The sequence below is a fragment of the Anser anser genome (genome assembly GCF_964211835.1).
Source record: "Anser anser genome assembly, chromosome: 1".
In the NCBI taxonomy this organism is placed as follows: Eukaryota; Metazoa; Chordata; class Aves; order Anseriformes; family Anatidae; genus Anser; species Anser anser.
Window position 1 is genome coordinate 126,486,650 of NC_139720.1, and position 70,068 is coordinate 126,556,717.

At 45.8% G+C, this 70,068-nt stretch overlaps 1 protein-coding gene across 1 annotated transcript; it reads right to left on the bottom strand.

Moving 5' to 3' along the window:
* Nucleotides 1-4,366: 4,366 nt before the first annotated feature.
* Nucleotides 4,367-47,266, bottom strand: PTCHD1 (patched domain containing 1). The gene is made up of 3 exons (XM_083795362.1): nucleotides 46,768-47,266; nucleotides 34,945-35,605; nucleotides 4,367-18,263 (listed from the first exon to the last, which is right to left on the bottom strand). Exons 1-3 carry the CDS (start codon nucleotides 47,194-47,196, stop codon nucleotides 16,609-16,611), a joined length of 2,745 nt encoding a protein of 914 aa, XP_083651488.1. The 5' UTR covers nucleotides 47,197-47,266; the 3' UTR covers nucleotides 4,367-16,608.
* Between the last annotated feature and the right edge of the window lie 22,802 nt (nucleotides 47,267-70,068).

Below are 70,068 nucleotides of genomic sequence, written 5' to 3' on the forward strand. Positions count from 1 at the left end.
CTTTTTTTTTTTCTTCACTGTTTTTTCCTTTCTACTGAGGGTGTCACAAAAGTATATCTTTCCCTCTTTTTTTGACCTTTTTTTTTTCCAACCCATTTATTTATTTACTTCTCTTTTTCCTCTGTTCTTTTAATCTCCCTTCTCTCCTTGCATGCTTTCTATTCTTTCATTTGCTCCACCCTCTCCTCCCTCCCCCCTTTTTATCTCCACCATGCAAGCTCTCCCACTTCTACACTAATAGGTCAGCAACAAATAGTCAGCAGTTTTAGATGGCCTATCATTTGTAGTAAAGAAGATGAGCCTTTTCATTTGTGAATAAAATTCTTGATAACTTTGAATGACTTCTTCTAGCAGTTTGAAGTGGTGAGAGAGAAAGTCTGAGGTGTGCTTATAAGGAAGATGATTCTGCAAAGACAAACTATTCATATGATTTTCTCTACTGAAAAAGTTAAAGACGACATGGTTAGGGAAGATATTTGATGGAGAGGGATACATTATATCTAATACAGCGAAATGTCTTGCTATCAAGTCCTCCTTGCCACCCAAATATTTCATAGCGTGCAGTTAATGTAGCCCTTAATTTTCTCCACTGCAAGCCACTGTAATAGAACTGCCTCCATGTAATGCAATCATCAAAAGATTTAGAAAAGCACATCTGGAAAAAAAAAATGTAGTCCTGTTTAAGCTTTCCTTTCTCTTTTCAAAATTTGCCTGCTGAGGGACCTTGCTAATTCTCTGCCATTTTCTGGCATCCTTGGTGTGTTACATGACAGAAACAACACCTGCTGTGGTAGCTGATCAGTCTGGCATCCCCAAATTTCGTGACAGAGTTGAACTGAAAGTTCTCCACACAAGCGTTTATTCTTTGTTCCTAGTAGCAGAAGAGCTCCCTCTGTTTGTCCATGTACTGTACCCTACCACCCTCTCTGACCCCAAATCAGGGTGACTCTCAGTATGGTGATAGTTTCCTTCAGGCAGGGACTATTATGATGAGACTTGAGACTAACGTCATAATCCTTTCCCTACCACTGAGGTGCAAACCAAGTGTAAGCATATACATAATGGTGAATTATATCAGGTCAGCCAAAAATATGGAAGATACAGAGGGACTAAATAGGAGAGATAGAACACCTGGAAGACTGCTGCTTCTGTTTCCCTGGTAAATATTGCTTCTCTTCACCCAGCTAATTCAGAAAGCAGGAGCCCAGGAGGGTCCATAGGTTGGTGCCTGTTGTCCATCTTAATACAGACACCTCCATCCCGTCCAGATGTTCAGGTTCGGAGGTTAGAAAGAGAGATCCTGCAGAGGCTGATTGAAAGCAGGACCTAATGCAGCCTAAAGGAATCTCTGTGTGGAAAACAGAAGGTGGGGTACTTGCCTCAGGCTGGTGGTATCAATACGCGACAGTAGAGCAAAGCCACTGTGGTGGAAACGCGCTCACAGAAAGATGTACTAACATAATTTTGAGTAATAGGTATGTGAGAAGAAACCAATTTGCCTTTAGATGTCCCACAAACAGAAGAAAAAAAAAAGTCAGATAAATTATTCATTGTGAATTATTTGCATAGGCCGATAGGAACTCATTAAACACCCAAAGATTGATTTGCAGGAAAGAAATGGGGAAAGTCTTCAGAGTGGTATTTCTCTTCTCCTTAACTTCCAATAATTGTCTTTCCGGTGAATGATTTTGCCTCTTTCTTCTGCTGTTTTTCTGTACTTCCTGGACTATTTTACAGAGTGTTTTACAGCAGAATTTTTCTGTGAGCCAAAGACCCTGGATTTTATAGCTACATATTAAAGTGCATCAGAAAACAGTAGAAGACATCACATTTTCTCCACTTACTTGTGGCTGAATTGCTACAAATTTTTAAATTGCCATACTTAAAAGTATTAGATACAGATACATAAATCTCCCATTTTTTTAAGCACATCTCAGCCTCTACAGGCCAAGAATCCAGCTTTTACATTAAGTAATATGACAAGCCATTCTAGGTGTCTCTGTTTCTGAATACCCAAGCTGAGCCAATTTAAAGGGACACAGCCTGGGGCAACCTAAATTGTTTTTATCGTACTCTGGTTTGAAAATACTGGATTATATATTTATGCTTGTAGAAAAGGGACTGAATCAGTATCCAGGATTCTCAAGCCATTTTTCTGTGTAACCTGTTCTTGAAACCCTGCTAAAGATGGTTCCACAACCAGCCTAGGCACCATATTCCCAGTGCATGCCTATTCTTGGAATCAGGATACGGAAATTAAATTAAGTTTGCTGCAAATTAAGCTGATTTTGTCTTGTTCCACCTTCAGGGGACATGGGAAACATTTGATACCTGTCCTTCCTGTACATCCTATTCACAGAGCAGATTGTTACTGTGGTTCTCTTCAATTTCATCTCTGCAAGGCTAACTAGGTTTTTCCACAGAAAGTATATTTTCCTGACTCCATATTCTCATTCACCTCTGTACTCTTTCTAAGAGTTACCCCCACAGTGTGCAGCTGAAGACTCACTGGCTCCAAGGAGAACAGAAAATAAAATTGTCTTCCATGTCTTCTATATGTCATTCTTTCAATAAATGGGGTAAAGATTATGTTTGGTGGTTTTCTACCTAGATTTTACTCAGTGAAGCAGCACCTAAATGCAGCCTCAGATCCTCTTCTGCAGAACTGTTGTTTAGCCAATTTTTTCCACATATTGAGTTTGTGTCACTCTTTCTCTTTGCCTATGGATTTGTCTTTTTTGAATTTCTTGTTTTTGATATCATATCATTTTTTTCCAATATATCAAGTTCTATGTTCAACCTTTGAAATCCTGCAGTCTTCCCTAACTTAGTACTTTAGTAATGTAGCACAGACAAGCCCTCTCCCTTCCACTGGCCATGCTAGTAGTAGTGAAAATACTGAATATAGTTGGGCTTGGACTGCCCATGTGGGATCTCCCTTTCATGTGCCTGCTAAGTATACCATTGAGTGCATAACATGTATGTGTACACACACATACAGTGCAAATGCATAGCAAGAAAGTTCAGAGATGAGGTTTAAATTTCACACAATAATTTGTACTGTGCAATGATAACTCTGGGATGTGAACAAAGTTAAATTTTTTGCTTTTTTTTTTTTTTCCCCCCCCCAGATAGTGCCTTTTGACACTGTAATTGCTTTGTATTCAAAGCACAGATCAAAAATTCTACCACAAAAAGACATTGTGATTCAGTAACCATTGAAAAAAATGATGTGGCCTCTCTACAAATGAGGTACTTCTAGTACTTGTACTTTTACTAGACTAACAGCACATTGTTTGTAAAAATTAATAGCTTGCTTGCCCCTTGCTCCCTCTGCAGTATTTTGGACACCAGCCTTTAGATCACCTTTCTTTGTTTCTGAGGCTTAGTGAGGAAAGAAAGATGTTCATTCTGCCAGAATCACGGATTACTTTCCTTTGCCAATGGAAGTTGCATTGGCTTAAGTTGGAAGGGAATGGACTGAGATCACCTTTTTGCCTCGGAATATCTGATGTGCGTGTGAGATAAATGAGAACGAGCATAAATGAGAATGGGAGAGGGAGGGAGGATGGCAGAGCAGGAGGGCAAAGTGCCAGGAAAACCTTCTAAAGACACACAGAACTCTCTGGAAATGTGTGCCGTCACTCCCAGAGGAGAGGGGGACAATCCTGCCAGAGGCCTGCGAGGCAGTGCCTTCACATCCCACAGAGGCTTTGTAGGACAAGCCACGGATCCTAGGGCAAACTGGCAGGAGCTTGGCTTGCTGCGGAGTGGCAGGTCACCTGCCTGCTTTTTCGGGTGTGCTGGAGAATTGCCTGTCCTCTAGCCGTGTGTGGAAGAGTTAGCACAGGGGCTTTTGCCCAGGAGAGGAGCACTGGCCCTGCTCTGGAAGGGGCCATGACGCATGGGGCCTGTTTCTGGAAGCCAGGCAGCTCCCAGAAACCCCTGGCTCATCTGCCATTTGTGTGACTTCTCCATTTCACTCTGTTAGTGACACTGGGCTTTTTCCTTTGCTTTCCCCCTGAGCTTTGTGGCCAAAGAGAGAGCCCAGGCGTCAGAAACTCTCCAGTGTTTCATTACTGGTGCAATGGGCCGTGAACACACTGCTTCTGAGCTGTGACCTAGTTCCTGTCCCTGTCTCTGCAGAAATTTGGTTTTCCCAGCTCGGCACTTCCCAGCTAGCCCCTGTTTTCCCTCCCACTCCCTCTGGAAGCCCCCAGCTGTCTTGTTGCAGGTGTAACTCGGTCCAATAGTGGCTGCACACTCCTGGCTGGTCATCGCCCTCAGGCATTGGCCCAGCCATTGCCTGCCCATCGGCCTCTCCAGGGAGTTGCATAATGCTGCAGAGATGCAATGGAAAAAGGGATATTTTTAAATGTGTGCTTTATTTTTTTTTTTTTTATTTTAAACCTGTATAAATAAATACAAAATGACAAAGAGGTTCATGTTTACTAAACATTGCATTTGATTGTATGACATTACACAGTGTGTGTCACCATAGTTCACCTTGTCATTGTGTCCTTTTAGCTGTTGGTGCATAATTCTATAACGCACAGGATACAATTAGTCCTGAAGCTGCATCCAGCCACCCTTTTAGTGGAACCCCTGAGTGCTTACAATTGCAAGAGTGTGGTAGGGGAGCGCTTGAGCCAGTTGGCTGAAAGTGGGGAATATCGTCAGAGAGGTCTGACATAGCAAAAGAAGAAGCTAATGGGAGGGGTGGGGTAGGTTCTTGAGAAAAGAAAAAGTATTAAAGCTTTGGAGCATTTTTATTTTGGATTTTCTTTCCCTTAGTGGTTAACAGAAATATATCTGAAGTAATCAAAGTCAGCAGAAATCACAGGTTAATTTAGGAACATGATGTTTTTCATGCTCACTGAGAGCAGGCAAATGGACAAACCTTGCTTGATCAGCTTTTACCTGAAGAGCTGGTTCGTATTTTGATAGGGGTAAAAATATACTCAACCACTTGGTGAAGTGCTGGTTCTCCAAACCACTTACCATCCTCACCCAGTGAAGGTCAACTGCCAAGGTTTTATAGACATACTCTGGTCACAATTTGCTTGCTTGCTTCTTTAAATTGCACTCCACATTTGTTCTCCCTAATTCTCTTCAGAAGGCTTGAATGGAGATACTTTACTGTCACATTTAAAGCTTATAAAAGTTTTATCTGGAAAACATTTTTAACTTCTGTTTGGCCAATTTGATGCAAACTGTTGTTTTCAGGTAGACTTGAATTTTGTTCAGATTTTCCCAATATTTTGTGAAATGTATGTATTTCCTATATGTTTTAGTAATAGGTGTAGCTGTAAAGGATCACCACATAATTCCCTACTTGAGATCTCTGAATGTGTGCTTGTATTTATTTGTTGGCTGATTTAATGTATATTAAAAGGAACTAAGTCTAAAGAAATGGAATAGAATGGTTGCGTGAGCACCAGGGAACTGCTGAGCAAGGCATAGCAAGGAGTTAAGATCTGTAGAAAGGGTTTGGGCTTCAGCGATCTTTCTCTGACTTTTTTTTTTTTTTTTGGATCAGAGAATTTTTCGTAATATTTAGCAGATTCTGCATTCAGATCTGTTTCCTCATGCCTACTGTTTGCTATTGTTTGCATTTGCTATTGCCTTCCTGATCAGCACTGCTTGCCTGCAGCTCATCTGCACTGCTTTGCCCTGCTGGTGGAGTCAGACCTCGAGACCTTCCTTCCCTTCAGCAGCATTTTGAAATAAGCTTGGTGGGTGCCCTCCTTACCAGGGAACTATTTACCACTTTGCTGTTCCATAAATGATTGTATCAAAACACAGACACCCTCCTGCTCTAGTGCTGGGCACGCTGCTGTTAGCTGGGTCCATGACAAGGCTGAGACATGATAGGAGACATGTCAGAAAAGACAGATCTTTTCTCAGCTCACCTTCTACCACTCCCCTCCTGCACAGCAGCCTCTTATTCACTGCAACTCCTGCAGGCTCATCAAAAACATTGCCTAATTCAGACAGAATTTTTGTAAATGACTTTATATGCTTCAAATTTGTCACCCAGTAGGATTTTCCCATCAGAACAAAAGCAAAAATGTGAACCTTTTATTAAAGAAATGCCAGTATTTTATGCCGAAAATCTCAGAAACTGCAATTCTGTCTTCCTCTCCTCCCCTTTCTGATTTTTTTTTCTACTGGACATGTTTTGAAGCCAGCTGTTGTACTCTGCCATATCAGTATACTGAAAATCCAGAGTCTTCCCGGCTTAGGAGCAGAATATTAAGCACCTTTTGAAAATTTGGTAGTGGAAATCAACCCTCACAAAATCACTGGCAATTGAGCCATACAAAATCAGCTGCCACTTAGCAAAAATAATTGGACTTTTACTTGCTCTACAATCGTATTTTTCCTGCTGTCGCCACCTTCATTTCCAAACATGCTAACAGAGGACAGAGATGGCAGGTGCGAAACACCTTCAGGGGCGAATAAAACAGCCCATATATATGAAGATGTGTTTGAGCTAAACAAAATCTCTTTCACCAAGCAGTTATCTCCATAAAACCTAAAATGTGAACCTCAGATGGGCTGCATGGCACAAAGCCAAAGGCTGAGGGTTACCAAGCACAGAAGAAGCACAAGCATAAGTATGCCTGGATGGCATCCATAGCACGTCTACGTCTTAGCGCATCTACAGAGCACCACAGAGGCCAATTTGTCTTATAAGCTTTTAAAGAACATTAGAAATATGAATGCAAGTCTCTCTGCTGAAGGAGTAATAAGGCTTTGTCCGGCAGTGGTTCAGACATGGGCTGTTCCTCATTAAAGCTGTGCTGGTCCAGGCTTGGCTCTATGCCCCAGGTCCTCGGGCACTCAGGCAGTGTCAGAGGGACCGTCTGCCTTGGAAAGTGGACAGGCAAAGTGAAACTCAGCCTTTGGCTGCTAGGGGAAGAGGAAAACAGTCATCTGGAGCATGATGGGCCATGCTTTAACCAAATATTATTAGATACAGCTCCTGTGAAATCCTTAGAGAGATGCTGATGTACACCAAAAGTTTGCTATTAAAGTCTTTTTCCCAACATTTTTTCAATTTCTCCCTTACCCAGGCTCCAGAGTTTAAAGCTCTATTGGTTGTAAGTGTCAATAATTTAAAACTCTTACCTTGTTTTCATCCTGGTGCTGGAACAGACCACCTGAAGAGTTCTTCAGGCCTGTGAGTACATCTGAGAGTTTTTCTGTGTAGGTTTTTATGGAGTTCTCTACAGTAAATTTAGGCATTTCTGATCTAAGTCGACTTTTTGTCTCCCTTGTCTATCCAATCTATCCAATATCCAATATGTATTTGTCAGTTCTACCTGTGAAACATTCTCCATACATTTATTACTCAGTTCTCACTTCAAATATTTTGTATTCTGAGAACTTGCCTTTTGAAACACACACTGGGAAAAGAAAAGGAACTCACAGATGTTAGCAAGCCTTTCCGTAATTCTGAAGTCATGTACCTCAACTCCAAATTTCCCCTTCCTAAGTCCAATTCTTTTAACCTTTCCTTGTAAATTAGATTCTTCAGGCTTGGTGTCACTCCTGACTCTGAGGCAATAACCATTCCTTTGATGGAGAGATTTGGAGAGTGCCAAATGAGTTGTTTGGATGGTATTTTCTCTCTCTGCCTCTCTCTTTACTCTTCCCATTTCTGCAACATCCATATTATAAATCTGTTGTATAACATCCACACAGATGGGGACATTAAATATAATATGGTGTTCTGACATTGGGTTTTGAATGTTTCTTCTTTCTAGACCTAATAATATATGTCACATCGCTCCCGTTTATCAGAGGTATGTCAGTGCAGCAAAACATTTTTGGCTTTCCTGCCATAGCTGCTGTAGCGACCCTTCCAGTCAGATCTGAACCACGGGCAGAAATGGCTCCCGTCAGAGGGGCTAATAAACAGGAATATCCTGAAATCATACCGTGACCACAGCCTCTGGAGCCAACACCGGTAGAGACTCTGCAGAAGCCCACCTCCCCTGCTGCCAGGGATGTGGTGTAGTGATTTATACATGACTGTGAATAGGCAAGTCCGGAACAGTTTGCAATTGCACGCTGAGAGGAAAGAAAAGAGAGAAATTCAATTGCAGATGTTCTTGACTCAGGAATCACCTTAAGAGAGCTGGTATTTCCCACTTCCCGCTGCAGGTAATGTGCCTCAGGGCTCCTTTTGTCCGGAAAGAAAATTGATCACATCTTCAAAAGAGAAAGAAAATCCCTCCAACAGATGAGTATTTTATCAGGAAGGTATGCCTGTTTCAGAAACATTAAAAGTCAGCAGCTTTTCTGTAAGAATTTTGTTCAAAGAGATGGAGAGGCCGTTTGTTATTTTGCAGTAAGTTATGAGCCAGAGTGCATCTGACTGATCTCTGTCTCTGTATGATATTGCGTATATATCATGCTTAAGTCTCCAGCTCTGGGCTCCAGACTCAACTATGGATGTTATCCACCTTTTATTCCAAAGCAGTGAGGTAGTGAATCTATATTTGAATCCATATAATTAGGCAGCTGTGAAATTACATTTTCTGCATGCAGACAGACCCTGTCTTTTGTTAGGCAGCCTTAGTATATGTTAGACCTGCAAATCTTATATATGCTCGCATATTTTTCTCTCTCCTTGTTCTCATTAGACCTTCCTTCCTTTTTCAACCCAGATTTTTTTATTCCATCTCTCCTATCCACCTGGTACAATAACACCCAAGGATTTTCCTTTCTCAATACCTCTGCATTTGTGCAGCTAGCTGCTTTGTTCCTACACTCTTCAGTAACTTCTCTATTGCTCCACCCCCTTACATTACTAATTCCAGGACAGTTAAAACATTCTTACTGACAGCTTTCAACTACATTTCTGGGTCAGTTTTTCCTCCTGTTTTTTTATGGAGCCAACTTTAGCTGGGCATATATAAAATACATAATTGGTATGGGATTGTCTGCACTATATGTATTTTAGTGGGGCATATAGTTTCCTAAATATAGCTGACAAATATAAAAGCATTTTTACTTGTAGCATCAGTGAACAGATTGCTAATTATGAGATACAATCAGTATATGAAGGCATATTTTTTTTGCACATTGTGTTTTCTGGCATCAGTTTGTTTGCATACATTTAAAATTTTGTTTCCAGCAAACTTCACCTGTGCAACTTGGTAATTTCTAGGAACACAAATGTCAGTCTTGCTCAGAACTATGCCTGTTCACAGGATAGATTTCAGGGGATTGAATGTGGCAGAAGAATCAGAATAGAATATTCTGCATGCTCTGGCTATCCAGCTATCGAGGTCTTTAACACGATTCTTACATTTCCTATATCTCTAACAGGATGAATGTAAATATGAGCATACTCCAGTGCTTTGAGTCCTTAATCCTGCCCAGTTTATGTCTGTAAAGTAGTTGTACAAATAACGAAATGTGGCAATTTGGACTTAGAGTATTCTGATTCACGTGTAGCAGTGTAAGAATTGCACATGTAACTTAGAGACTTGTGAACATTTGCTGGGCTCAGTTGTATTCCTGATGACCTAAAGATCAGACTTTGCACGCTGGTGTTCTGAAGGTATACATACAGGTGAATTTTTAGAATAAAATGTACCGATTGCGTGTTTGATTTTTGTAAGATGTGTCTATGGAGAATTGCATGAACAGCTCTTGCTAATGTAGACAGAAAAGGCACACTAGCCTCGGTCAGGAGTGCTGCTCTTGGAGGTCCTGTGTGGCGTTTACATATAGCCTCTCTTGCATTAGATTATCAATTGGAAAAAGAATATAATTTGATTTTCTGGTTTAGCCAGAATTTCTGCCGTCAGTGCTTGTGGATCATGAATTTAAGGTGATGTGAGGCTGGCAGGGACTAGGTCAGGAGCAGGTGACAGAAGCCACCTTTGAACAGCAGTCTCAAACTCCCCATCAAACTGAAGTGGCCAAAAGCCCTGGCAATGCTGCTGCAGCCAAACCCCACCCCCTGCTCTCAGTCCTGCTGCTGTTTGCAGTGAGTTTCGGGTCTGGCTCCCTTGCTCTTGAGAGGAAACTGATTTTTACCTCCTTGCTCCAAACAGCTGCAATAGAGCAGCTGTGGCTGTTACCCTTGTCGCTTGTTGCAGCAGTTTGCACCTGGGTGGGTCTATAGGGGTGCTGCTCGCCTTCCCAAAAACACTGGGGAAAGGTGTAACTGGGTGGCCTGCCCAGGCATGGGGGAAGGCTGATGGGCTGCAGGGATTGGGAGATCGCGGAGCTGCGACCACAGCTTGAGAGGTGTAGTGGTGACGAGATCTCCCAACTTTGTGGATGCTGAGGTGTCGGGGAGAGCATTTTTAAGAGTAACAAATCTGCTCAGGAGTAGTGCTTCGCATCCACCTACCAGCTCTGGGTAAGTCTATTTCTTGTGTGAGCAGAGAGCAGGTGCCACAAACTGCTCAGCTGTCCCTCTCTGGTGGCAGCTGGAGAGGACACACTGCCTGGCTGCTTGGGTGAGGATGGGTAAATCTGGCCAGGTGATGGCACGGGACTTCTTCAGCAGTGTGGGAGCACAGGAAGCAAAGAGAGAGACAGCCGTTTTATTTTAGGCTTATGCTATACATTGAGATTCATTATACAATTTTTTTTCCTAAATTAATACAAAAATAGTAAAAATAGGTTAAAAAAAGCCCAAACGAAAACCCCTGACATCTTGCAAGCCATTTATGTGATGCACAGATTAAGACTTGGAGCTTAAATAACCTAGCGTTATTTATACTGACTTGTCTTTTTTTTCCCCCAGACTGAAAAAGGTGATGACTTGCAGAACAGCAGCTACACCAGACCAACCCATGCTGGAGAAGCAGCTGCCCCAGGCAGCCGCAGGTGATGCTGAGGTGCCCTCCTCCGGGCAGGGAGCTGCATCCCGACTGCCACGGGGCGAGCGGTGGCACCTCTGCAGAGACCACATCCCTCCGCCCCAATCTGTGCACATCGAGCAGGAATACGTCTTCAGATCCTCTCATGAGCCCATGCCTTTGCCATGCCTTTCTCAAAAATAAAAACAACAACAAACAAACAAACAAGTTTTCCCTTGCACTATCCTGGCAGAAGATGGGTTTCACAAGGGCTCCCTGGGTGCCCATTTCTGGCAAAATTTGGAGCTAAATCTCCCCCTTCTCTAATGAGATTGGGAATGGGGAGAGGGGGAGTAAGGTTCCCTTTATGCCTGCCGTGGGGTCCCTGGGGGTATCCCTATGATGGAGGTGAGGTGCCCAGGCGCAGGTGGAGGATGCTGCCTGCCTATGCTGCCTTCTCATTGGAGCTGCAAGAAGAAATACTTTGCCCCTACGTAGATGCCCCAAATCGTACAATTTGCTTTATATGGATCAGAGTTTTAATATCCACAAATGCAAGGGAGGAAAGGGCTCTTGGTAACACTTTCTGTTCATGGTCTTCCAGAAAGTGGCTTCCCATGGGCTTGTGAGCTCTGATTCAGAAATCTGCGAGGCACTGCTGTAACATCAGGCATGCCAGCAGCTTGCTGTGTGTGCTCAGGCCCTTGTGCATGCTTGGGGCTAAAAGCACCCTGCATGAGTTGTGGGGTCAGGCTGGGGCACAGACCTGGTGCCCTGGATGGTGCCCTGGGAGATGCCCTTGCCCCTGGCTGTGGTGTGCCCAGCGTGCATCTTGTTTCCTTCCTGTGCTCCCATTCTGCCTTCAGCTCCCGTCCACGCAAGGGTAACTGCAGTAGCTCAGGGCGCATAGCAAACCAAAGTCCAGCTCCTACGCCCTTCTCCCTTTCCCCAGATCTCCAAGACTGCTCTATTTACAAAGCTGAGAAATAGGAAAAGCACCCCTTTGCTAACTTCTGCAACAACCATTATTCCTCCCACAAAAACCACATGCTAAAGAGCTCTTTCTGATGTTCTCCCTGTTTAAAAGAGAAGTCACATCTGACTCTTCTGAATTTTGCCCAGGTGTGCAGCCGCTCTGTTTTGTTTCCTCTTTTAATAAAAATAAACGAGGTGTTGGCTGCGGTGGGATTTGGTGGCTCACCAGAGGACAGTTAGCTGAGAGAAAAGCCTTTAAAAGTACACCTTTCAATTTACAGTACACATGTTACCTGACTTCAGCACTGGCTCAGAAAGCTTCTGAGAGCAGATGCGAATCCTCACATGGCTCAATGCAACCTCAGGCCACTTCGGTGTTGTTTTCCCTCCAGGTTCATGCAGTTGTCCATGCTAAATGTATTTTCTTGTCTTTGGAAAAGAAGTTCCCTTTCTTTGCTAGACAGGCTTTTCTCAGCCTTCCCAGCTCTAATTTTAATCTAAGCAGAACATTTTCACATAAAGATTTGGGCAGAAAATTCTGGCTTCATCAATTAATTTTTATGCTGAAGTTATTCCAGCTATACCAACTTTTCTCTCTTCATTTTTTTTCCTCCAATTAGAGAACTTGTAAATTGAAAATGGACTTGTGCTAAGCCAACATTAGGAATTACGTTGTAAGAAAAATGGGCTGGTCATATGCACTCACATTGGTTCTTTTTCCCCATGCTTACCCTGTAGTAAAAATATACTATACACCATACCATACTGTATGGAAATTTCAATGTTTGTAGAAGATGTATGCTTTCAGTGAGCCAACGTCCTATATATTCTCGTTAGCCATAGTTAAAATTTTTGCTGTTCAATTTTAGTCAGCGCCTGACAGTGTATAATAGTTTGTTACTCACTAAATTTATACAAAAATTGGGTTGTCTATATTGCAAACAAAACCACAGTGAAACCTGGGCTAGAAAGACACTTAAGAATGTGACAAAACTGCTTAAGCCCAGGTAGTTTTCCAAAATGGAGGTTCACCAGTGAGGGTAAAATCTTATGTACAGTTAGCCATTTGGAGTGCTTTGGGCTGAGAACAGAGCACAATATCTGCACCTGTTAATCAGCTGATGCAGCAAGTACCAACTGACTTTGGTGAAGATAATTGCTCCAGAGGAAAAAGTCAAAGGGAAGGAAGGCCAAAGTGGGTTAGCATAGTCTGAGAAGTCTTGAGAAGGTGCCGTTTCTGGTTCATGCTGAGGTATTCAAGCTACCTGTAGAGAAGGAGCATGTGGTGTCTCTCTGAGACACATCAGGATTCAGGCAGGAATCTCATGGACCTTGGCCGAGGACACCCTAAGCATTTTCATGGCTTTATGTCACCAAGCCTGCAAATGGGGAACAGAGTGGCAACTTGATGTGAAACACGGTGAGACATGTAGGTAAGTTGGTTTTAGCTCTTCTTTGGGTTTCTGAGGGGTGCGGAGGCTTCAGAAGCTGTCCCTTGTCTGGCCTGGCCTGGCCTCGTCTTCTCTGTGTGGAGAGGGACATGGCTCCTCTTCTCCCTCCCGGTTGTGGACAGCCAGGATGAGTTACTGGTGGGGTAAGATGGCACAGGGGGAACCTGGTAGGGGAGGAATCTGTCTTTAAAAAGATCATTAAGAATGGGCTGTACCAAATATCCCTCAGAAACGACTTCAATATTGTTGGCTCTTCCTTGGGGCAAAGATGTGGGCTTCATGATTTCTCACCCTGTCTTCTGCAGATGCCTAAGTGCATACTGTGGTGTTTTGCCATTGCAGTGCCTCTGTGTTCTTTTTGCAATGGTTTTGGAGACAGAAGAGGGATTTTATCACTGGTTTTGTCACCTTCCTTGAAGACCTCTGAAGGCCTCACATGCCGAGACTTAATGAGATATCTATGAAACTACAAGCTTGTCTTTGGACATCTCTTTAAAGACACTCCTACCTATGCATTTCAATTTGATGTGGGAGGTTTATGGCAGCCATCCTCGCGTCCTGCATTTGCAAGTGATAGCATCAGGGACAGCAGAGTTGTCAAATCAGTGCTTGCTATGTATTTATTCCTCTCTGCCATGTACAAACCACCTCTTTCACACATCTCCTGTTTCCAGGTGTCCCACAAGCCAGTAGATTGCCGCTGTCAAAAATGGTTTGCAATTTCTCTGTAGCTCTCAACTGATTTGTTAATGCCCTCTGAATTTAAAAGTCACTGCAGCTGCCTCTTGAGCAGCCAGAATGTAGGGAAATTGTTATTTAAATGACATAATGGCCGTCACAGAAAATCTACACTGAAAGTACATTGGAGGAATGATTTCTGTCTGGAAAACATAGCCCCATGCCTGAGTCTAAAGAAAAGAGAGGAAACAGGTCTTTCCCCTCACCTCACATTCATTTGGCTGTCTTCAAGGTGTCCGCCTGACTTCTGCCAAGGCTGAAGTTGTTGTTACTGTTGCTACTACAGCAAATGGTGTTTGTTCAAGCAAAGAGCCTGTGCATTCCTGGACTCTGCTTCCTTCCCTTCTGGTCAGAGAAGAGAGTTATCCAGGGGAAAGCAAACGTTGCCAGCTGCACTGCCAACTTGTTTTGCTAGTCAGTAACGTTTTGCTCAGGGAAGGCAAAATATCTGGTTATCTTTTCTTCCAGGAAGGAAGCTCTAGAAGTATCTCTTTGCTTGAAAATTCATATTCACACGGCGGCATTAACGGATTTTGCGCAGGGCTGCTGGGGGTCGCCGGGACTTGATGCTTTAGAGAATTTTCACGCAATGAAGCATACCCCGGGGCTGCAGCCACAGATGAGATAATCGGTCTGTGTAACACAGGCAGCCTCCGAGACACAGTGCTCTCAGCAGCACAAGCCCCTGCAATACCCATCCCACCTCCAGATACCACGGCTAAGGCAAGCACGGTGCCAGCTGCTGAAAACTTTTACAGCACTCTTGGGCCCATACATTCATGAGATCACCCGACACACAGGCCAACTTCCTGCAGCTGGGTGTTCGCAGTCCATTTATAGCTGGAGCACTCCCAGCAAAACCTACAGAACTGGCTTGCATAACCCCACGGGGGTCCAACCCCATAATAAACCCTTACAGTAATAAACTTGTAGTTCTGAAGGGTGGAGGGCGTGGAGGAGGGAAGAGATGCTTCTTTATCTGCATTACTCCACATCACAGATGCTGACAGAATTATTGATTTAGAACTCACAGCTCCAAAAAGACTTGATAATGTAATCTTTATAAGTTTTTCTTTTCTTTCTTTTTCTTTCTTTCTTTCTTTCTTTCTTTCTTTCTTTCTTTCTTTCTTTCTTTCTTTCTTTCTTTCTTTCTTTCTTTCTTTCTTTCTTTCTCTTTCTTTCTTTCTTTCTTTCTTTCTTTCTTTCTTTCTTTCTTTCTTTTTCTCTTTTTCTTTTCTTTCTTTCTCTCTCTCTTTCTCTCTCTCTTTCTCTCTTTCTTTCTTTCTTTCTTTCTTTCTTTCTTTCTTTCTTTCTTTCTTTCTTTCTTTCTTTCTTTTTTCTTTCTTTCTTTTTCTTTCTTTCTCTCAGATGTGATGTTTCCAATAGGCCCCTTTGATATGGGCTCTTTGGGGACATTGTTAAACTTGCTACTGCTAAACTGCAGTCCCAGCCTTCAGTTTGTTATGTACAACTCTCATGGTATGCATCTCTTGGAAGAGCCCATAGCTGTAAGGTCTATTGCTTTACCAGTACTCTAGGAAGATCGAGGGATTAAGTTATACATTACGTAAAACTACCCACTAATCCTCTTAGTATGCATTACCAGTGAATGGCCTGAAATAGGCTCTCAGTAAAAGAGCCCTAACATTCACTTTCTTGATGATATATTAATACGTGAGGTTTGTGTCATGGATTTTGGTGCTGAAATATTCAGTACACCGTCTTCTGTCTGCTGCTAGATCCACTCGCACGTGTTAGTAGACTGCTAACAAAATTACAGTTGGTAAAGCAGGTTACGTGTTTACCTAGTAGCGAGACATTTATAAAATAGATTTATATATTTTCTAGAGTGACAGAGTCACTGGGATTTTTTTTTCTTTTTTTGTTTTTATAAGAAACAGAAACAGCTATAAAACCATGATTAAAAATGTTACATGGGATGATTTACATTTTAAAATAAGGATATTTTTAGGAAAAAAAGAAGATTTATAACACAAAAGGGTTTGGAAATTGTTTGGTTGCTGTGTACTGCTTTTTTTTTCCAGTACAGTTTGCTATCTGTTATACAGTCTTGCATAAATGTTTAGATTAGGGGAGGAAAGAAAAATTAAATGTGATGGCTAAGACCTATAAGAGCTGACTCACTGACTTGAGTTATTGCTGTGCAGAAAGTTTGTAAAGCCTTTACATCCAGCGAACACTTAGTGCTACTTCAGCCTTGACAGTTGACCTTTCAATCTGATGGGGTTTAGCAACAATAATTGCAGTATCTGCAGTACAGGCAATGCAGAAGACTGCTTAGGAACCCAACCTCTCTCATTAGGTCTTACTTCATGTTCTGAAACTCAACCCCTCGTTGCATGGGTGTGCAAATTCTCTTGTAATACTTGTTATAGGAGCTGATCAAGGTACAATCCCTCTGCTTTTTTTTTTTTTTTTTAAATTTCTCCCATTGTTTTGAATATTCCTGGATTTAGCTTAGAGAGGGGAGGAGAAACCTCCAAACCCCTTTCTCTCCCCAGATACTGAGTCAGCACTGGTTTCTTTTTTTTTTTTTCTTTTTTTTTTTTTTCTAAGTAAGACCTAGTGTAAAAAAGCAACAAACAAACAAGTTAGACTGTTGTAATTTGGTCAACCACTCGGGTGCTATCCATATCCACCATTTCGACACACTCTATTTCCTCACGGTTTTCAGGATTCTTCTTCTCTTTCCTCTTCTTCTTGGACGGTGGCAGGAAAGTCAATATCACAGGTAAAATGGCAAAGCAGTGAAAGAAGGTGACTAATGCTATTAAAAACAAGCACCTGAACAGTGTACGGGTCAGATTTGAAGGCACAGCTGCAAGAGGAATCAGACCAACAATATAGCAGAGGTAGCTCTGCAAAATAGCTACCCCATGCACTTCCAGGGCATTTTTCACCCATTTAGTTCTTGTGAACTCTTTGCCCAGGACAAAGGTTGATAACAGTGGAGCACAGTTGTCAATTGTGTAATTAATTCCGTAAATTAAGCACAACACAGAAATACAATCTAGTTCCACTTTCCACAAGGTCATAAAACCTATAACTCCAAACTCAACTGAGGCAACAGTTAGAGTGAGCCAGACATTGATCAGAGAGTCTGCCACCAGGAATGCAGAGAAGAAGAGCAGAAATAAAGCACTAATGCAGGAGTTTTGTAAGGGGGCTCCCACTGAAGAGGCATAACGATCCATGTACACAAATGATGGGTTGAAAACGATGAATTTCACCTTGGAGGTGAGAGAGAGCTTCCTCAGGGTCTCCAGGAGGTCGTAAAGTTCTTCCCTCTTGGTTTCCATTGTCTTGGCCACCAGGAACATCCTGGAGGCCACAACATCGACTTCGTTGTTGTATTTCTTGGAAAAGATGATATCCTCTGAAAAATGGGCAAACTGAGGGGCCTTCAAGAAGGAGTTCCTCAACATATCAGTGAAATTTTTCTTGGGCAATCCGGTAGATATGTTGAGTTTCCTAAGGTAATTTAAGTAGCTCTCAAACCAAGATATCCTCACAAAACCCTTGGTATACTCCAGCACATCCTCCTGGACACTGGTATTCCAGTACTCTATCGACTCATAGATGTAGAACCCAATCACCGGGCTGTAGTTACTGAAATACTTCTGCTGGGCAGTAGTATACTCAATGGTCCGTGTGGCGGTCGCTACGATGTTGCTCAGGTCTGACCCTTCACTGACCTGCAGGTAGCCCATTAAGGCAAAGGAAATATAAACAAGGTAAAAGAGAACTACAAAAGGCTTGACATAAGTGTTTGTTATCCAGTCACAATAATAACGTTTAAGGAACCACACCAAAAGATGACTCTCATAGGTGTTCGTTTCCTCTGAATCTGTCGTGTCCTCGCTGAATCTGGCTGTCAGAAGAAACCTATACCATGCAGGCTTCTCTTGCAATACCTCTGGCTTTGGTACCTTTCTACAGAAGATACTATGCTGGTAGTTGTTTTCTATGTAGCCAGTAAACACCAGGCTGGAACCATAAAAGGAGAGTACATAGAGGTAGTTGAAGAAAATTGCAATACAGGAATTGCAGCAGAAAATCCTGGCTGCTTCAATGTTAGTGAAGGGACTGGCACCTATTCCAAAAGTGACCAGGTACATGGCAGTGGTGAGAGAAAACGAGAGCATGGAGTCTGCAAATACGGCTGCAGTCCTCTCTTTAACATGTTGGTCTTCTCTAGTTTTTCTCCAGGAGGACAACATTTCAAATGTCCCATATAACCCATGACCTACAATAGAGAACAAAGCAAGTGTTTAAAGTACTCAAATCAACATGTGGAATAACGTAACGTGGACATGTTAAAAGGCTCAGAGTAGACGCATCTGTCTTTTAACAACTCTTGAAGTAAACATCCTGCAGGAGAGAGAAAATATTATGGAGGTCTAAGCCACCGACGCGCATTTGCTACCTGACTAGCAAACCTGCCAGAGCTGGAGGAGAGTTCTGCTTCACTGACGCAGGGTTGATGGGTTAAAGAAAAAGTATTTTCTCTGGCTGGCTGTTTCATTTCAATATCTTGGAGTGCCTGTGATGGAAGATGCTTTGAAATTAGTTTTTCCTGGTGATGGGATCTGACCTGTGGTGGAAACAAAGAAATATGACCTTGAAGTGCCTATGTTGGAAGCAGAGCTTTAGTTGGCTGCTTTGTAGAAAGACTGCAAAAGAATGAAACCTTCATGTAAGCTGAACACTGTCAAGTAACTCAGTCACTGACTTCTGCACTTCCTATGCATTTTTTCTTTTTTCAGGAAAAAGAAATCCTAGAAATGAAACAAACAAAAAAGCACAAATAACTTTTAGAGACGCAGAATGGTAGAACTGATATGAAACTGCTTAAGGCATTGATTTTCTTACTTTAGCATGTCTAAGGGTACGTAAAACCAAATGCAGCTCTATTTCTCTTGGCGTTTCCTATATTTTGTAATTTATTTAATTAACTCTTAAAATGAACATAACATTCATGAAAGGAAGTAATGACCAGCAGACCTGAAATCCTGTGTGTAACCCGAAAGTGCAGGTAAACTGGGAAAAGTGCATGGTTTTATTTTAATCTCTGGTTGGCCATCCTCCTCTTTTGGCTTCTATTTTATGATCAATAACAAAGATGCATTCTGGGGATACAGACCTCTGCTCTCTCTTAGCGGACCTGAGCTGGGAATACAGTCATCAGGCAAGGTATCAAATGAGAGTGGATGAGATGAAAGTAGGTTGAACTTCTACACAGAGGTGAAAGGAAAAATACAGTCTTTGTATCACAACCAGAATGTAAGGCTTTGATATTTTTTTCGTGATACTTCACATCATGTTCATCTTTACTTAATAGATCCTTTCTGTCTAATCCCATCCTCTTCTCTGCCTTTTAATTTCTCTTCCTCCTTATTCTTTTGCTGTTTCTCCTGTCCTCCCCTCCTTACCTCTCCTGTCAGCTCTTGCATTATCTTCAGAAGTTCTCAAAAGCCAGTCCACGGTGTTTTGCTCTTACCCACTCCCTGATAACATTAGATGAAATGATCAGAGCGGAATTACTTGACGATGACACTGAAGTGCAGTCACTGGACTGCTGAAGTTGGTGCTCCAGTCAGCCAGGGCAAAGTAATTCACAGATCTCCATTAGGATTTCAGGCTCTCTGCAGACTACCAAAATTGCTCTATTAGCTATGTTCTCTTCACAATAGATGATTATCACTTTTGCCACAAGGGCTACAAATACCGGTCAAGAACTACCCAAATAAATGAAGTATTCTCAAGAACATACCTTGTTTACTCTTAAGTTCCTCACATGGGCTAAATGTTTAATTCACTTGACAAAATAACCCTTTTGTGGTCAGTACCTTTTGTCTCCAATTCACTCCACCCTTCTTGCAAAGAATATCCTACCTACATTTTAACAGATGGCAGGCATGGTCACTCTTTTAATGCTGAAAAGAATGGGAATTGGGTATTTTATAAGGAGTCCAAAATATAGAGCTCATACAATGAGATAATAGCACAGCTGGTGTACCTCCTTATCACGGTCATCTAGTATTTAGAGCAAGCAAGTCTGTACCCTCATGCCTGGCAGATGTCATACCCGCACTGTTATTTGGAGTCATGGCACAGAACATGAGTGTCCAATTTGTAGCAGTGTCATGGTTCTGGTCTTGGTATGGCATTTGGCATTCATCTGAATTGTCCCAAACAATGTTTTACAGGGCCAGGTCAAGACTGTCAATTTGATAACTAGCACTGTGACCCCTCTTAAAACTAACGGGGAATACTGGAACTCCCCAGATGTAAAACGAAGCAAAAAGCACAATCAGTGACTGGCACCCCGTTGTTAATTATACTTCAAATAGTTATGTTCTAGGCTCCGAAGGGAAAGCTATTAAGCTTGCTTCCAGTGTGTTCTTTGTAAAGACAGACTGACCTTTATTTAAATGTAACTGATCACTTGCCAAAGCAGGGAGTGAGAGGTTTAATCCATTTATGGCTCCCATAAGTCCTGCAGACAGGCTTGTCTGAGAGTTTCACATGGCATCATATGCATTAGCTTCTCGTGAGCAAAACAGTATAAAATGAGGTCATTGAATATTACAAATTACTTCCATCATGAGCTTTAGTTATAAGATGTTTTTGCAAAACAACATTTCAGCATTAACAGGCTCCTGCCTAAAAATATTCAGATCGCTGCATTAATTTGGAAAGCCTTTGACTTTGCAATGAAAAAAAAAATATTAGAGCTAATTAAATCAGATGCTGAGCAGGACTTTTTAAGTCATAAGATTTTGCATAATGTCTGATAAGAGTGACCCCTGATACAACATGTTGTCTTTAAGGAGGAAACAAAGAACACTCTGGGACACCACTTCATCTTACATCGTCTTCGGGACTAACCTAAAATGGAATCTGATTTGGAGAACGTTTCAAGCAAAGGCACAAAGAGGCGTCCCCGCATGTGCTCCACAAAGCCAACGGAAAAACAGTGAGATACCGTTCTATTTTAGGATCGGTCCCTTTTGTTGCTCCCTACATGGTCTGTGTGCTGGGAATTGGTATTTTCCTTCGATTGTACAATCTCTGACTTGTCTGCCCATGTGTATAACATCTACAGAATTGTAATTTACCTTTAGGAAGGCATGCCTGCATGACAAGCAAACCTGCATGCTTTTTGCATCAGCAGCAGTACTGACCCAATCTAGTATGATAGGAGAAAAAAATGAAACCTGAACTTGTACACAAATTAGGCATGGCAGTCCAAAGCTTAGCCTTGTTTAACTAGAAGGGGATTTACCTAACTTGATTTACTCCTCTAGCTACTGATCACAAGCACAGCTTGGGGTGCCTATCTCCAGCATTGTCTAACTTGCCGATGCTTGTACAGGTCTCAGTCACCGAGATTAGGGCAGATAGGTCCATTGAGGCATTTTGCAAGAATTTGTTTCACTCTCCTGTCATTTCCTTTTCTATTTTTTTGTGTCCTTAACTGATTTGCACCAATTACTTTTATTCCTCTTGCTAGTGCTGTGTCTAACCTATATAATATTAACGAGAACAAGGCAATTTTTTCCTTGCAAATACATTATGTAATTACTTTAACCGATTTTCCCTTTTTACTAGTGACTTAGCCACAAATCTGTAATGATTTACAGCAATTTGTTCATTATTCACCATCACTCAGTAAATAACAAATATGAACTCAAACAGCTAATGGGCTATTGGAGATCTTTTCCTGTTGACATTTGCTATTATGATTCACTCATCGTCCCCTACAGTCAGGCTGTACAACTATGCACTGAGAACAAGGAGTACAAGGAAAGACTTTTTTTTTTTTTAAATTTATTTATTTTTAAATTAAAAGAGGTTCTGAATGGGCAAATGAAAATGTTAGGGGAATATGAGAAGGGTATTGGAGAAGAGGGGGACCAAATTCTTTTCTTCCTTACTGGTATTTTCTACTACTTTGCATTGTAGAAGATACCCCTGCCACGTGTCTTGAATGACTGAGGACAGAAATTCTGGCTTTTGCAGACAAAGAAAACACAGAACATAGCTATCGCTATCTGTTATTTTGGAGGAGCTTAATTATTGCACATGCTGAAGTAGGCTATCTTTAATTTTAGAAACTAATAACAATACCAGTAATAAAAACAATAAATGATTCCTAGCTTAAATACTGTGCTTTTATGAGTAACCTGAAAGTGCTATAAAAAGTTTCATTAGCCTCCTTCAGGATCAAGTCTTGCAATTACACATGCTCTTCAAAATCAATGGAGAGCATGCATAAGAGAAAAAAAAAACTTATAGGGAGTTGTGAAAGCTAAGGCAAAAATTTCTGTTGCTTAGTATTATCATTGCTTATCTAATTTTAAACAGTACTTATGTGCAGGCACTGTGACCATTCCTTTTAGTACCATTTTAAAAGATCGAAAAAAAAGATGCATCCTTTCACCTGCTAAGTGGTTGTTCAAGCAAGTGGCATCAGCAGCTGGGGCTTGAGGCTGGCTCGGTTCCTGCCTGCTGAATGGCAATACCGAAGCACCGAGGGGAGATGGGATTTACAGCATCCCAGAGCCCGTGGCAGAGCAGTGAAGCCACTTCCCCACCACTGCAGCCACAGTCCAGCTCTGTTCGCTTGCCTTAATTGCTTCCCTGAAACCCAGGCTGCTGCTAGCTTTCCTTCTGTTTCAAGGACATGTTCAGTTTTGCACTAAAAGTAAGTGAGGTTTTGGGGTTTTGATCTTATCACAGTCAGAGGAAGGCTATGTATTCAAATAGACTTTTTCAGTAAAAGAAAGTAAGGGGAATGACTGAGAATGAAGTTTTGGTTCCTTTTCTTACAGTTTTACGCATCCACAAAGGAACAGAATAACAGCACACTGTGGGTCTCATCATTTGTTCTTAATCTTTGGAAGGTTGCGTGCCTGTGTGTGCGTGTGTTTGATACCTGAGCAAAACCTCCCCATCAACATCTCCCTTAAAGGCTCTGAAGTTGCATTCTTCCACGCTTCCTTTGGAAGGTGGCGTTTCATGGGCAATTCATTTCATTCATCTCATTGTAAGGCACTTGCACACAAAGCATGAATACTGATCGATCTCCGCCTTGGTTGGGCTGAATGCTGCACCAGTATGGACGATGCCCACCACCTGCCAAATTCAGACTCACACAGCACTGGTGCAGGCAAACTGTCCTCCTGATGCTGCAGGCTGCTCCTTCCCCCTGCCCAGGCTCTTCTGCTCCTCACCACCCCAAGTCACTACTACCACGTCACCTGCTTCTTCAACATCCCTAGTAAAGGGACGATAAGGATTAGAAACATCCACAACTTTATTTATTTATTTATTTTTTAATCTGAGCTGTTTTCCTGACACTGATGGCATGAAAGGCAGGCTGAAAATGGGAAGGAGTCATGGTGGGATGCATGGCTGTGTCCTCGTGAACTGGATCAGCAAAACCTGACGTAGAAGCAGGGGTGTTGCTGGGGTTAAGTCTGGATTTTGATCTAAGGTTTTTGCCCATATTGTAATGGCTCCATCCTTGCAACACAATCGGTTCAGCTGGACGAATGAGGTCTCACAGGTTGATTTAAGTCTGAAATCACCCCAGTGAATGGGAGCACTTGTCTGCAAGAGGAATTTAGTGTGCGGTGAGGAAGTGTGTGAATTTACAGAGCACGAGCTATTTTACACCAGCTTTCTTTGTGGAAAGAAAGCACAAGGAAACCTGTGAAGGACAACTCGATTCACATTCAAAGTGGAGTGAAATATCACCCACGGAGACAAACACTGGGTGAATTAACATGGAATAGCTAGGATGCTATAAATTCATATCCTGGCTTACTGCGGGCGTAGACAAGCTCTCAGGAACTGCACTTGTGCAAAATTAGTAGACAGGAGATCAGCATCATACCGCAGGAATTGCCCTTTCCAAAATGATATCTGTAATAACATATGATATAATGAAGGTGCAATGAATTTTCCTAGCTGACAGTATTAAAAATAACAATGCACACCGCTCAGCTATGTGATTGCTTTCCACAGTAATGTCAACAAAGAGGCTGAGACAATTTCCCTCTGCTGACTTATTTTTTTCCAGCTAGACCAGTGAGCTCATCAGCTCCCATTTTACGAAAAGCCAGGTGAAACTGCTAATCCGGACTCCCTGTGTCACAGGAGCTGTAACCAACCAGTTGCTGAGTAGATGGGTGACCTGCCTCATGCGGCCTCTCCCGGCAGGCACAACGTTAACTGGGAACACGCAGCAGCTTCCGAGTGCTGCTGAATATGCAGGCAGACCAAGAGCATTTGCATCCAGCTGAAGCCAACATCTGGCTTCATACCACTAAAATAACCACCAAATCCACACCCTTCAGCATGCAAAGAGAATCAGAAGCAAGACTAGTTCGCACTACATGTCTCACCAAGTTTATCACAATTTCTGGCATGGGTTGAGCTGACCAGCTGAATTGTCAGCATGCTGCTGCAACAAATGGGAGTTATTCCAACCAAGGCATAACTTGGTGGTCCCTGAATGGCACATTTCACATCTGGGCATCCCAAAGCATGCAGACACGGCTGTCCCGAGCAGTACTGCTGAGCAAAGAAAACACCCTGCGTGTCCCACTTGCTTGTCCTTTGCTTGCCTGCATGTTTCTGGGGGCCCACTTCAGTGTAGAGTAACATCCCATAGGCCACTAATATCCCATAGGGTACTAACACACTATATGGGGCTCCTGTGATAATCATGTCCCCTGGCAGCACGCAGTGTGTGTCTCAGGACACTTGTATTTGCAATTATTTTCTTAACGACTACTGCTTTTTACACCTATATCAATAAGGTGTGCTACGCCTGCAGATGTTAACATCTGATTTGGGGTCTTCCCCAAAAGAGAAGCATTCTTTCCGAGATTAGATATGTCAGTCTGCTGGGCATTTAGGCGTGATACCAGCAGACCGATCTCTGGGATCACTTTACATCTGCATATTAGCCATTCCCCCTCAGTTGCTGGGGCTGATCTCCCCAGACACGCTTACAGCAGTACCACTCATCCCAGCCAGAAAGCCCCAGGCAGGTCCATGTATCCCTTGGCTTACTACCGGGACGACAAACGTGAGCATCTTGGTGTATTCACAGCAGACAAAAACCTGCCTCAGACCCCTGAGAGATTGCCTATCCGTTCTGCTTTGTGCTGTATCTACTTGGCAGGAAACAAAGAGAAATGTTTAATACTAAGCTGGAAGTATCTGCTGTGTTTCACAGCTGTGGGTGGCTGTGCCCACGGGAGCACAGCAATGCAGAGATGTCCCCGCACACCATGCAGCACGGGCTGCTGCACGCAGAGATGAAATCTTCAGCTGGTGCTCAGCACTTTATGCTAGGAGACCACAGCGTTATTTTTAGTTTTAGATCCTGCAGAAAGACTCTCTGGGCTGCTAAGCCTGCGCTCAGCTTGCTCGATGCGTAGGCAGTAGAGCAGTGTGCATCTTGCAGCCCAGCACAAGGTTTCTGCCTCGTTCGGGTCTCGCGCAGTGCCTCCAAGCACAGAGTAAAAGGGGCTAGCTTGCTCATGACACCCACACAGATCTGCGGCCCCACCTTCGTTCTGATCCCAGCTTTCTGGCAGCGAATGTCTGACATAATATCCCACCTTCTCTCTGTTTCTAAACATAACTCTTGGAAATGCAGCACAGGATTAGCTCTCTCTGCTCTTTTGTGAAACAGCCTGTTTTGGTCAGGCTTCACCCTTTCTGAGTCACGCTTTCTCACTATGTGCACATTTGCACAAAGGATACCCTGATGGAAAGAAAGCACCCTCACGCTCTCTGTCTCGCTGTAAATACTCACAACCAGTGATCCCTGGGGTACGTGACGTGTCCCACTTACAAACTCCCCAACATCACCTTTCATCTTGGCAAACAAGCAATGACGGGCACATGTTTTAGAAACCAGTGCAATTCACAAGCTAATTTTAAGAGCATGCTCTGTATAATACAAGTGAAACTAAAATCATTCTAGATAGAAGTCCTTAGCTCTGAAGAAACACACATACACACAAGACAGATGTAGTTATTCCCATCATTTTTCTACCTATTAAGGGGAAGATAAACAAAGAACAAAAGACTAGAACTAAACAATGCCTCAGTATTCATAGTCCTCTTCTTGCCATGATCCCTGATCAGCAATGGCAGTAAGATCATTAGCCACTTTTTATTTTTGGACTGTGTGCATTTTAAAGCTATTCATTATAAAAAGCAATCTTCTCACTTAATATTGCATTTTCAAATTATTTTTTTTAACCCCATCAAATTCAGCTCCAATCAATGATCTCCTGTTATAATGATTATATGGGTAATTCAGAAAGTACATGGTTAATCTTGAATCGTACCATTGATTTCAATAGAGTTAAAAATACTGATTTAGGCTTTGGGAAAGTGCTGTTTTTTTTGCTTGAATCATCCTTTTTTAGTATTGAAAGAGTGTAATATTTGAGTTTTTGTTTTTACAGTTGTAGCAAGAATGTCAGATAAGCACTTTTTAGAAACAGAAATACATTTGAGAGAAAACTTGAGTGGCTTTTTTATTTTGAGAAAGATAAGCAAAGCAAGTTATGGTTCAAAATCTACTTTTAGATATAAAGTGAATATTTAATTCCACTTAAGAAAGGGTAAAGGCTTGTTTTGGCGTTTAAATAACAGGCTGTCAAGTCTGTTTAGACGTGCGACTTGCTTTCCTGCGTTTTCGTAAAAGACCTGGCAAAAGTTAAAAGTCATATTTCACTCACTGCGATGCAAGGAGCTGAGTGTCAGTGAAATCTGATGTTAGCTGTTGGAATATTTACGTCTGTGTGGCACGCTCATCTATGAAGTGCTTCATTTGGCTGGGTGGAGGATGGCACAGGGAGGTGGGCACAGGACCCCGGGGCACGCACAGGATGCCAAGACCACCCTCTGCACCGGGGCATCTGCTTGGAAGGGGGAAATCTGGCACTGGGGTAGCAAAGAAAGGACAGATGTGGCTGGTGAGATGGGCTTCCCCAAGATGCACAGACCTTGAGCCTCGCTGGCCACGGGGGTTGTCAGCTGTGGAGTTAGGTGTTACGTGTTACTGGGCTTGTCTCGTGTCTGACATGCTTTGAGTCATATCAGCAGGCAAAACTGCAACCTGATTTTCCCCATGAAGTGAGTTTTTGACAGATTTCACGTGCACCGTTTAAAAAACAAAACAAAACAAAACAAAAAACCCCCACAAAAACCAATTACTTGAAGGTAAATGAAAGCTACCTGCAATCTGTGAAAGGTTTACACTTACTGCGTTGCAGAATAGCCAAGTGACATGCCATAGCTAGCAGCTACTGAAGGCAGAGTAAGATACAGTCAGTATATGTGGGGCAAAATCAGATTTTAAATCTGTTTTACATTTCTAAGCCCACAAACCAGAATATCATTTGCTTCTAGGAGATCTTTCCTAGTGGAACTTAGCCCAGTGGAATTTGGATTAGTTGACTGCAATTCAAATTACCCTTTTCTGGTGAGAAAGCTGAAACCAAAACTCAGGCATAGTCTTAAATTCTCCTCTTTCGGCAATGTTTGCCATTACTCTTACTCATAAGATACAGATCAACCACATGTGAAACTCAATGCTCAAAAACTTGCAGAACTTCAGTTAGAGCACATATGAAGTATTATTTCTACTGATCAAAAAAGAAAAAAGGGGGGGGGGTGTCAGAAAGAAAAACAATTACAAGTTTAGAACTCAGCCTGGACCTTCCACCAAACACCCAGATACAACTTATTCCAATTTAGTTTAACTTAATCCATTTCCACCAGTGTCCTGCTCCAGCACGCAGAGGTCTCACCACCCAGAAATGACAGCCCCCTGCCACATGTGCCTCTTGGCTATTGCCTCCCTGGGAGTGTTGTTAATGAGAGGCACTAAATGGGCACCACCTCCCTCACAACAAAGACCTAAAATGAAAAATCATATCAACTCCTCCTGACCTTCCCCAGGTCTTCAGGGACCAGCTGAGTCTGGTATGAAAAATATACCACAAACTTTCCTAGTAAAAGGTTAATTTTTTATTTATTTATTTTTAACTGGGGAACTTCAAATATATTGTCATATATGAGGAAGGTTCTCTTGAGGGACTTCATGACTTGAAGCAGTGAAAGTCTCAGGATGTCAAAGCCAGGCAAATTCACAGTATCTCTGACTGACAGGCCCTTCCATTAAACAAACACTGACTTCTCTCTAATTAAAAGAATACGGACAGCAACAGTATAACATCTTTCTGCTACTTTCTGCCTAAATAAATGCTCATTAAATGCACTGCATCCCCTGCAACACACTTCTCATATGAAAGAAATGCATGTTGGAGCACCACCAGTCCATAGGAAACACCTGATCTCATTCCACGCTTGCACAGTACTTGGTTTCAGCATTAAACTGTTCTCTGGACTGACTTGGTATAAATACAGCTCCTCTTTTCCAAAAAGCATTGTATTTCCTGAGTCACCGATACTCTCCTGAAACCAAGGAGCACATACGTGCGTGAGAATGTCACTGAGGTTTGAGGTGGTGAGGGGGGAACACGGATGCAGGGGGCTGTGCCACCAAGGCTTTGCTGGCCTCACGTGCAGTTCTTGCACCGCAGGGGGAAGTATTGGTGTGACGGTGTTTTTAGACACCCCACCACCAGGTGTATCTTAAGCCTATTTCCCTCCTGTGCCTTAGTGGCTTCTTGGTGTTTGGGTTCCTCGGTGGATTTGGGGCGACAGATCCGTCAGGAGGAGAACTGGAGCGAGGGAGGCCGGCAGGTGGAGGAGGTGGTTGATCAGCTCGCCTCGGGTGGAAGGTGGTGACTTTGGTGAGAGGACTGTGGTAGGCTGAGGAGCAGGGTGACCTGGTGGCCTACTTCTGCTCTTCCCCTCCAGGGACAGAAACGGCAGGTGGTGTCTGAGGGTCTGCAGGAGATGCGTGACTGCTTAGAGAAGTGAGGCGGGGACCGAGGAGAGGAGAGCAAAAGGAGAGGAGAGAGGAACAGCTAGGAAAACTGCATGCCTGGGAATCTACTCAGAGTAGATAAAACCAGATAATTCTGTTAGTTTATTTATTCAAGGGGAATAAAAGGAGGAAAACACAAATTGATTAGGTGTAAAATTGAGCTGCGCAGGATTGAATTGGGAAAGCTGAGCAGATGGAGTGACAAAAAAAACCCACAACAATACACTTCCAGGGCACTCCTGGGGAACTGTTTGAGAGCCAAGGATGCTACTGAAGAATATCAGGAAAAGGGTCAGGGCAATGGGCACAGCTGTGGCTGAGGAGAAAAAGATGAAGCTTGGGGGGACCAAAACACCCTGAGAGCTGTGCAGGGATGAGGGAGGAGATGCTATGCCTGGAACAAGGAGATGGGAGAGATTTACTGGAGGGAGCCGCCCCAAAATGCAATGGGACAAACAGGAGGAGAAAGGGACGGGGGGCAGTGCGGGGTGATGCTCCTAGCTGAGGAACACGTCTCTCCCGGCAGGCAGGGACAGGAAAGGCAGGCTGACAAGGGGAGCGAGAGAGCTCAGTGTGGGGAATAAAGACAAGAGAGGCTCGGTACGCTTCACATTTTTATTAGCTGACAACAGAAAAATTGGTGGAAAAGTGCTATACAAAGTCAAACATCTGTGTGTCTGTTACCTTTACGTGTGGACTGAAGGGCACCTGGGAGACCTGTGCAGGAGCTGTTTCTTTCTCTTTGTAACCCTCTGTATGTAACCGATGTTGACACTTTGGTTTTATCGAATATAGCAAACACTTGGGTGCTTGATAGGGGAGATAATGAATGCTTTTAGGGCTTCCAACCTGGCACGTCTCAGTTCCCTACTAGCACGTTCTTCCCTAAATCTGAAGGAGTGGGGCTGGCACTTTACAAGCTGCACAGGGGGCTGGAGCCCTGCTGTCCTGAGCACCCTCATCCCCCTGGGGTCTCCACACTGGCTGTCGGCTGCTTGGTTCAGCGGCTTGCTGCCTTCACGGTTCTAACCCCGCAGTCCTCGCACCTCCCTAGCGCTCTGTGTCACCCCCATCATCAAGCACGGGGAACTATCGGGTACCTCCCAAAGCATCAGGCACCGCTGGCCTCTTCCTCCTGCCCCTGGGCACCCTCCCACCGAATATCAATGTGCTGCTGCCACTCTGCAAGAGCTGCCGCAGGTGCCGCGACACGGCAGCGTGGGACGAGGGATGCGGTAAGCATCCGTGCCTATTTTGTCGGGTTTCGCACCAGGCTCGCTACCCTTCTTTCAGTTTACAGCAAGCTGCAAGCTCAAGCTGCTCTCCTAGCTGCTAACTGTGTTTCCTGTGCCAGCGTAACCAGCAGCGCGCTTTCCGACCCCAGGCTAAATATAAGCGTATGGAGCTGGCCCCGCGTCCCTGCCCGTATCTGGCAGCGCCTGGCAGCCACCGTCACTCTACAGAGCCCGTCCCTGCCACCGACTTGGCAGCCGGCAAGAGCCGCGTCTCCCCCAGCGAGCTGCAGGAGCGTCTGAAGGGACAGGGAACAGATTGCGAGCTCTCTCCTAAGGACAGAGGGCAGCGCTGGGATTTGCTCCTCAACACCTTCATCGAACGCCGCACCCCGCCTGCAGGAGGTGAAAAAGTCACGCCAAAACCTTATTTGGTCAGCACCGCTGGTTGTTCAGTGGCTTATTTTGTTACATTTTTTTTTTTTTGAGGAAACTGATATTTTTGAAGGATTGGCAGTTAAACAGCATTTAATGCATAAGGGAAACTTATGATGAATACATCAGCATCTGTGCCAGACCAAACATCTGTAGATTTCAGTGGAGCAGGCAATTGGAAATCAGGATTTTGATTCTGCTTTTCAGCTGACATGATAACTCAGCTATTTTAAATTCAGCTGAATTACAAAAAAAATTATTTTTTTTGATATATAATTCTTAGGGTCAAAAATGGATAGACTTATTGCAGCAAAGAATTTGACGTTAACTCGGCGTGTGAGTACCCCTGCCCTTAAATGACTCGTTTACACGCTGCTAAATGCAGATGCTGATAGTTTTAAGGAACCGCCGAGGCACATGCTAATTCTAAATATGCCCACATGAACGGCGGGAGCCTGCCAAGTTTCACAGGCTGCGGGCTTCGCTCTCACACTAGAAGCACCTGTATAAACCCAGGGCTTGCGACGAAAGGTTCCCCGCTGGACTTCAGGAGATTTCCCCGGAGAAGAGGGAGGCGGCAGGCAGCGTGCCCTCTGCCCGCTGGCCTCCGTGGAGCTGGAAACCTGCCGCAGCACAAACATCACCCCTGCAGAGGCACCTGCTGGGCACATGCAGGCAGGCACCAGTGACTGAGCTAGCGCGACTTAATGAGTTACCTTTCATCGGCTGAGCTACGGCAACCCGCCTTAATTAAAGAGGAAAAGAAATTAGGAGAAACTCGCCATGAAGGTGATTAAACCCAAAGCACGGGAGGTTTAAGCTAGTATGTCATATTTAACAGGTGGTGTAGGCAAAAGATGTTCCTGTCTGCACTTACTCTGAGCTTGGGAGTGCAGCTTGGTAAGCCGTGCTAATTTAATTGCTTGTAATTGTCCCAGTGGCGCAAAAGCTAAGGAGGCAACACATACAGAGGCTGGCACCCTTCACTACAGATTGCTTATTTTTGGAAATGGCTGGTGCTGAAGGGCTGTACAAGATGGATAAAATTGAGTAGTACAGAGCACACTGAACTGAGTATTTTGCAGACATATTGCCTAAATTATTAGAACAGGCTTGTAACTGGACAAACTACTTAAGCTATTCAGAAAGTAATTCCTGAAAATACGAAAAAATAGGCAATTGCAAAACATTGCTGACCGGCTTCAGTTAATGTATTTTGGAAGGGCGGTGATGGTATCAGGATGAACTTAATGAACAGGAGAAATGGTGTGACATAAAAGTGCTGTTGATTCAGCAAGGACAAAGGTAAACTTCAAAACGTTGGAATAATCAGTCGTGCAAACAGGGTAGAAAGTCACACGAATGGTCTGTGAATTACCACACGCCACAAACCAATCGTCAACCATTTCATACTGCTGAGAAAAACGAATGTCATATGGGGATATATGAACAGGAGTGCCATATGCGAGATGTGTGAAATAATCCTCCTACTCTACTCGGTGCTTGAAGCCTCAGCCCGAATCCCGCGCCCAGTTTTAGGCACTGCGCTCCGCAGAGGGTGCCGAGCAGCCAAGAGCAAGAAGACCGCTGCAAGGCCAGTAAGCACCGCCTGAGGAAACCTGGGATGAAATGGAGGAGGACTGCACGAGTGAAAGTGGTCCCAAATACGCAAAGAAAATAAATTGCTTTCCAGATGCAGGGAATGAATAATGGCAGCTGAGCTGCAAAAGGGGAATTCGGGTTAGACATGATGTATGCTGTAGCGGTAGCACAGTGAACCACGGCAGGAAGCGACCCAAGGAGAAGGCAAAGTTCGGGGCGAGAAGGATCTGCCGGGGAAGACGTAATCTTTGTCCTGTGGCAGAGGTCAGACGATGTCTGGAGAGCCCCCCCTGCTTCGTGCTGCTGACGAGGAGCTGAAAATCCTCAGCTGCTATAAACCGGGGGAACTTCATTAATGATTTATACTAGCATAGGGGCCTTGCCTGAAATGTGTCCAGCGTAAGCATTTTTTCTGTGTAATTTTTGCTGTTAGGCATGAGATTATGAGTAATAGCTATTGGGCTACACTGTTAGCCAGAAATCCTTTAGCTTTCTAAAGGTCAGTTAATCTATGATCTAATCTGATGGTCACTGAAATTAAGAGGAAGTATTTCAGCTGGCTGTAAGGGAAAGTGGTTTGTGTCTCTAGCCTTCAGTTACCTTGAGCTAAACCATCCTTTACAATCGAAGCGATGTATAGGAATGAAACGTTTTGAAATGCATGATGAATCGTTCTGTTGTACTGCAGGATAAAAAAAGAAAAGCCCTGCCTTTCCAGCTAGTTGCTGGTTTAAAGCAGCTCTCCTAAAAAACTCCCAAACATCTTTAGTGCCTTCTGTTCACCTCTTGATGCTCCCACCCCCTGGGAGACTCAATGCAGCCGGGGATATTCCCTTATATATGGGAGACCCCCATGAACATGGCTGCTCTGTCCTGGCTTGCTCGCCGTGAGAGCTGAGCTGTGTACCTGAAAATCACTTATTTAAGAGTGGAATACTTCAAGTAAGCATGACCAAAACCAACAGGAAAAAAAAAAAAGGAAAAAAGCAGAGTGAGCTATACAGTTCAGTAGTTAAAGGAGCACTAAAATAGAAGTGTGAAATTCTTCATAGTTATCCATAAGTCTTTAAGGATTTCAAGTCTCAGCATAGCCGTTACTAGTGAATTGACAATTTGGAAGGTTATCTCAGGAAGCAGATGCCTTGATCCCTAAAAAGAGCTAATATTTCATATTTCTAAGTCACTTTCCCCAGGTACTTTCCTGTCCGCAGCTGGACTTTAGGCTGTTTTTCTACTATGACTACTCTTCTGTAACACATCTGGAAATCTCCCCCGCGTGCTTATATAAACTACTTAGTTTGAGGAAGAGATTTTTGTAACACAGGCGTAAGCATAAAAACCCACAAAAGAAAACAAAGAGTTGGGTCAGAATGCTAGCCTTCCTTCGACTCGGACTTCTTGTGCTGTTTCTTCTCTAGATTACGAGGCAGTTTAATTTTCATGGATGTCACCGGAAAACAAGAGTGACACGGTGCAGCCGATGCAGTGTAGCTGAACTCTCTTTGTCACTGAATATATTCTGCACGTTAGCTGGTAGTGTGATGCACTGAAGCATAGTCTTTAATTAAAGTGCAACAATACCGCAGACATAGTACGGGCATGGAATAGGAACCTGGCGCTCGATATAAAAATAGCTGTGCCAAAACGTGTCGTATCACTACACAACGTGACTAAGTCAGTGGAGACACTCTTACACTTGAAATCTGAAGTATTACTGAGCACTGATTTTCAGCCGGGAAAGCTGTGATCAAATCAATGCATGTATTATTCTCCGCAAATGAATAACGCTGAGAACGAGGGCGCATTAAACACCTACAGCGCGCAGAGCTTTTCACGCTGTTTATGAACCAAACACAAACAGAGGCTGTGAGCTCCCCAGAGCTCCCTCTGCCTCCCGCGAAGCCCTCCTGCCTATCTGGCTACGACGCCGGGGTTCCCCACAGACGCCCCGAACCACCTCCACCGGTGCCTGCCCTCCTCTCCTCCTCCTCGCCGCCCTCAGGACAAACACCCCACAGCACAGTCGGGCCACGGCACGAGGCACGGGGACTGAGCAGGTGCCACCAACCCTGCGGCCGGGGCCCAGCCCGAGTGGGGCCAGCGAGGCTCTCACGCCAGGGCTGGAAGTGCTCCCTGCCCCGACTCAGCTGCCGGGGACGTTTCATGAGCAACACAACCCAGAACCCAGCACTGCACTCGTCCCGTGGGCAGGCGCCGGCCAAGCAGGGAGAAAAGCACCGCCCTGCTCTGCAAAGGAGCCAGCTCTCCAAAGGCCCGTTTGCCTGCTGGGGCAGCCGATACAACCCGTCCAGCAGGAGACCTGTGCAGAGGTCTCCTTCTACCGCTGGCCACCAAACCAAGGATCAAGCGTCCGCGGAACAGCAGCAGCAGGGCTCCTCCCTTGCACTACGTGTGGCACCTGCGGGTACTTGGTGCTCACCCCCACGTGGGCATTGTATCACACAGCAGGGCACTGCGCACCACCAGGAACCCAGAAATAATCATAACGTCCAGGCACGGTACAAGCTGCTTAGGAAATGAGCTGGCACAGCGCAGCGTTAGAGGGAGCAGACACCGGGAGTCATGCAGTGATGCTTCTCCGCTGGCTGGGAAAGGCGTCAGGGAGGCACAAACACACAAAAGAGAGAGTAGGAGATAGTTACCTAACATGACGAAGGGGATCCCCAGGAAGGTGGAATTGTATTTCCCACCAGTGAGATTGATGATCCCAGCTGCAGTCAGGGTGGCAAGGGTCACGGTCAGCAATCCCAGCAGGCCAAGCCAGGGTTTGCTGCGGACACAATCCTGCATGGAGCAGCAGAGAATGGCCAAGGTGACCACAAGGACCAAGCTTGTGATCAGGTAGCGTTCTGACACCCTGCTCGTCTTCTGGAAATCCTCCTTCAGCGAAGAAGAAGTGAAAGGGTACATTTTGACTTTCCTGTTGGATTTCTGGAAAAGTTCAACAGTGTCACAAAAAATGGATTCCCACTTTTCTGCCACCATGTCATTCAAGGAGTTGATTGCCTGCAAGTAGTAGGTGAGCTGAATGGCTTCTGCAGACTTCACCCGGTCTTTGCTGTGCACAGTAACCCCACCAAGCTGATGCCCGTTATACACTTCCCTGCCATCCTTTAAGTGAGTAATCGGATAAGTGATTGCAAAATTAGTTCGATTAGAAGAACGAGCAGCCTTTAATTCCTCCAGCACATGCACTATGTCGTCCACTATGCATGTCTTGTCATTGTTCAGGATACATATATGGGCAAACGTGTAATTGAAACCAGGTCTTTGCACTTGGATCCTGGTCACAGCAGAGTGCAACTACAAGGGAAAGAGAAATCACAGACGTTATTCATCAGTCCATCCCGCCCAGCAGCAGCCAGAACAACAGCGGCTCGCGGCCTCCGTCCCTCTGCTATTCCATCTAGGCAACGGCAGCGAAAGTTCTGGTGCCTGCGGTATTAACGGCACGCTCAGCGCACAAAAAAAAAAAAAAAAAAGGAAGCATGCATTAAGGTAGCAGCCCGGCCGTTCTCCCATGTCTCTTGCAGGTAGGTGAGATGACAGGGGTGGCGGCAGCCCGGCCAGGTCAGGGGACGCCGTCGCGCTGGTGACCCCCAGGCTGCCTCTCCTCGTGCCCTGAGCGCCAGGACCGTCGGCACAGCTGGAGCATAGGTGCCAGTGTTGGTTAATTTGCCTGCTTTTTGCCTCCCTCCCTCCCCCATCAAACCCTCCACCCGCTGCAGAGCGAGGAGTCATGGAGGAGGCACCAGTTTTCTCCTCTCTCTGTTAATCAGAGGCCCTCGTTTCAGGGCCTGCAGGTTATCCCCGCTTATTGTTTGCTGTAGCAGCTTTTAGTGCAGACTCCTTTTTAAGTTGCCTTGTATCCTGATGAAATTTTCTATGAGCTCTGACCCACAGCACATTCAGTTATTTCTGAGCATCAGAAGGGCAGAAAAATTACACTCTCTCTTCAAAAAAGTACAGAAAAATCTTGCAACCCCTTCTCAATCCATTTTAGTTAATGCTGAAGAAACAAGACATCTAAAAGACAGTAAAGCAATAACCCTAACAGGCAGGATTGCAATATTTTTCAGAAGTAGAGTATTGAGTTTGCTAATGTCTTAGCAAAGTACAAACTGATTTTGGGGTATCCCCTTGTGAAACATACAGTCCTCATCCACCACTGCCACTGTTTAACTCCTGCTGTGCCACGCTCGCTGTGCAAGGAGCACCACGACCTCCTGTATAGGTGCTCTGCAGGCCAAGACCACATCACCCACCACAAGTCTGACCCTCAGCAGCTGTATAACCTCCTCTATGCCCCTCTAGCAGGCATGGGGACACCCGAAAACCCCAGCGTGGGCGCCCCAGCATGCCACTGCTTCTGCTGCCTGGTGCCAGCATCGTGTGAGGCTGGCAGCCCACACTCAGCACCATGCGTCCCCTGGGCTGGCTGAAGGGACCGGGCACCAGGGGAGCTTGTGACTGGACTGGGAACAGAGGTACGGGACCAGTCCATCCTCACACCTGGATGGCAGGAACCACAGGAGGAACACCTCTGACTGCTCTTCCTTAGAGGGGGAATAGTAATTTTCTGCCTTCATATGTCGAGCAAGACAAAGCGGACGGGCTACAGGGACATGAATCCCTTTTTTGTATTTGCATGTGCTGTTTCCCAGGGAGGACAGGAGGTTGTTGTACCAAGTCGAGAAGCTGGGATTAGGTGACATTTACTGGAATTAGCTCCTTCTGAAGAGAAACACTGGTTATAAAGCAGGAGATGGTGCACACCACAGCAGCACAGCTCATATACTCGTCTGGTGACAACGGATGACATGTCTAATACTCATGGCTCAGATCCTGCATCTGTTGAAGTTAAACAGTCGTGGTGACGCTTGTGTGCTATTTCAGACCTATCTGCAGGAAAAAAAAGAACCACCATTTAGATGATACTATGAATCTGATTATTTTGTGATTACATTGCCTAATCTGTGATGGGTATAAATTTAATTAAGCTGCCTCCACTCCTCAGGATGATATGATGTCATATATGCAAAAAATGCAAACTTCCTATATTCTCAACATGTTTTTCTAGCAGCTTGGAGGTGTGTTTTTCCACATTTGAGCAGTTTTCATTTTCTACAGAAGAACAGTTCAGTATTAATAGTAGAAAGATTTGAGAAATGAAATGAACTAATAAACCTTTTCCCAGCACTGGGAGAACACAATACCTTGCCATGGTGAGAAGGAAATTCTCCATCTTGCTGGGAGAACAAATAACTTCCTGTGCAACAGATTAAGGGCTCTTGCACAACTTTCTTCTAAAACAGAACATTAAAAGGTTTGCAAGAACATGCCAGAGAAATGAGCCTGTATGGGGAATTCATCCCATCTTTCCAGTTTGTTCCTGCCGAGCTCTGCAAGAGCTGTTTTGTGGTATGAATACAAAGGTATGTTGGTACAGGTTGAGGAAAATGCCCTGGCTTACGGAATCAAAGACAGATATCTGATTTTAAGCTTTCTTTTTTTTTTTTTTTTTTTTTTTTTTTTACAATGGCAGCTGCTGTATGTATTTCATTGACAACGGCTGTAAAACCAGATGTCATATAAAGTACAGCTGAGGACAACTAGGAGCAATAGAAGGAATTTACTGCCTGTGTTGTATTAACAATACAACAACTTCTGAAAGGATCCATCCGGTGACACAAAGCAGGAGAAGGGAAACTGTTGCATGAGTTTCATCAAACAGCGTGTTGCTATTTATCTGCTCTGCCTTGCCACTGCATTTGCTTCTTTCTACATCTGAAGCACTTTCTGTTAATATTTAGGTTATAAAATAACCTCGTCTGTCACAGCTGCTACTTCATCTTTAGCAGAAGGCTAGAAGCTAAATGCCATCCCTAAAGTACTAATCACTTCTTGGAAACGATGGTTTCAAGCTCAGGGTCCCGAGGTGCCGTGGTGGCCCTACAGCCTGCTGCACGCCTGTGCCTCTCTCCCCCTGCTCAGCCCCTGCACCCCATTGCCTCGCTGCTGCCTCCCCCCTGCCAAACTGCATCCCCACGGCCCCCAGCTCTCCTGTGTCCTGGCCTGGAACCTGGGAAGCCCCAGGAACCTGGGGCTTGCTAGCAGGAGGTGGCACAGCCTGCTGTCTGATGGGGACCGTGTCAGCACAGTAGGTTTTGAGTGGCAGGTGACTCTATTCTAACTGAATCCAGCAGATTCTCATTCACCCAACTGTTTTCTTCTCCTTACTGATCCTATTAGTAGAGAAGGGGAACTAAAAGAACATCAAAAGCTGCCTGAATAGTTTTCTTGAAGGGAGACACATACTGCCTGCTCCTCGCTCGCAGCCTTTTGGGTTAGCTAGCAGTGCAAGTAACCATGAGGCAGCTCACGGCTCAAATGCCAGAGCACTGCAGCACGAGAGCTGCACAGCATGCCTAAGCTCACTGGTCACGGTGGCACGCACTGTTTTTGGCTGAAAGTGCTCAGTCACGAAAGAACAACTTACACCTCTGCCTCTCCACCTTTGTTTCAACAGCGCCCATCCCTTGCGATTCCCCTCTCCCTTCCGAAAGCGGTGTTTGGGTGTGCCGCACACCGTGGCAGAGATTTCTGGAACAGCATTTTTCTCTCTCTTCAGCTGTTTGCATTCAGTAACACCTTGGCCCTGCTCTTTAAGTCCCATGCTTGCTGATCTGTTTACTTCAGACAGAGACGGTGGCTTCAACGGGGAGACGAACCCCCTCCTGCTGCTTGTGGGTACGGGAAGCCTGGCGTGAAGGCCTTCCATTTCACCTGGGAGAAACCATTTGCTTCACAGCCTTGGCGCGCCGCGGCCGCGAAGGTTTCCTCAAGCTGTTTTTGGCTGCCGGTCCTGCTGGCTCTGCTGTACGGGCAGGAAGGCAGGCGCCGAGGCGCAGAGCTGCCCGCTGGGCTCGGCTTCGCTCTCCCGGGAGGGCTTGGCCCAGCGTGGGGCCTGGCACGTCCTGCAGCAGGGACAGCAGAGCTGAGCCTGGAGGCGAGGGGCTGTACGGAGAGACGGACGCTCAGGACGACAAAGAAAGCTTGCTTTTACTCCTAAGTCCGTGCAGAAGATCCAGGGAGCCACAGGAAGGGGAGAGGAATGCCTCTAGCTCCGTCGCCTTGCTCAGAAGTCCGTCCTTTAATGCCAATGCGAGCACCCGCTGTCAGAATTTGGTCGGCTCCATCAGGTGACGAGGAAGCCTGCAGCCTTCCCGCGAGGCAAACAGATCCCATCCCAGCAGGGAGGGGGCAGAAACTGCTGATTCATTTGCAAAACGCTCTGATCCCAGAAATCCTCTAAGGCCATGTTATGCAATCTGCTGCCCTGATCAGAGCCCGCCAGGGTCCCACTCCTCTCCTGGCAGGACTACAATGGAGGGACCAGCAGTGGCCAGCAGTGTCCCACACAGCCCCTAGCCAAGGAAGGTACGGGACACGTCGGCTTTCCCAAGCTCCTATTTCTCATTTGTGGAAAGACAGACATCTTGACCTCCCAGGAGCCGGGTCAGCCATGGGTTTTGATGTTAAGGGTGTGCACAGCTAGCTTGTGCTTATCATACAGGCTGCGGAAACGTGTTCGGTTTTGCTGCGGAGCAGTGATGTGCGGTGTTTTATAGGTGACATTACTCATCATAAGGACCTGACTACACTTTGTTGCTTGACATATAGTCGATGAATGGCCAACTAGATAAAACTAGCTAGGTATATGTATGTCTTCCCCTATCGCAAATGAGCTGGCACATAGAGACGTGTTTCACTCATGGGAATAAGATCTTTACCACGCCACATTACATTGCCTTTGCTAATATTTGACTCAATTTAGTCTTTCAGTCTATGTCTGATGGTTCAAATTAAAGATGAGATTCCCTTTAGCCAGTGTTGCCAACTCTTATTATTTTTTTATTGTCATTTTCACTAAGTCTGGTGTTTCTCTGAGCCCTGAAGCCTGAAGTGGTGTGATTTTTTTTGGAGAATCTCAGCTTTCATTACATGAAGAAAAGTCTGATCTCACGGTTACGGAGAGCCTGAGAAGGCTCAAAAATAAAGCAAGGAGTGAACTCATTATGTATCACTGCTTCAAGTCTCATCACTGCTTTAGGCTCTGTATTGCTTTCTAGTTTTTCAGTCTTAAGAATGATTTTGAATACAGGCTTCACTCTCACGTGAAGCTGGTTTATTCTTTGGGTAATTTTTACAGGTAACTTGTGCCAAAGGAAATGAAGAGAAGAAGAAGCCTTTATTGGATTGCTGTAAATTTCTCCACTTTTTCTATGATCTCAGTAATGTTTGCCATGTTCTATCTTTGCGGAGTGCTTTTTTTATGCACTTTGAGAGACAGCCTCAGTGAAAAAGTAAAAGGGTTATGGGAGAGAAAAAGACTTAACAGAGCTCCCGGCCTAATTCACAAAAGAAAACACTGTGGACTCCACAGACATGGGCAGAATTAAACCAACATAAATTTATTTTAACCAGAAGAAGGTGTGGAGAAGGACGACAAGGGAGCCTCTGAGCAGGACCAGGCCCTGAGGCCAGCCTGGGTACCTGGGTACAGGACAGTGCTTCAAGGGAGGCTGGTGGGGAGCAGCCTCCTGCCCAAGCCGTTCTGGCCGAGGGATGGCAGTTGCGTGCACTGACAAGTCAGGAAGCCAGCAGATCCTAGCAGCTCGGAAAACACATGGAAATTGTAGCTGGACTCTTTTACTAGCAGTCCTACAACCAGTTTTCCTGAAAAGATGCTAAAATACTAGTTTATGGAAGCTATGTATTTTTACAACTATTTTTTCAGCTGTCCAAAACATGGTGAATAGTATTTTCTCTAAACAATTTTCAGGTAATTAAAATCTAAAAATTGTTCAAAACACAACTCATCAACCGAGGGACAACAACTATTGCTCAAACATACATGCTGGCAGCTATGTGTGCATTTACTTTTCCATCTACCTTACTGGTAGCTACAGATAATTGCTAGCTAAGATTTTTCTTTTCTAATCTGAAGTGGAGAACCTTTCCTAACCAATGTGGTCTTAATTTTGACCAGCACCCTGGCAAATCCATCTGGATTTGTTTCAATGAGAGGAACACACTCTGGTTCGGACTGTGACTTTTCAGGCTGACTGCTCCTGGAGGAGACATGATGCGTGGGCTGCGCAAGTCCAGTATGTGAAGCACAGCCAAGGACTCCGAGATCCATTTCTCATGACAGGTATGGAGACTTCACTCTTGCTGCTGATGTCACATTAGATCCACCGGTGTCCTCCACAGAGCTACCCTTCTCCATGAAGACCCTTCAGTCCTCACAGCACCTCTCGAGGGGACTGGGGATGCAGTGCAAGCTCGTATGAAGGGCTCCTCCAGCAGCGGTGTGATGGGTGGCCCCTACCTCGTTGCAGAAAACCTCACGAGCTACAAGCACACAGCCCATCAAGTTCATCAGCGACTTAGCCCCCTGTCCTCTCTCCCAGCAGGAATGAGGGGGTTCTCCCATACACCCCAACTTCAGGGCTTTTCTTCAACTCACAGCTTTCGGGAAGCCCCAGCTTGGTTGCTCTAGCCGACTGCACCCCTGCAGCACTGCCTGGTCCCTGGTGGCCGTGACGCATGGTGTCCCCTGAGCTCTGGTCCCTCCTCTGGAGGGGTGACAGCCCCTCAAGGGAACCTGTACCTCACACACTGTGCTGCGGGAGGCAGGACCTGAAGCGACTGGGGGCTGCTGCACATGCCTCCCCGCGGCATGCCACTGGCCATCCCTCTTCCCTGGCTGTGCCCGGATCTCACCTGCGTATCTTAATTCTCATCTGTTTTCGCATAAGATACGTTTTAGCCCTGCAGCATTGTGCTGCTATGACAACAGGCTTGCACTTCTGCTGCTTTCACGCCCTTGTTTTTCTTGTATTAGGACTCTTCCCCTCGTCTTACAGCCTTGCTCTGAAGACATGACTTCATCCTTTTTTTTTTTTTCCTAGCAAAATGCACTATTTGTTTTGCTGACAATTTCTCTAGAAGCACTGTTAGTGCTGAAGCTATGCAGAGAAGGTGAAGACTACTATATACATTGCTAGATCCACAGCTGGCTGGCTGCCTCCAGGCCTTCTGAAGTACCTTAAGTTTTAAAATGCAGGGTTGGGTGCCTTACGCTAGTCAGAGCTGCACCAGCCCCAGCCTTCAGCTCTGCTACGGCCAGCACTGACTTCTACCAGCTTTGAAAACAATGGCTTCAGCGTGCCATGTTACTACAGCAAAGCAATTAGAAATACCACAAACACAGGAACATAAATATAGCTGGTTCCTCCACGAGTTTCCTCACACGTAGAAAATAAATGAGGAAATCTGGAAGGCCTGCGGACAGAGCATGCAGGCAAACACATGGGCAGACATAGTAATTAGGGAGCAGAGAGAGGAAAAGAAACCCAAACAAGTATGAGGTCTGCAAAAATTTGAAGTTTGACTGTCTTGCTTTGCAATAATCAGAAGTTATACAGTGCTTAAATAAATGTGTGCTTATACATGAATATTTTACTATTTGCTTGCACGTGCAAATAGGTATTTAATCAGTGAACTAGACACATTGATGGCCAGTTCATAGGAGAGAGGCAATGTGTAAGCACTGTCTGAAAATATGTAGTTAGGACAGTTTCTTTCAAAGAAATAAGCCTTCAACTACACATTTTTGTCTAGGCAAACTGTAAATAAAATCCCTTTTAGGAAGGCATGTCACATTTCATTCCCTTTTCATCTGTGCATCATAAGTAGAGTTATTGCTAAAAAATATTAGTACTGTGTTAATGTTATAAACACAATAATATAAGTAGAAGAGAGTCTACCCTGCAAAAAAAGAAAGCTTTCATTACGAAAAAAAAAAGTCTATTGTAGTACAATGCAGTTAAATGGCTCTAATTATGGAGGAACAAACAGGCTCAAAATGTCTCAAATCCTGGCTAAGTCAGAATATGTTTTCAGGGCTTCAAAACATCTGGCTAGGTCCATATTTCCAGCCAGTCTGTGTGCCTTCAACCTCCCAAGTTTCTAGCTGCAAGTGGAAATATCGCAATGAACTGGCAGGGGGCTGCTCTTACGCTATTTTTAGGCTGGATTCTAGGCTTAGATGAGCTGTACAGAATTTACACTAGCATTTGAACTTTTGCGCAATGGTTCACACCAAATATCCAAAATTATTTTTGTTTCTCCAAGCACTTCTTGGAAATACAAGGGTAACAGCAGACTTTCTTCAGCGGAGTGTTCATACTCCCTCTCTCTCTTTCTCTTGGCAGAGTGAAATCTTGAGGAAGAAAGAGGTCCTGCACTTGGACAGCAGTGGATGCAGCTGCCCTGTGCGCAGCTGTAGAGCAGGTGGAGCAGCGAGCACGATGTCACCACTGCCCTCCAGCACATCCCAGCCCCAGGATGCATCTCTTGCATATCCGAGACTCTCTAGAGGCTTCTCTTGGACCATCCATTCCAGGACATGTTTAGGTTTCTCCCCTTCCTCTCTTCTGCAGATGGCTAGGACAGTTGGAAACGCAACGGATGGCAGGCCCAGAAACACTATAAGCATTTACGGGGAGTTATGAGAACTACGGATGGAGATTTACTTTTATACAAACAAAAACGGTACTCGGCATTGCCTCCAAGCCAGAACTATGCTAGCAGGCAGCCACATGCCTCCCTGCTAATTAGCAGGAGAGACCTTCCATGGAGCAGCTTGCGTGTCCAGCAAGATGCGCCGCTGCCAGGTGGGCAGCCAATGCCACGCTGGCACAGGCATGCTGTGCCCCACGACTGCTCTTGCCTGGGGAGTGCTGCCTGGGGTCTGGGCCCTTTCCTAAATCTCTACCTGGCCAGCCAGCGGGGTGCTGCACGGCTGTGGCAGCTGACAGCTTCTTGGGCTGACAGCCAGTCCATTAGGAACTGCACTAAGACAACCAGGGTATTTTGAAGAAGCCACCACAGAAGTTATTATAATAACCAATTCATTAATTAGGATACTAGATTGATTAACTTTTGACAGTGCCACTAAGCTCTAACTGCTCAGACCCCAAAACTGCATAACCCGCATAACCCTCTACCGGGGGGATGATAATGGAAGCTCACTTCTTCCTCTGCCGTAGCCAGAGAAAATCTCCTTCTCTTCCCCTTCCATGCGACCAGGGTAGCAGTAACGGTGAAGGCTCGTTCCCTCCCCTCCGTGGCTGGTGATGTAGGATATGGCCAGCAAGGGAACCTAGAAAGGGTGCTGCAAGAGCAGCCGGTGCCTGCCTGAGGCTACCTTGGGTCTCCCGTCCACCTGCGAGCGGGTGGAGATGCAGCAAGAGCCCTACGGGAGGAGCCGAGGCCTCTTCTACAGCAAAAGCTCTTCCCTGGGGAGGTCATCCTTCCCCTGAAGGGGAAAGGTAAGTAAATGCTGCCTGGGGGGTTCTCTGCCCTGACTGCACCCCCATGGCAGCATTCGGAGGCGTGCAGGTGGGATCACCCCCGGTCCATCTGCGGAGCAGCACTGGCTGGCTTTGGGCTGGGGGCAGGGGGCACGCTGCAGATGCCTTCGCTCCTCTCTGCCCTCCGTGCAGCCGGATACGCATAGGAAAACCTTGATGGACACCTTTTCCCTTCCTCCTTCTCTCGGTGAGTCCTGCTGACACAGAATGATGTAGCCCTGCATCACCACCAGCATAACAATACTGGGAGCTGGGAGCTCTCCCTCCTGTTTCGCCGGGTTTCGACCCCGCTGGGCCATCCACGAGGTTGGACGGGCAGCTGCCTGAGCCCGGCTCTGCCCGCAAACAGAAAAACATTCAGGACAAAGGCCATAATCTGTTCTGCACGAGGCACACTGGAATTAATTAGATAAGTAAAGAGTTGGAAATAATGCATCAAATACGCCTGACAATGTCAGATTAACAGTATGAGTAAACAGTCAAATGGCAATGCCGTTCATTATCTCACTAAATGAAAAATAATCATTTTGTTGGCAAATTCTGTCTGTTAAAAATGAGGCAGCATTAAACACTGACAGAACTTTCTAAGTTATAGCTCTTCCGCCGATATGATAAATCTTATGCAGAAGTTTGCTTGTGGAGGGATTCAGAGCAACATTTATTTGTGTGTCACTGTGCTATCGATAAAACTACAGATCTCTGGAGAAAGCAGTACAGAGAAAAAAATCCATTATCATTACTGTCCTGTGACTGAGTAAATGTGCATACACTGGATGCGAATGCAATCCGCGGTACAGGAAAACGAAGGAATGAAAACCGTTTCTCTGGAGTTTTCTCGTTCGCCGGTACCGTTTCTGTGCCTGTGCTCAGCCAGCCTGTGCTCGTTAGATCTGTCTGCTGATTACCGTTGGGTAACACGTTAACAGCAAGAAAAGAGAAGCGGAAAACAGCGAGTGGCTCTGTGCTACAGTCCTGCATGTGGCTACGGTGGAAATAGAAGAGAAATAAATCCACTCTAACAGTTATTTCCTTGTTTAGTAAAGAGCGACATCTCCCCAAAGTCTCTCACAAGCGGTATGTGTACCTTTTTTTCTTTTTTTTTGGTCATTTGAGAGGAGACACTCCCTGAAGCTATTAAGAAGAATTAGTGTTGGCTTTTGCAGGGTCTGACAGCCTGACATTCAGGGAAAAAGGGGAAAAAAAAAAAGCCATGCCGAGCCTCTGGGGTTTCCGTAAAGCAACAGGGAAAACGTGCCGGGCTGAGCCAGCCACACCTCTGCCTCTCTGTGTGTGTTCGGTCGTTCGGCACCCTTTCCCTCCGTGCACCCGACCCTCTTAACACCCGGTTTTTGCATCCGTCCTCTTCGCTTCTCCTTCCCAACCCCTTCCAAACTACTCCGGCGCAAGCTGGCATGCCAGCTCGGGCACACGCAGGTTGCCGACATGTTATGGCACACGGTGCGGCGAGCCGTCCTGCCAGGTACTCGCACGCCCAGAGCCCTCAAAGTGACACGGGGGGACGCCGCCGGGGGAATTGGGGTGGCCGTGGCGCTCCTCACCTCCCCGAGCCACCCGCAGCGCCACGGGGGGCCGGGAGCGAGGAGTGGGGTGCCTCCTTTGGGCGCTTTGCTCCGGGGCACCGTGCGATGGGGAGGGATGGGAAGGGGATGAGGAGGGATGGGAAGGGATGGGAAAGGATGGGAAGGGATGAGAAGGGATGGGAAGGGATGGGAAGGGAATGGGGAGGGATAGGAAGGGAAGGGAAGGGGATGCCCGCATGCAGCACCCCCAGAGCATCCCCGGCGCCCAAGTGCTCGGCAAGTTGGAGCGGGGCAGCGGTGCTGGTGGGCAGCATCACCCGGGGCGAGGCGAGGCGAGGCGAGGCAGGGCGCAGGAAGGAGGCAGCGGCCCCCGCTCCGCTCCGCTCGGCTCCGAGCCGGGCCGGGCGTCCCAACTGTTGCGGGGGGCGGCTCGGAGGTGCGGGCACGGCGGGGGCCGGGGCCGGGGCGCCGGCGCGGTTACCTTGAGGATGAGATCGGTGTGGTGCTGGTCCAGCATGTTGGCCTTGCGGAAGGAGGTGATGATCACCCTGCCGTACCTCCCCGGCGTCTGCAGGTCGGAGTAGAGCCGGTGCTTGGAGCGGTTCACCGGGAAGAGGCTGTCCACCAGGTTCCTCTCGATCTTGGCCAGGCTGTGCGTGGGGGCCAGGAGGTGCTCCACGCTCTCCTCCACCTGGTAGCGGCTGAAGCTGGCGCCCAGCAGGATGGAGATGAGCACGGGCGCCGAGGCGAAGAACACCGGGTGGCTGGCGACGAAGTGGCCGAGCCGGGAGAAGGACGTCCCCAGCCCCCTGTGCAAGACCTGCCGCAACATCCTAGTGCGGAGGGCGCGCAGGAGGGCGAGCGCCGCGCCGGGGCCCCCGCGGCTCCCCCACGGCCCCCGCAAGACCATGGGGCAGCCCCGCCGGGCGCCGCCTCCCCGCCGGCCGCGGCTGCGGGGGGCCGGGGGCCGCCGCCGCCGCCGCCGCGCGGGTGCGTGCGAGCGGGGCGCGGGGGCGTGCGCGGGGCGCGGGGGCGTGCGCGGGGCGCGGGGGCGCGCCCGCCTGCCGCCTGCGCGCGCGGGCCCCCGCCCCGCCCCGCCCTGCCCCGCACGGCGCTGCCGGAGCCCCGCGGCCCCGAGCGGCGGCGCGGACCGCCGGGGGCACCAGCCCCGCCGCCGCCGCCGCCCCCCCGCCGCCCTCAAGGGGGAAGGCGACGGCGACGAAGGGGCCGGCGCCGCTCGCCGCTCCCCGCCCCCGCCGCGGAGTTTGCGCGGGGCCGCCCGCAGACTGCTGACTAATCCCCCCGCCGCCGCCGCCGCCGCCGCCGCAGGCGGGCCGGGCGCCCGCAGCCCTCCGCCGAGGGGCCGCGCCGGGCGGCGCCTCCCGCCGGGGCCGCGCTCGGGACGCCCCGCCCCGCCCGCCCCGGCACCGGCACCGGCACGGGCACGTCCCCGCGGCGGGGGCACCCCCGACGGCCGCGCCGGCCCGCGGCCCCCGGGCTGCGGAGGGCAGGGCTGCCCCTGGAGGCCGGGCCCCGCGTTTGTTGGAGCCCAGCCGGGGCGGGCCGGGGGTTCCACGACCCGGCCGGAGGGAAGTTTTGCGGCCCGGCAGCCGGTACACCTGTTGCTGCCTGAAGCGGCGGCGGCTCCCGGCTTGGGCTGCCCCCGGGCCGGCACGGCCCGCAGACCGACAGCCCCTTGCGTTTCGGTGGCGTCTGACCCGAGCTAACGCGCAGTCACGGGCGCTTCGCCTCCTTGACACCGTTCCCGTCTCCTCGCTCGCAGCTGGGTCGCGCAGCCTGAATGCCAAACTCTGCCCGTGTTTCGGTGCCTCTAACGCTCGGCGGAAAAGCGCCGAGTTATGGCCACTCGTGCCCCCGCTTCCCCCGATGCTCCTGGCTCGCCGTGCCCAAGGCCGGCACGCACTCGGGAGGCTGCCCGCAGTGCCAGCCCGGCTGCTTCTTGCCTGCCGAGGCCAGGGATGCGGGTGTTTGTGCTGCGGGCCCGCGCCTGCTCGGCTCTGCTCCCCGCTGCACCAGCCCCAGATCAATCGAAGGAGAACAGTTCATTTGAATAAAATCAGAAGAAAACATCAAAGATGGAAACAGCAGCCGAAGCACAGACAAAGGAGACGATTTGTCTCAAGTCTCCGCAAAGTTCAGCAGCAGATCAGGACACGGAGCCCAGGTCTCTCGTCTCCCCACAGAGCTGCAGGCAGATCGAGCAGAGGTTGGCTTGTGTTACTGTTAGGGTGAAGCATCGGGATGTGCCTGGTGCCTTTTGTCATCAGCAACGAGCAAAGAGCTTTTGTCATTGCTACTGGCAGTGTCATTTGTGCTGGTATTTTTTTTTTAGGCTCCATTAAGTGATTTTTATTTTATCATTATTAAAAATGAAGGGGACTATTAATTATTTCAGTAACCAGCCAGTGGCTGATTCACGAGTCTTGCAGCGTACCTCAGTGAAACAAATATGAGGACCTGACATCGGGCCCAGTTCTCAGCACGTTACGGTGGGGGAGCTGCAAGGAGAGGAGCAGCTAGGTCTCAGGTGCTACTCTGCGAGGAACAAAGCCTGGCCGAGCAAAGTGCCACCCTCGCTTGTAGGGGAAATCCCCAGTAACTGGAGCTCCTGGCAGCAGCCTACAGGGCAGCACGCGTTCACCGGCTGAGCAACACCCAGCTCCGCGTGTCCTGTGGAGGAAATGGAAGGGAGGGCAGGATTTCTGTCACGTATGTGTGCTACTCTGCTACAGCCTTGAATGGCCCTTTGCAAAATAGATAACGATGTCTCATTGCTCTAGAGTGTTTCCAAAGTGAATTAAGGCGAGAACGATGGGAAGAGATGACCATACGATGAGGTGCAGATACTGGGAAGAGGGATAATGAGGGGGAGGACAATATGATTATGTCCTTTCAAAGCGAACGCCTCAGGGCAGCTACTTTTGGGGACAGAGTGTAAAAGGGAGATGGGAAAGACATGACTCAGAGAGACGGCCCCTGTGCAGGGTTCAAGTCTGCTCTCAAGAGCAGACCTGTCCCCTGTGAAGCACTGTTATCGCTTAGACCTGTGCAGACAGCCTCGACCGACGCTCGGGAGCTGTCAGGAAAAGAGAAGGCCAGACGGGTCCTGTTGGTTTAGCATGAGGCCAAGCTCTCTCTGCTGGGGCTGAAAGGCTTGGGTAGGCTCCCCACAGCCCAGGCCGCAGGGCTTTAGGTCTTTGCAAGCGCCAGAAGGATGCTTTGAACAGCCAGGAACGAGCATCTCTCTATGCATCTGCTCCAATCTTGTCACAATAGCAAATTTGAAAACTAACGCGAGAGGAAGGAGTTGGCAAGGCTTTCTTTAAAATAACCCCTTCCTCCTACCTCCCCAAAAGGGGTCCTGTGAAAGCAAAAGCTGAGAAGCGATGGAGGGGGAGGGTTTCTGGTGAGTGACTTCAGATGAGTGAAGAGGGCCTAGGGGAAAGGAAAGGTGGCAGGAGCATCTGGGATGGCTGTGGGAGGTATGCAGAAAGTCAGGATTTTGCGTTGTTTAGTTAGGCATGAGGAACCGGAGAAGATATTTTAGGAGCGTCTGCATGGGATTTAGTGCTGTGAACGGGGAATGATTTTTGCAAGAGAGCACTGAGCAACGTGTGATGCAGGTTCCAGCTGGAGTTTGGAGAGAATGAGGTTACCCACAGTGAGGAGATGGGTAGCAAAGACTTTTTTTTTGTTTTTGGAAAGGAACTATAAAAAGACTTCCAAGGAGAGTTTAATAATTATGGCCAGATTCTTAAGGGATGCAAAACATTTTTCACTGAAGTTCTCCATGTTAAGTTCATTTGTACCTGCTGAAAGCCTGGCTGGTGACGTGCAAAGCTGTTCTGCTTTGTGCCGAGGGATCAAAGCGACATGTGGCCAGCCCAAGGTGGCTGGGGAAAGCAGTAGTTGTCATTGCATCACCCAGCCATGCTCTGCTCTGTATTGCTTGGCCTTAGGCCTGGGACCTGGGCCAATGCCAATTAAATTGGTGAGGGCACAGACAAGGTTAATGATAAAGTTAATCTCCCATTGCTGATTGGTGAGAGAACCTCAGAACTGGTAGCTTGAGTTTGCAGTGAACAGAAGAGCGGAGCAGAAGCTCTCCTCCTTATTTCCATGCTGGGTCCCATGGCAGTAGGAGGATTATCCAAAAGAATCAATCTTTTCACTGATAAATGCTGCACTTCTACCGCAAAGATGGCGATTTGCTTATATCTAACAGGGCATTACAGAAGCAACCATGGGAAATTGTAAATTGGTCTTAGTGCAATTAATAGTTTGCATTTAATCACATTAACCTGTACCATGACTTGCCTACAGCTGCAAGCAGGCAGCAAGGGAGAGCCCTGGACTGGGAGACAAGAGACCTGTGCTCTGTTCCTGATCTGCTACTGAACTTCACAGTCTGAGGACCTCAAAACCAAGGTGATTTTTTAACTCTGCAGCCAGAGAAAGACGAAATGATCACATCAGAATTTTTGGCATGTGTGTTCCCCCTCAGAACAAGTTTGCTGGGGCTATCCAGGCAATGGCTGCCTTGTTACCCCAATGTACAAACAACAAAGCCAAGGCATGGCCACGCATTTTGCCCCCTGCACCCACGGATTTCATTGCCAGGATTCAAGATGGCTGATCTCTTGCCTCCTGAAACAGGCTACTGGCAAAACCAGCCCTGCTGAAATTCTTTCTTTCGCATCCCTAAGCCCCTAGCGTTCACCAAATGGAAGGGAAAAAGGTGAAGATGAAGTACAGCTACGGCTGTGCGCGCACTTTGCATTGCACTCCCCAGTGCCCTGACGTTCTGCCACCCGTGACAGGGCATACCTGTGCTAATTGGGCTTGCTATTGCAGATCTTGGGAGAAGTCACAGGAACTGGGGGATCTTCTCGCATCAGCTAAAAGGAAAGAGATCCTCCCTCCTGGTGCTGCATGACAACATTTCCTTTTCGCAGCCCGTCCTGTAGAATGCAAATAGGTAAATGCTCTTTGCTGGCCTGTTCCTCCTACTAGACACAGAGACATATAAAAAGAATGTAAATCACCAAGAAATACTTTGACAGCTGGCACCTGATTCTTTCCCGAGTGCCCTGACGGTCACTCTTCGGCAGCTCTTTGCTGATTCATGAAGACTGCTAAGAGAAAGCGCGTGTGACTTATCTTTTATAGAGAGTAATAAAAGAGGGAAGTGCCCTGTGTGGCTGGAACTGCAGCTCTGTGGTCTGTCTCTGAGATGCTCCATTAGCCTGCTGCTGGCAGCGATGACGCAAAAATTGGAGATTCCCGGTTGTACCATTAGCATGAACGGACTGAAAAGCACAAACGGGAATGTCACAGGGAGCCCGTGCTTTTTCTTTGCTTGTATGAAAACTCAGTAGAGGGGAAGGATGATTCTGTTCCCTCGCACGTTGGCGCAGGCTGCACAAAAACACAGCTCTGCTTTTGTTTTGCTATTCTCCCATATTCTGTTAGATCTAGACTCACTTCTTAAGCTGAAGCCTTTGGACTGTCATTCTCTGGCTATATTTTTGGCCAGGCTCTCTGATTTTTGTGAATGACCGGATTGTTAATCATGGCCTCTCACCTGTTTATTTTAAAACAGTGACTGCTGTTGCCTCTCTCAGCATTGCCTCTGGCCTTAAGGAAGGGTCTTTGCTTTGCCGTAAACAATAATGGCCTGGAAAAAAGTCCTTCATTGCAGGAAGGTGGATTAAGTTCTTATTTTGAAATGCAGTCTAAATGGTCCTGATGTAGTGCAATGTAACAGCTAATATAAGCAGACGAGTCAATTTACAGCTTTCATACTACATTTTAAGAAACAAAACAAGCAGACAAGACAGCACAATAAATCTGCCTAGTGTCCCAGCCTGGTTGATGTTAATTGAATGCAGTTGTATCAGATAACTGGATGACGCAGTTTCCTAAAAATAGGAAACGCACCTATTTTGTCAAGAACATAAATTTGTCCAAGGAAATACAGGACAGACTTAAACAAGATATTCGTTGGGATAAAAGTCTGTGAACCAATGAAGGAGCATAGATGTTTATGTACTATCCTGCATATAAAATACAAAGTTCATATTAGAATAACCCTGATGATACTAGAAAACCAATTATATTATTCAGGATTCAAGGGACTGACAGAAAAAAAAAAAAAGAAGTATCATTTATGGATAAAATTTCCAGGAAAGTAGGAATTTAAAATTTAATCATCACCATTAAGTGTGTAAAATTATGGCTTCTTTGCTTTAACAGTAAAAGCACTGCTTTAAGAGACAAGTTTTAGTATAAAACAAAACATTAGCTAGGAGTTTAGTAAATATGTCTGGAGACACTGAGATTTTGGCAGAGTGTATCTCCTAGAGTAGTGTGAATGTTTTTTTTTCTGTTTATGTGTCTTCACAAAAAACTGGGCAAAACAAGTAGGTTGCAAGTGAAAGCAAAAGAAAACACATGGAGCTATTGGAATAGGATTGCATTTGATTTCAAATTCAGGAATAAATGTATACATATACACATGTATACACACATATACATGTATGCTAACACGCATATACACCATATATATGTGCTTGTATATATGTGTATATAAATACTTAGGTATATATATTTACACACAGGTTTAAGTGAAAGCAAGGGACATTTAAGTCATATGCTAGCCAAGCTTTTTAACAGCAATGTCTTTCTAATAGCAATGCAGAGTACTAGGGTCACCTAAGAAGGGTGTAGACTTTTCCATTGCAGGATTTTAAAGGCAAGCTGGATAAAGTTGTAAGGTGCGACATAAGCATTGCTAATCCCACCTTGGGGTAGAAGAATGGACTAGGTGTCCTTCTGATGTGTCTGTCAGCCAGCACTATTTCCTGTGACTCTAGGATATAGCTGAAGAGTGGGTTAGATGTCTCACACACCTTTGATGAAGTATAATGTAAGAAAAAGAGTCTGTGATTTGTGGATGCAGAAACACTTATTACCGAGATGGAGAACAGCTCTGTAGCTCACCTACAGGAACAGAAAACATGGGCTAGTTGGTAGTCCCTGGCACGGCAGCCAAGCTGTAAAGGCAGGGCTGGTCACCCTATTTCTCCCCCCCTTACTGCTTCGCATTCTGACTTCTATCCCCTTTATAGCCTTTGGCTAGGCTTTGTGTCTCTAAAGCTGTTAGTAAAGAGAATTATCTAAATATAAATTACAGATATACAGCTTTGGGACAGCACACTCTGACTCAGAATTTTCTTCATACTGCTCTGTCACGTTCTTCCACCTGCATTTAGATTGCATATTGAGTCATATTGACAGTGTAGTTGGCTCTAAAGTATGAGACCTTCAGTAAAGGACATTTAAAAAAACCTCTTATATTTTTCCCCAGCCTTTCAGAGTGTGCATGTGAACTGGTATCAGGTTGACTAGGTTTTAGACTATCACAGAGTTTTTGCATCATTTACAGGAGCAGCAGCGACTGTTGGTGGAAGGATGGACCAAGGACTGAAAGCTCCAGGAATCAGGTTCTACCACTTCACACTGTCAATCTCCCCATGCCTTGGTTTATTTCAGATCAGGATGAGAAAAGCTGCCTCTCACAGGGAGTGGAGTGAGTGTAATCAGTGATTTAAGAGCATCTAGGAAATACAATGCGATACAGCAATGTTGAGTTGTATTTAGACCAGAGAAGCCTTATTCATAAAATCATTCTTAATGTTCCCTTTGTTATGCTTTATCAATTGTTATTAAGTGCTAAAATGAGCCAAGTAATACAATGAAAATAAAGAAGTGAGTTTTAATTACTCTGTCCTCAGTCCATTTCTAGCTTCCCACAAAAATATGGATCCCTTATGACCGCTGTCACAGCTCTGCCCCAGCTCTCCTTTCTCAACATACACCAGGCAATTGTACCAGGTACATGGTTGTAAGAGTTTGGATGTGCCTCCATGCTGTTTCTCTGGTGTGCCTTGAGCTGCTACTGTCCTTTCCGTCTGTCACAAACATGCCGTTCTCTTGCATTGCTCTAAGTGCTTGTGAATGAAGTCAGGGACTGCCTACAGTCGGGAGAACATAGAGGAAAAGCAATTAGGATTTTTAAGGAGCAAAGCAAACAAGCAAAACAAAATAGCCTCCTTGTTTTAAAGCAGGGGAATGCCATTCACGCAGCCCTTATGTTAAATGTGATCACTAAAAATGTATCACAGCCCTTAAACAGTGCTTAAAAATGTCATTACTTGCTTACTCCATGTTGCCGTGTGGACAGCATGCAGGGCAGTAGCTGAAGATTTCTGGGCACTGTGTTAGGGTAAGCCAACAGTCTGTCTGGCTTTCTTTTTAAGCAATAAAGAGCTCCCCTGACAAAACAAGGAATGTACAGTACTGAAAGAAACCCACTGCAGTAAGTCACAGGTGTACATCTCGTGAACAGGTGAAATGCACGGAGCATTTGATGGAGAGCACTTACTGTTATGGAGCACATTTTCAGTGCAGAAGCCTTAGACATTTAAGCAGGCGGGTATGCAAAGTAAAGGAAACAGCTTCCTATTTATCTTACATGCTTTCATAGGAGTGGCTTGATTTTCTGATTGTTCCTGATGTTCCTGAGATAAAAACAGAAGCAGGGAGTTCTCCGACTGTACGACATACATTTGATCTTTACTGGGTTTTTGGTTGTGCTTTCTATGAAAGCTGCATTCCAAACAGCACTTTCCACCCATGAATACGAAATTATATTATTACTGTGAATGTAACGTGCTATTTCACATTTTAATCAAGGAGTTGGTGGTCTAGCCGGTTAAGTGCCCATCAGCATTAGATGACAATTAAAACACAGTGTCAAAACGTAATTTTCTAAGGCAAATGTTTAAAATGGCACATGTGCCTATTTTTAGATCAAAAACCCTTATCAATCCGTACACTGGCTTTCTTAGCAAATACGAACGTGCAGACCATGGCAGTATGAATCATCAGCTTGCCTCTGATCAGAATTCAGGGTATGTTCTGGTTTGTGTATAATACTAATTGAGTTTGGCTTTGCACCTGAAAGCACACACTTTATTTTGACTGCATGGGAATATCATATGAGGAAAGACTGCTTTATATTTCAATGAAATTTCCTGTAAGTTTTGAGGAAATTATTAAGATTATTATTTTTTTTTCAAGGCTGCTGCAAGCATACATTTTAGTTCATAGGAGATGAATGTTATTCCTAATACTAAAAACAGTATTTCATTATTCTGTAATATTTATGTCATCTTAGTACTTACAGCCTCCTCTTGCTGTTCCTGTAAAGTTCTTCCAAATTCACTAAATCATAATAATCTCAAAAGTCACTATTTGCACATGCTTAGCAGATGGTTCCTAGGAGATGACTGCTAAAACCACGCTGCATTTAGCATGCTCAGTTTGGGGCTTTGCAATTGCTTTTTTTGGAAGCCAGGGGCTGCTCTGGTCCCTGGCAATTCTGCTAAGTTCAGGGAGATTGTTTTCCTACATATATTTTTATGCAGCCTCTGATGATATCATGGAAGGTGAATTGGTCTGACTGGAATGGAGAGGAACAGGGGTGCATGGAAATAGAGAAATCTTAGGAAGCTGATGGGGAATAATGGTGCAGAGGGGAACTGGGACCAGCAGGTGGGATATATCAGTAAGAGAGTGAATCCCAGGCTTGGGGAGCACATTGCTTACAGGACTAGAAAATGAACAGAGAGATGTGCCTGTAACCACCAACAAACCTTCCTCCTCCTCCCTGCCTTGTATTCCTGGGTCTCCTCTGCTGCCAGAGAAGAGTACCAACAATCACAGCAAAGGGAGTGCTTCATCCTCCCGTGGAGTTTCCCTCTTAGCTAGCAAAGTCCGTATATTAGGAGTTCAGATCTGCCAATGGTCCCTCTGAGACAATACTGTACATGGGAATTCACACGTGGGATGGGAAGCCATCTGCTTTAACACCACGCCCTTCCACTATATACAGATGTATGTTTAAAAACATTCAGGTTGCAGACTCAAGCACTGAAACATTCAGAAACACATGATTGGAGATGTCGATACAACCTTAATTTGGCCTCAGTGTGCACACACATTGTACTTGCATGGTTACACATTTGCTTTTTTTTAGGATTGACCCCTTCCATACCAGGTGTCCAGGATCAATGGAAATCATGGAAATAGAGTTGCATGTGGAATGAGTCTGTTCCCTGGAGGCTAGACCCTGTGTCATTTGCCATAGATGATGGAAGGAAACTGTGACTGAGCAAAGCAGAAGCTATCAGGAAAAGAAGGGGAGGGATTCGTGAGTTACGTAGCTGTCTATCCTCTTGCAAATTAGATTTTGTCCTTGCCTTTTCCTGCTATGTCTGACTGCCTGGGGACTTTGACACTTGAGAGCTGGGAAGCACGATTTTGTCTGGGTGAAAACACAGGAGGAAAGTGCTTGACTGGGGAAGAGCTGAAGTAGAGTGGGTGAACTCAGCCTCAGCTCTTGAAATTTGTTAGCTGTCATCTTGTCAGGGCAGGGAGAGCCTCTAAGTGAAAGAGAAAATGAAGATAAGTAATGCTAATCCCTGGGTCGCTGATCTGTAGTCAGAGGTCCAGGAGGCTCAGAACGGCCTGAACAAAGGTGAACCTGGCTGCAGCCTGAGGGGGGAAGAACGGGGGCAGGATGTGAAGAGTAGCCAGGGTTTGGCACAATCAAGCTTACAGATGTGAGGAAAAAGGTAATTAGAAAGGGAAGCCTTCAGCAAGATGGAATTTGGGGTCAAGAGAGATTGCTAAGCTTCACTGTCTCATGGTAAAGCTTCATCATTTCTTCTCATTTACCACTGCTGAAGCTCTGCTGCTTTTAGCAGTCATTGGGGATGCCACCAGCTCGTCAATGCATCAGCAGCCGAAGGCTGTAAACACAGAGGATTACGTGGAAAAAAAAGTCGATTAGTTCTTGTAAAGAAAACAGGGCCTGCCATTTACACTGCCTGCAGTGTTGTGGATTTCCCTCACCTTAAGTTCCTGGAAAAAACCTGCAGAGAAAATCACTGGCGCAGGAGCACCGACTCCAGCCACCTCCTGAGTGGCGGCAAGTTAAGCATCCCCACTTTCGCATGGCTCTTGGCAGCCGTCGAAGTCCAACACCACCACACAAAACGTTACTGCATCCTGATTTTGTCGTAATGCTCATATCAAATCCTGAATTTTCACCCCTTCCACGTTCTCCATTATTCTGGCCTCAGTTTCCCTCTGCTCCCTCGCCCTGCAGACCATCCCTGTGGCTCACACCACCACTGCCCCCACCACCCAGAGCCACGCAGGAGGGCCGCGCATTTCCCTTTTTGCGGGGAGATAAAGGCGACAAACCCCAAATAAAATAAAATATAAAGGTGGAGGAGGGGGAAAAGAGGCCGCGGGCAGCACCGGGCCCGCGGGGGCGGCCGGGCGGCGGCGGCCACGGGGCGGCGGTGTTGCGCAGCACTCCGGGGCCGGGGCCGTGAGGGGCCGGGGCCGGGCCCCGCTGTGCCCTGAGAGCCTCGGCCCTGCCGGGGGGCAGCGCCGCCATTTCGTGGCCGAGGGGCTGGGTGGCGTCCCCGGCCGGGCCCGTCCCAGCCGGGGGTCCCCCCTCGCTTCCCCGGGCGGCTTCCCTAAGGTGCGGGGAGTTGCTGTGTGCACGCTGAGGGGGGCCGGACAGCACGGTGCCTCGGGTGTCATTGTGTGAGAACGGGTGAAAAGCCGTGGGTCGGCCACTTCAGCTGCCGAGTTGGAAAAGCGGCTGGTGTTACTGAGTTAGGCTGCCTTAAGCGCGTGGGTGTTACCCAGCCAGCGTATCAAATACAAAGTATTTTTGCCCAAGAGAAATGGCCAGGCTGGATTTATTTATTTATGTATTTCCCCCCCACACACCTCGCAGGTGTACAGGCGGATGCAGTTGCAGAGCAGGAAGGCAAATCCAAAGCCACGGAAAAGCAGGGCAGAAGGCTGAAGCAGCCGGGGATGGCTCTGGTGCAGCACTGAAGTGTAGGAAGTCGAAGCATTTCTGAACAGCAGCAGCAGCAGCAGACGAGTGTCTCTGAGCAAGTGTCAGTGTGTCTTGGCAACAGTACAAGATGTCTGCAACTTTCCTTCACTTATGCAGAAAACACGTCATGTAGGCAGTGCAGTGGTGCGTGAACACAGCAGTGTAGGCTTGGTTTCGAAATTTTTGCATCAAGAGCAAAGGCTTGTTTGGTCAGTGTAGGGAGACTGAAAATTTTGTGACAGAGGCTATGGCATTTCTCTCTCTGACCATTAATTGGTTGTTACAAATCTGCAGTGCAGTCATGGTGTTCTTTTTTATTTTTTTTTTAGCTCCTTTCCTCTCCTTCAAATTATTTATTCTAATAGCAATATTAGTTTTAACTGGTGTAGAAAATGAACTAGTTTCTTTGGTAACCAAGTCAGTTAAACACCCACACAAAGTTAGAATGTGTTAGGTGCAGACATTTTCCCTTTTGGAAAAAGATGTGGGTTTTGAAAACCTCAGCAGTAGGGCAGCAGTATATGTTCTCAGCGAGTCGTTCCAGAAAAAGTTCCGTGTACCATATGCAGATTTATATCTAAGTCCTGATCTTTTGTTTATACACACATATGGAACTTGAATATATTACCTATAAATTGATTTCTCCAGTGACTTCACGATTATATACTTCTTTCTCTTCGCAGTATTTCATCCTTTCCACTTTCCCTCTTACTCTTCCCCATTTGTAGGGAATAGGTGGCTGTGAAACAGCATACAGTAGGAATACAGCACAGGTGAATAAGCTTGCAGATACATGCTGCATTACTTCCCACTTTGTGTGGTGCGGGTAAAAATGTGCACTATTGCTTTGTCTGACCCCTGAAATTGTAGAGGTGAACCACAATGGCTTTTGTAGATAGCTTCTTTTTAGGGACTTAAATATAAATGTGGCCTTCGTGTTCTTGGTAGTTTTTTGAAAGCAAATAGGTACATGCAGGATTAAAATTAATTTGTGAATATGAATTGTAACAATATGTCTAATAATCCCTGTCATACTGTTTTGATCACAATGAGTAGTTTAGTCTATAGCAGAAGCAGAAGCTTGGAGACTTTTATTGCACTTCCTCTAGAGAGACAATAAATCCCCCCAAATTAAAATGTACATTTTTAAACATACTTGTTCCCGTGTATGAGGCAGGATTGTACTAGTACCTGAGAACTGACAGGTAGTCATAAACAGAGGCTGAGCCTGACAAGGCCATTTCATTGTTCTTGTCTGAATGAGGTGTTAAAATGGAAACAAACAATGAAGAGTGAATTGGAAGGTTTTACATTCTTTGTTTTCCTCTTCTGAATCATCTGTCATAAAACAGAAAAGTAGATATGTTTTTGGGTAAATATGTTTTTATGCTAATGCTATGACTTCTAATTGCAGTTCTTCTAGAGGGGGAAAAGCCTGACACAAATACAGAGAGCACCTGAAAGTACTCTTATGCAGTACTTGTTATTTCATAACACCCCTTTCTGCACTAAAACAAAGTACATAACACATTGTGCAATTCTGCACTAGAGAGCTGGAAAGGATGCATTTCCTACTTTACTGGAGACTGATGAAGATAAAACTGAGTGATAATGTAATAAACACTTTTTATAGTACTGCATATTTAAAAATTAATCCATTACGAATAAAAGGTAATGAAAACATTAGTTGTAAGAAAAGCTTGACTTGAAGAAAACAGAAACATATTGCTTATCCTCCTCTGGGTCACTTATGTCATCCTATGGCCACACCACTTTCTTAAGCCTGCAGGGAACATTTCCCTCCAGGCTTCTGCACATTCTGCTGTCTCCTCCTGGTGCCAGACACAGTGTTTTCTGCAGCATCTTTCTCAGGCGCTTCCCGTCTCTCATTGCCATAGAGACAGTGTGTGCCTATTAGAGACAACCGCAGAGATGTGCTCACTCGAAACCAGGGGTGGCTGGAGAAGGCAGACCACGAGCAGACCCGTAGGCTTCAGGTGCCGGGGAGAAGATTTTGTGGCAAAGTCCTGAACTGCATAGTTGTTTCAGTACAGAAGGGCAACAGGCTTCAGGAATTCTCAGCAGGCAAAGTGACCTCGTGAAATGCAATCAAAAAGCTTAGGGAACCCATTCCAATGCTCTGGGAACCATATCTGTACCATGTCCTATTAAGAGACTATTAAGAGTATAAAGAACTATTTGTATTAAAGATGACGCACAGCATGATTTCATATTTTTAGTAATAACCAAAGTGCTGTACATACCAGGAAGCTAGGGCTTTTTAGAGAAGAGCTAGGCAAGAACTCAGGACAGCCTTAATTCCTCCATCTGGCCCACGGCTTCTGTGCGGTCCTGACCAAATTGTCTCCCTCAGTTTCTTCTCCTCAGTTTATTGGTATTATTTTCTTTTTCCCCTTTGTAGGCCAAGTAGGATCCTATGGCTAGTGTCCAAGCTGATCTCCATGTGCATGCACACTTTGCAATCACTTTCACATTTGCTCCAGAAAAGGCCTATGAAGCAAGCCTGAGCAGCCTTGGTGAGCCGCCGTGTTTGGAGAGACAGGCTCTATGCAAGGTGCCTCAAAGCACAGCCCATCACGAAGTATCTTAAATCCTAATACACAGTGACAGACAGTATCTGTAGTGTGTAAGCCTTTGCTTAGACCCAAACTTGAGCTAGCACAGCTACTGTAGTTGGGGTGTGTATGGTTACTCGTATGGTGAGTAGCAGCTATAGGGTAGAACATTGCTGAGCTGGTGGATGCCCTCTCCCGTGCTTGCAGGTAGAGAGCAGCAGGGAAGAAGTGGGTAGCAGAGTAGATCATGTCCCTACTTTCCCCACCTGGCCACTGCACTAGGGCAGCTGGGGTGGCACACTGCATCAGGAGCAGACCCAGGACACGCAGCACCCCTACGTGCAGGTGCCTGGTGGCAGGACCCGCGGCCCTGTGCTGGCTAAGCTGGTGTCCCCCAGTGCAAAGGCCAGGTTCACAAACGTGCACTCAAGCTGATGAAGCCTGAGTCTCAGTGGGGCCAATTATCTTCAGTACAGCAACACGTGGCAAAACGAGCTGCAGCTCTGCAGCCACCTTACTGGGTAGTCTGCTCGGGTGAATCTGTTGTGGTAAAACCACAAGGACAAGGGATGCAGCTGCCAGGAAGGAGTTGAGGTACAAAGGTGGTATCCATCATTGCTGTTGTTTCTGTAATGATAGCTAAAAATAGCAAAGGCCAGCATTTACAGATACAGTTTCTTATAGATATTGCAGCTCTTTTAGCTCCAGTTAGCTCCATTTTCCCACTCTTCCTTCTTTTCTCTCTTTATATGACGCGCATCTTAGACCACAGCAGCCCTCAAAAATGCATAAGAATATGTTAGCATGTCGGGCTGCAGTAACACTACTTTTATTGACTGTGAAGAGAAACCAGCTTGCAAGAAAACTTAGTGTAAACTGTACAAAGAAGCACAAGCAAACCTATGCCTACAAGGTGAATGAGCATGTAAAATGCCCAGGTGTAGCTGGAGAGGGAAGCATGTGCTCAGAGAAGGAGGTGATGGGGCACTATTCCCCAGCTTTTCTGCTCCAATCCCACTGTTGTGAATTAACAACTGAAACCCTTTATACTTCCCTCATTTAGGGAGGCCCTAGTGTGAGCATTTATTACTTTAGGGTTTGTGTTCATGTGCTTACATTTGTGTATTTGCTCAAGACACAGCTGATGTTCCCACCTGGTATGAAGGTGAGGGAGGATGTGGTCACCTGCAGCACGTGTAAGCCCTTCTGCACATTTAGTGCCTGGGTCAGGCTTGGGCTTCCTCTTATTTGGAGTCTTGCAGCGTTTAGCTTGCCAAACAACACCAGCTCCAAAGTAAAAGTGTCTAATGTAGCAAAGGCTGCGTAAGAGCTTTACAGTGCTTTCATCAAAACTTGGATTAAGCTCATAATAATGGCCTTCGTGTGCTGCAAATACATTAACACACTTCTCGGAGACAGGGCCTGCTTCCATTACGCTGGTTCCTGTGGCACACAGAAATTACTGCCTACCAGAGAAGTGTTAAGTGAAATGTCGCCAGGGAATTATCGCCTCCCTTTCCTGCATGGCTTCGCTGAACTGAGCAGAAGAGGAGCTCCTGCCACCCTGCTAGGAAGCCTTGAGGAGGATACCTGGCTTGTGCTTTGCTTTAATTTAATTTAATTTAATTTTATTTTCAATAAGGAGGGAAGAACTGTTGTTTTGCTCCATGTTTATTTCTGCTATTCTCATTCTCAACACTTCTAGCTGCCTTTGGAAAGCCTTGGGAGTTTTCATGCTGCTACGGCTCTCCATCTTCCCCTTCCCCTGCATGCTCCAAACACATTTCCAGCAGAGGTTCACTGTATGTACATTGCTTGCAACAACCAACTGTAGGGTCATCGCTCGTATTTTTTGAGTTCATCGTATTCCTCATCTGGTTTTTTGCTGCCAGCACCAGCCAAGGTTTCTTGACCCTACGGCCTGGTCACTCTCACCTCCCCTGAGATTAATGTGCTGTGCTGTGAACTCTGCTCATTATTCACTGTGATCATTGCCTAATGGCGACTTACGCAAACCGGTGTCACCTCAGAAGAGGCGTGCGTGCTCCTCAGCTTGTGTACGCACACAGCTGATGGCAAGATGAAAATGGCTTGACAAGCTGGTATTTTAAGATGTTAGGTGGGTACAGCCTGGAGCGTATTTTGGCTGTGTAATGCTGTAGTAGCAGGGGATCATAAGACATTTTCTATAGAAAATAAAACACCTGGGAGAAAGATGCACAGATTTATGCAGAGATAGATTAAAACCTAATTGTGGTGCAGCGCTGATGCCAGTTTAAAAGGTTAAACATTTAAAATAACATTTGAGGCTTGCAAGCTTCTGTCATAGCAATACTATCTTGGCCAAGCTGAAGGTCTCGCCTCCTCTTTATTTTGCATTTTCCCACATGCTCCCAAGCAGAGAGGGCACCTGACGTACAGGAGCAAATGGACAGCCCCTGCACAGGAGGGCAGGCTGTGAGCAGACACTGCCTGGGGCTGGGAAGAGGCTGCCAAAGAGCACAGTGGCAGGGAGCTTGTGAGGGCTGCAGGCCACTGGGCCATGCACGCCTGCCAGGTAGGCTCCCTCTTCCGGCCTTGGTAAAGAGTCATCTAATCTCTGTGAGGGAAATGAAGATCATAAGCAGGCAAATAGATGCGAGGGAGCAGAGAAAGGGAGGTGGGGAAAGCAGGGATGACATCATTTCCCATGGTAGCATGTACGTATCGCAGGGTCCATTTAATTGCAGCCGTCCTCCTCCCTGTCTTTACGCTGCCACCCCCTCTCCAGACAACTTGTGTGGGAACTGGAGTGAGGCAAGGGAGATGCTCTGGGAGTGAACTGAATGTAAAGAAGTGCGTGGAGCAGAGCACGAGAGCTTGGGAAGAGCACCAGATGCAGGGACACAAACAAGCAGATGTCCTGAGGTGGGTCAGCGGCTGAAGGTGACTTTTGAGTAAGCACCATTAATACTCAACCAAGAACCTTTTCAAAATTGTAGTCAGGCTTCCTCTATTTAGAGAAATTAGGGCTGGTTAAGTTGGTGGTGCTGGCAAAGCAGTGATGGTGGGGGCTGCAGAAAAAGTCCATGTCACAGAGGAGGCAAGGAGGTGTGTGGGACCATGTTACTGAAGGCACAGCTGAGGAGTCTGAACTGGGCATCTGCAGCACGGAGGAGATGCCTGCCCGTCCAGTTGCACAGCCAACACCTAGACAGCTTTGGCCTCCTGTAAGGCCTCCTGTGAGAGACTTCATTTTCTGTGACCCAGCTTCCATACCTGCTCACAAACAGCAGTGTGTTTGTCAGCGCCGTGGGAGTTGGAGCATCAGCGCTGCTAAATTGCTGTGAGCTCTTCGGGGGGACAGTGCTATGAAAAGCACTTTAGTCAAAGTATCTTTGTAAAAACCCTTAGCTTCGTACCCTACCAAGATTAGTTTGTCCTTCTCCCTCCCCCCCCCAACTTTAATTTTTATCCAGCCAAGAAGAAAACATTAAATTATCAAAATTTTTAAAAATAAATTCTGATAGGGAAATGATAAAATGGCCATAAACAATATTTTCTGAATAACAGTTTTTCTAACTTTTGTAGTCTATTGAAAATGTTACTGTCATTATTTTGCCCCAGTTGGAGCCAAATGGAGAAGGCTGTTTTGTCGTAGGGGAGATGAGTCTCTTCAGGAAAACTGACCCAAGCAAAGGAAGAGCATTGAGCTATATACCTCACATCAGGGAAATGCACTATTACAGTGAAATCCAAACAAAGTGCTTTGAAACATAAGCATTTGTTGTCAAAATAACTTATTTACATTTTAATGGGACTACCTAAAATGACATACTTTTAAAAGTTTTAATGGTTAGTGAAGAGAAAAATCAATATCAGATACCTCCCCTCACCTTACCACCAGTATCTTATTATGTGGTAGATATTATTTGCTGGAAGATCTTTCAAATGTATGGTTTCTGGTCCAATTCCACAAAGTATTAACCCAAAATATAGTGGGTGTCATCATTCCCTCTTAACTCCTCCTGTACCTTAGAGTATTTTTTATTTGCTACAGAAATGAAGCATGTTCTAAAGTGTTGGCTGTCAGATAAAAGGGAAGGATAATGCTGTGAGCAGCGTTTTGCTAAGTCACTAACTTTGTATTTAAGTGAGAAGTATTTTAATATGTTACCTTACTCTTTCTATAATTTGTTCAAGTTAAGTTGGATTTAATACAAATCTGCATGATACAACTATCCAGTTAGGCATGTACAACATAACACGAGAGCTCATATTCACATACATATGTGATATATTTCTATTTATAAGAGAATTCTGTTAAATTCATGAGGGTGGTGAGGCACTGGCACAGGTTGCCCAGAGAAGCTGTGGATGCCCCATTCCTGGAAGTGCTCAAGGCCAGGCTGGAATGGGCCTTGGGCAACCTGGTCTGGTGGGAGGTGTCCCTGCCCATGGCAGGGGGGTTGGAACTGGATGGGCTTTAAGATCCCTCCCAACCCAAACCATTCTGTGATTCTATGAAATTTAAGAGCTAGAATTTAGCCACCAGATGTGACTAAAAAAATGGATTTCTAACTCTACCTACATGCCATTGCTGAGAAAGCAGAAGAAAAAGGTGTACACATAGAGTACGTGTCTAATGATTCCATTTGTTGCAAAGTCATCCATCAGCAAAATGATAACTAACCAAGCTTTTTGTCAACAGAGCACTATTAAATTTATCATTTAAGTTGGTAGGTAAACAAGGGAGTTAATGAACCAGAGACAAGCTGGTCATGATGGACAAGAAATAAAGGGATTCTGCATTGCCTTCTCCCTTGTTCATCCTTTCATACCTGTGCTGTTTTGATTTGACACTGATTTCACTCCCATTTTACACTTGTCTCGCACTGCAGTAAATAATTACACAAAGATGCAGACAATTGCAAATCAGGCTTGACATATTTCAGAGAGCAAATTGCAGGAAGTGTAGTTAGGACTCCTTAGGTGCTTGCCCTGGTTCTGCAAATCGCTTGCTAAGTGACCTTGGACAATTAACCTTTCTGTGTTTCTGTTTATCTAACTGTACTACCTCCCAGGGGTGTTATTAGGCTTAATTTATCAATCACTCAATACACTCTTATAAAGTATTTTGAACCGCCTGCTGAAAGACACCATCTAGGTGCAGAATGGTATTTGGAAGGATACTTCACCTGTTAAAGTTGGTTTGTAGCTAGTTCAATTTTCTTGGTTTTATCAACAGAATTTGATCCAAAATATTTAGCAAGTAGAGACTGGAGAAAACTTAGGAAAAGGTTATCACGATCATGGGTATTTAAAAAGATGAAAAATTTCAAGGAGTGGCTAATGGGTGGGTCTCTTAGGCACAATATATGGCACTGAGTCTTTCAAACAAGGTTAAATAAATCAATAGTTGCATTAGTATGCATTACTCAGCAAAGCATTCTCAACATTTTTAGCTTGCAAGCCAACCCTGAAAAAGCAGGAAGATTAAAAAAAAATCTGTAAATAAGGCTGGTCAGAAAAGACAATTTCCAGGTTTTGTTCTTATCTTTTAAATGAAAGTTTCAGTCACCTCAGAGAGAAACACAATTTACAAGGTACTTCTGAGCTCCTGCATTTCTGTCACTGCAAGGTTTAAAGTTGCAAGTCCACCCGTGAAGTAGGTAGAAAAAAACTTTTACCAGAAATTCCTTCTTGGTTATAGGAAATTGCCTTCATTGACTCAAATTTCCTAAGGAGATAGTTATTTTTGGTGAGAAAAGATTCCTGTGTAGACTACCCCATAGACTCTGTGTGAAGCTTTAACTGCTGGAGACAACCCTTTACTTGCCCTACCCCTGTGCAAACCAGGAGTGTTTTGCAGCAGCTGCTTCAAGACTCACACCAGAGGCCCTGAGAGCATCCCAAAAACTGAAGTCAACCATCCAGGTGCCAAGGGGGAGCACAGCAGAAACTGGAGCCACAATGAATGCATGAAGCAAGGTGCTGGCGTAAAAGGCAATTCTTCTGCTGACAGCTAGAATACTTCAGCATCACTGGGGAGGAGAACAGCAGAGCACTTTGCAGATAGCCTGTTGGACATGTTACGTTGTAAACAGATAAAAAGGAAGGAAAAATGAATATGCAGCCACCAGGGAAGGTGGCAGTAGAGCTTGAAGGAACTTTTATTTTATAATGAAGAAAGGTTTGGAGATGTATGCATTGTACAAAATGACTTGAGATACGATGTTAAGCTTGTGTATCATTTCATTTAGAAATCAATCCTGCATGCTAAATAGCTGTGGTAACATCATTTCTTTCCTGATTAACAGGGCATTTTTCCCTCTTCTGAAGACACAGCACTGAAAAAAAATAATAAAATAAAAATCTCCCTTATTCTGCTTATTGCTGAATGTGTTTTCTAGGATTTGGAGAACTTGTTTCTCTGCCCAGGGAGAATAGCCGGGAGCCCAGCTCGGTGCCAGGCTCAGGCTGCTGACTTAGCTTTTCTTCAGTGAGCACTGCAGCCCTTTTGCCTCCTACTCCCATCCCAAGCTGCAAACTAATCAGGCTTTTTCTCCTGCTGGCTGTGAAGAAAGAAAGCAATTGAAAGAGTGTCGTATCTATGCTGAAGTACTTGGGAACGGTTGACATATTATGGGATGGGAGGGCCATAAGAGTGCAGAGATATAAGAGGATAATTAAATCGATGTGAGAGTGATTTCTGCAGTTTGCTTGTTCTGAAGCTGAAAGCACACCTTTATTTTTACATCTGCTGGAAGCTCCGTGGATTGTCTTTGGTGTGAGTTGAATTCTGCCTGGTTTCAAGTGACTGCTCTCAAGTCCAGCAGATGAAGTGACATGACAGCTCTGGCTCTCCACTGCCCCACACTCGGAGCAATCATTCACATTTGCAGAAAGCACCTATCTGTGCTGCCAAATCAGACCGTGCCATTCACGTTAGCAGCAGCATTTCTGGCTGGAATTTGGCACCACCTTGTTTTCCATTCTGTAGGGGAAAGGAGGCTCAGACACAGGAGTCACAGCTGGGCTGCTGCTCCATCCTCACTCAGCATGGCATATCATTATGTTTGTCATCTCCTTGCTGTGGGCTGGGTGAGAAGGGCTTCAACTCTGTGTGACCTTCTGTTTAACTATCAGCACGCCTGGCTTAGGGGTTATGAGTTAGAGTCCCTCCTGCTTTTTTGGGGGGTGCAAGCTCTGTAGGCAGGCGCTGGTAAAGAGTTGTGACTCTCCTTACAAGTTAGCAACTTCTGAGGCTTCGTGCTACCGGGCTGTTGTGCTCACCTGCTTACAGTGCCTGGTACGCTCGTAGCTCAGTGATCAGTTGCTGTATCTTGAGTGGTTGAACATAGGCAGTTTATTTTATTGTATGACCACCTGATCTAGGAGACAGTGGAGGCCTGAATTTTCATAAATGCACTTTTGTCTCATTCTGAGTTTGCTGATAGAGGTAGCTTTGCCAGCAGAAGCACGGTGAGGGGGAGCATAGCGTTAGGCATGATGTGGCACCCTGCTCTAGCGAGGTGGTTTGGACGTGCTGTGTCAGGGTCCCTTGCCCAGGTTTAACAGCACCATCCCAGAGGAAGGTGCTCCCTCACCAGCTAACGCTCCGATTTCTGTGCAGTACTCAGCTCAGCATTATGCCCGTTTTCATCAGCCAAGAAGGTGTATGGAGCAAAACCCTTTGAAAAACAAAATTTATTCATCAATAGTTTATACATTGCCGGTGAATAAATTATTTGTGAGCACCACTGCACTGCTCCCTGCAGAAGAGTTATAAACCCCAGGCTTTACTTACCAAGCCCTGGCCAAGCCTTCCTTGCTTGTATCCACTCTCTCTGGTGTTTCCTTTTTCCGTTGCTTTATTCATAAGGTGGTGATTTTTATCGCTCTCTGCTCAGCAATAATGTGGTTCCTATCCTTCCTGCAAGAAGAAATTTCTTATTCTTTTTATTACGTATAATCATTCTTTCCTTAATTTATAGCATGTCATGTATTATTCAGTGACATCTCTTGGCTCTGATTACAGGTTCTATATAATCTTACACACTTCAAAAATGATTGTTTAAATTACAATAAAATAATATCCAGCTCATTTATCTGGTGAATTTGTCTTTCATTTGCAGTTATCGGGGCCAACGTTTTACAGAAAAAAACTTTCTTCAAGAGCTTTGCAGAGAAGTGGAGCTGATGTGCTGGGATTCCTTGGGAAGGAAATCGGAGCAGCCCTGGGGAGCCCTACCTGCCTCAGGGAGAGATGTTGAGGTTGTGTGACCTGTACCAGGGACAGCCAAGTGTGGTGTGGTTTGATTTCGGGTGGGAGGAAGGCTCCCACCTTCCTCCTTGATTTTCGGGAAGGAGGTAGGGCCAATGGAAGTGAAGAAATGAGGAGAGGCTCAAAAAGATGTTCTTCCTTGACTCCGATGAAATTAATTTTCACACTATTTCACAAGATCAATGAAGTCCTCTGTGGTGGGGTATTTTTCCATCAATCCAGATACAAATTGCTTCTATTAATAGTTAAGTTTTGTGGTGTTGTTATGCAAGGCCTGTTGGAAATGGAGCTTCTGTTGTTTTTAGCAGTGGACACACACACAGCACAGTGTACCTTCTCCTTTTGATTCTAAACAACCTCCTGCAAGTTTCAGCCAAAACTTTCTGATCCTTATATTTACCCTTTTCCCATGTATTTAGAACATCTCTGGTTCTCTACACAATCCCAGTTACCTGCTTTCTGTCTGAGAGAGAGAATTTCCTGCTGTACTCTTGTACAAACGGCAAGTCATAATGTGTTCATGCCTGGGCTAAACCCTGGAGTAAAGCTACTAGAAGTATGCAGGGTTTTCCCTTGCTTTGAGAAGACCCCCTGACTCAAGGGAGAAGGCCTTTGAATGTTTGTTCAGAGTGCTGTAGGACTGAGTGCAGCTGATGGATGCTATGGGTCTAATCTGCCTACCCTTTCAGCTCCCTGGTCCTTATGGAATAATGCAAGAAGTTCATATAAACTCACCTTATTTCCCCCAAAAGGTCTATTTTTTTCTTACTCCTTCAGTCTGCCTCCTGTTTTGAAGAGCCTGTTGGTTGCTCCTGTAGCTGGTGCAACTCTTCTGCCCACCTTTGTGTTTGGCAGGAGCCATTTCATAGGGAAATCACTCCTTCATGCCTCAATCCTTCCCACCATCCTCAGGAATTATTTTGTCTTCTC

Excerpts from the sequence above, each read along its gene's own strand:
- PTCHD1 (XM_083795362.1), bottom strand. The coding sequence starts at position 47,196 with ATGGTCTTGCGGGGGCCGTGGGGGAGCCGCGGGGGCCCCGGCGCGGCG. Across the intron at positions 35,606-46,767 it reads ACACCGATCTCATCCTCAAG|TTGCACTCTGCTGTGACCAG; the intron begins GTAACCGCGCCG and ends TTTCCCTTGTAG. Across the intron at positions 18,264-34,944 it reads GATCCCCTTCGTCATGTTAG|GTCATGGGTTATATGGGACA; the intron begins GTAACTATCTCC and ends TCTCTATTGTAG.